The sequence below is a fragment of the Amblyomma maculatum genome, chromosome 1 (genome assembly GCF_055883805.1).
Source record: "Amblyomma maculatum isolate TAMU_Amacu chromosome 1, ASM5588380v1, whole genome shotgun sequence".
NCBI lineage: Eukaryota > Metazoa > Arthropoda > Arachnida > Ixodida > Ixodidae > Amblyomma > Amblyomma maculatum.
In genome coordinates this window covers 15,285,419-15,336,682 of record NC_139344.1, presented here as the reverse complement: position 1 = coordinate 15,336,682, position 51,264 = coordinate 15,285,419, and the positions used below count along the sequence as shown (strand labels likewise).

Genomic DNA, 51,264 nt, shown 5'->3' with positions numbered 1-51,264 from the left:
TTGTGGAACGGCGGAGCTGGTTGCCATGGTTGCGGCGCATGCGCAGTTGTGGCCTATGACAGGCGCAGCGAAATTCACTTCTACTAGGTTAGTGCAGCTTTCGCTACAATATTTGAAACTCGATGCTGTTAATACATGAGGCGCACCTTTTTTCTGTGATACGCTTTTTTTAGAACAGGACTTGCAGGTGTCTGCTGGGATAATGGCCATTCTATAAAAGGCCATGTGTTAAAAATTGTGGTCTTTCAGTGTGTCCGAAAACAGATGCAAAAACCCTATGTAATGCGCTAGTGCTTGATACAGCACCAATAGATTGCACGAACAATAATGCCTTTTTTCAAATTCACATATTTTATTATAACATTGTCTCAGAAAGAGCTCTTTATCAAAGCAGTGGTCTCCTTCTGGTGCCCTTTTATATGTGAACTTGGTCACAAAATTAACTTGAATGACACTAGGGAGGTTTGCTTCACCTCAAGAGTAGACACAATAGTGCCTTTAACACTGCCTTTTTATTTCACAAATTTTTGGCATTGAGAGACCGGAGCTGATTTTGGCATTGTGTCAAACATATTTAGTAGGTTTGGTTTTTAGGGAAAGCAAGGCGTAGTATCTGTCTCTCTTCTCGGTGGACACCTATACTTATAATGAACGGCATACAATTGGACATACAGCTAGAAGCAATATGAGAGGGAACACGGGAGCACGTGGTCTCCGTGCTTTGCATAGCACTGCCACTCAAAGGTGATAATCAGTGGTAAAGGCGCATGCAAAGTAAGCTTGGTCGGCTGCTTTTTCCGAGCATGCCCCTGCTGCCACCCATTCTTGTCTTCTGTTGGTGGCAGCGCTTTGTGAAATGCGAAGACCACACGCTTCCATGTTCCCCCTCATATTACTTGTAGCTGTACATATGTCGTCATAATCCCTATCGCAAACTAGCCTCTAACTTGACTTGCAGGTCGATGCTAAATAGAAAGTGATATGGTATGACACTATGTTGAATGCTACACAAAGAATGGTTACATTACAACTTTTATACAAAGTGGAGTGCATATTTTTCCAACATGTTTTAAGAGCATAAGCTGTTCCTTCTCGAGTTTGAATTTCTGTCAGTTTGTCCAGGACTCCAAATTTCTCTAGATCTGAAGCAGTGTTATTATGGTGGTTTGCTACCTTAGTAATCCAAGATGCCGTTTACCTTCGGATCGGTGCTAAATAGTTTGTTGGGTTAATTCACATAAAATTCCTACTTAAGTCGAGCTTAAAATGTGTGACGTAGTCGTATCGACGACCTCTGGTCATTGCAACCATAAGGGGAGTGTAACTTCTGGTGACCGTGGCGATAAATTGTTAAATTGGTTTAGAGGAAAGGAAAGGCGCATGTATCTGTCACACTTCTCAGTGGACACCTGAACCGTGCCATAAGGGAAGGGAGGGAGGTGGGAGTCAAAGAAAAAAGAGAGAAAGAGGTGCCGTTAGTGGAGGGTTCCGGAATAATTTCGACCACCTGGAGATATTTAACGTGTCTGACTTCGCTCAGCACACATACGCCTTTGCATTTTGCTTCCATTGAAACGGGGCCATCGCAGTCGGGATCGAACTCGAGTACTCTGGTTCAGTAGCCGAGCGCTTTAACCACTGAGTCACCGTGGCGGGTATGGCGGACGAACCAGTAGCAGCAGGAGTATGCGGGTGGTACAAAACGAATTGTTGTTATGTGCTCAACATGTTGATACCCGAATTTGGAGCCTGGGAGTGAAATTCAAGCTTGCTTACCACACAGCGGGGAAACCGCTTTGGATATTTAATGCTCTTCAATCGTATGTTAATCGGTGGTGTGCTCAAATTTATATATTAATATAAATATGCCATTATGTTAAAATTCTGAACCTATGAATGGTGGTAGAGAGACTCGTGTAGTGTCTAACAACTAGTTAGGTTCGTACGTGTAAAATTGCAATTTTAAATCTACTTTAATTTGGTAGGGGAGTCGCACCATCTACCTTTGGGGGTCCAAAATGGTCAAAATTTGTGTTTGCAGGTAGGTGCATATCTGGTGAACCACTGATCGTAGATACATGTGGGTGGTATCAAACAATTCATCTCGGCGAGATCTGTGTGAAATGAGATTGTGATGGATAACACCTTAGGCTCTTGCATTTCAACGCAACGGTGGTGGCAGCATTTTTTCTCAATTCTGGGGTACGGCAATGACTTTTCAGCTGAATGAACCGTATACGCCAATGTGTAAAAGACTAAAGCAGCTTTGTGAACAAGATGGAGTGAAAGGTAAGCCAGCCTACCTGCAGGCATTTACTTACACCAAAACTGTAAAATTAGGGAGTGCCACCAATGCTCATGTGCAGCCCAGAGGCATGATATACATTTAATGGTCAGAATTTCGCACATCATGGAAATTTGCTTTAGTGTACTAGGTGTTGTGCCAGTAAAGACTTGTGCGAATACCAAGTTGTGATTTTAGGCATCGACATGTTTTGTTTTGAAAGCTCTTATCAGGTTACACACATTGTATAGAGCTTTCTTCTTTCTTCAATACTTGGCTTGGAGTGTTGAAATGTAATTTAGTGTACTGTACATCTATACTACATGTCTTGCCAGATGGAGTATTTTGGCTCTCATCAGACAGAACGAAGTGCATGGGCATTATGATTCTGAACTATTATAAAATTGATGTGTTCTTGTATTGAGAGATTATTTTTCATGTCTCATGATTGTTCAGCAGGCAGAAAGCGTGCTTAAAAGTAAAAGTACAAAGCGATATGAACTTCCTTGAAGTGGACTCGCCTCAGACCATTGGGGTGGTGTGTGCCGGATGACATTTTCGATATGCCAACCCTTTACATTATTCCAGATACCCACTATGGCATCCAAAAGGACAACTGGAATGGTACTCCTTTTGAGTGGAAGATTCCTTGGGATGAATGACAATTCTTTCCTGCTCATGCTTGGTTATTCATTACTAGTGATGAAAAGTATTCAGCAGATGTATAGCTGTTGTAGTTTCATATTACATGTGTTGCTATCCAGTGTTCGTTTGTGGAGGTCATTCTGAACAGACGAAGACAGGTCCCCTTGTCAAAATGATGGCTCGGCTTGCGAACTGAGGTTCCCCGTAACCCTTGTTCAGTGCTTCTTCATACTGTGTAGCCATCTTCTTTCTTTCGTTCTACCCTCTTTGTGGAGGTTGCAGATTTATATTGTACTGTTTTATTTATGGGGGTGAGAGGCATGTTTCAAATAAAGTATTCCAATGACCACAAAGGGTTTACCTCGCAAACATTGGAACGAAATTATATAGTATCAACAAAAGCTGTAGTCTTCAAAGAAAAGTACTGCTCGTACTAACAAAACAGAACTGACTCCTTGATTGCTTCAAGAAGTGAAAAATGTGGGCCTTTGGTTTTTACAACATTAGTGCATTCATCAAGAACTTTTGGAATTTATCAGAATTGTATTAAAAATTATGCAGACATTTTAATAGAAAATTATCAGGTTGATTAAAAACTTGTGAAAAGTCATATTAGAAAAAATCATTTCAGTTTGTTTGAAAAGCTGCTTTTTGCACACCCCTAATCTCTACCTGCAGAATATTTGAAGTGTTTCTTTTTTTTTTTTTTTTTTTTTGAAATGAGCCAAATCCACCAGCAACCTGAGAAATATGTGAATGATTGCTGTCAGCACAAGCTGCAGAGATCGCTGTTTTTTGATGTACTTCATATATTAGTTAAACTCAACATTGCAGTATAATGAAATGTTGTGCAAATAATTTAGACAATATCAGCAATTGAAATTTGGATTTTACTCTTTTCGATGTGAAAATCTGGATTTGACCGCATTTTGTTCAAAAAAATTTATTTCTAAAGTTGCTTTTAAGCTATATTCATGAAAATGTCTAAAACTGATCATACAGTAAATACAGCAAAAAAACAATTCGAAAATTCATTGTGTTCAAACAGGAGCACGTCTGCACTTTGACAAAAGTAAGTAAATGCTAACAGCAGGCTTCTTCTTCAGGTAGTGACATGACAGTCTTCTTTTCTATTCCTCACACTTTGGCAGAGGAAATGTAATCTGGCTAGAATGTACGAAATCTGGGATTATTTTGCTTCGCTGTGCTATTCTGAATTCTTGAGTAGTTGCGAAATTGTAGATACGTACAGGGCAGAAAACGATAAGATGACGGCTAGCATAATATTGTCATTTCCTGCCTGCGTTGGCTGTTTCACTTATATTATTGAATTGAGAAATGCACAACCAACTTGCCCAACTAAATGCTGTAACTTTCTCTGTAGCAGGGACACATATCATTGCTTCATCTATGGCAGGGCTCCTATCGTTATAATTGTCTCCTGGGTTCAGATCTTCCACCAATGTCTTCATATCCTTGGTAATCAATGGGAATTAAAGTAGCACTAGTGAAGGAATAAATGAAATAACACCTTAAACAGGCCAAACCATGAGGATCAAAGCTGAGAAAGAAGGCTTATTTTAACTGTGCATCAGTAGGATCTCGTTCATTTTTTACTTGACACAGGATTTGAGTGTAGCATTTCTGGCCTTTATTGAATGCCTTTCATTCCTAAAGCTTTTACACAAGTAAGATCTATATAAAACCTTTCCTTTACCAAAAAATTTGACTTAGTTTCTATATTTGGATTTGGCTCATTTCAAAGAGCCCCGCTGGGGTGGTGCAGTGGTAAGACACCTGACTACTGTGCTGGAGTACCTGGGTTCGATCCCGACCTCGGCGGCTGCATTTCGATGGAGGCGAAACAAAGAGGCGTCCGTGTGCTGTGCAATGTTAGCGCACGTTGAAGATCCCCAGGTGGTCGAAAGTACTCCGTAGCCCTCTGCTACGGCTCCCCTTTCTCTCTTTACACTTTCACTCTCACCTTTCTCCCTTCCCATATGGCGCAGTTCAGGTGTCCACAAAAACAAGTGTGACAGATACTGTGCCTTTTTCTTCCTATGAACCAATTAAAAAATTTTTTTTTCAAAGAGAAACTGTTCATTTACCCTTCTTATTGTGACATTTACAAATTCATGATAGAAATTTACGTTGCTCTTTTTGAACATTGATTTCAATAACCATCACTTTTGCTTTAGTAAGAAAAGTTTCTAATGCTGATCACCTTATTATGGGTTCATTTCCTGGCTACTGTGTGTGCAGAGTGGTGGGTGCACAGGATGCAGAATTATGTATTAGTGAGACTTAGAACCTCTCAGGTGTCAAAGTTAAAGTTGTATTAAAATAAAGTTTTCTCTCTCTCTCTCTCTCTCTCTCCATCTTTGGATTTAATTGGCATTGAATTAAATTTGCTTTCAAGAATTTAAATACATATACCACAGTGTTCTAATACAATGTGAACACTTCATGTTCAGCTTTTTCTGAATGCCTGTACTGTCTAGCATAAAGATGAACTGCACTTTACCTATATATTGATTGCACTTCTTAACGATGTGATATTTGCACTAGTAAAGGAAGGAAATTGCGGTAAGTGCTCCTTTGGACACTGAAAACAGCAGTTAATGCACTCATAACGAATATGAGAGGACTATACTATGACCCATACCATTAGTGCTCATGATGCCGGATGTCCATCTTCTTTATTGCAGTGAGCCTCCCCTCATTGCATGGTCACCTAGCTTATCGCGCTTACCAGGAGGCAGAATGGAATGAATGGGCAGAACAGAAAAAAAAAAGCCTTAATACAATCATCATCATCATCATCATCAGCCTGATTATACCCACTGCAGGGCAAAGGCCTCTCCCATATTTCTCCACTTAACCCGGTTCTGTGCTAGCTGCATCCACTTGACCCCTGCGAACTTCTTAATCTCATCCGCCCACCTAACTTTCTGCCGCCCCCTGCTACGCTTTCCTTCCCTTGGAATCCAGTTTGTTACCCTCAGCGACCATCGGTTATCCTCTCTTCGCACTACATGTCCTGCCCATGTTCATTTCTTCTTCTTAATTTCTACTAGAATGTCGCTAACTTGAGTTATTTCTCTGACCCACTCTGCACGCTTTCTATCTCTTAATGTTACCCCTACCATTTTTCGTTCCATAGCCCTCTGGGTTGTCCTCAATTTAAGTAGAACTCTCTTGGTTAGCCTCCACGTTTCAGCCCCATAGGTGAGTACAGGCAAGATGCAACTGTTGTATACTTTCCTCTTGAGCGATACCGGTAAGCTGCTAGTCATAATCTGTGAGTGCTTTCCAAATGCGCTCCATCCCAATCTTATTCTTCTTGTTACAAACACAACCTGATATATTTGTGATCTGATTTCTTTTTTACCGCTTTCGCATTGCCGGCTACTTTTTCAGCTGATAATTCCTAACCATGAAATAATTAATTTTATTTCTGTAATATGCACAAAATAAGCAGCATGCAAAAATCGGTTTTGCTACATTTGTGCAGTGAAATTGAAGAATTTTGCTTTTCCACAAAATGTGCTACTTAGAATTTTAAATGATATAACACAGATGCACTGTGAATTAGGGTGGAAAGGGTGTTTAGGTTCATAAAATGTCTTGCGGTGGTGTTTCCTTCATCATTCTGTTAAAGACCAAAGTTGTAACGAATATTGACATTGACCTATTTTTTTTGGATTGGAAAACATTTATTGAAGTTTGTTGGCACTACACTTAGATGGCTTCAAGTCCGTTGCTCTCAGCGACCTTATGAGCCCACTCAGTAGCCCAAACTTGCGTCATCGGGTCTGAGGTGGCCAGTATAACCTCCCACCGCTCTAGAGAAGGGACTGGTAGTAGGTCCGCCGGTGGCGGCGCTTTTTTGCAGCTCCATAATATATGATCGTACCCGGCTATTTCGCCGCAGTGTTTACAATTTGGATTGTATTGTGCTGGGTGGCGACATTACCCTAGAAGCAAGGAACAATAATTTCAGAGATATCATTACTGAGTGCGCGGTAAAAGTAGGCGGTCGGATAGTTAGAGAGGATACCGGTAAGCTGTCTAAGGAGACGAAAGATTTGATTAAGAAACGCAGAGTATGAAAGCTTCCAATCCAACAGACCAGATCAAACTGGCCGAGATATCAAAGCTAATCAATAAGCGCAAGGTGGCCGATATAAGGAAGTGTAACATGGAGAAAATTGACCATGCTGTAAAGAACGGGGGAAGCCTTAAAGCGGTAAAGAAGAAATTGGGCATAGGCAAAAACCGGATGTATGCGATAAGGGACAACGCGGGCAACGTCATCACTAATATGGAAAAGATAGTCAAAGTAGCCGAGGAGTTCTATACAGATCTCTACAGTAGCCAAAGTAGTCAGGACCGTAATGAGATTGGCGGTAGGGAAAAACAGTCAGACGTTCCACCAGTGACGAAGGACGAGGTCAAGAAAACGCTAGAAACTATGAAAAGGGGGAAATCAGCTGGAGAGGATCAGATAACTACAGATTTGCTGAAGGACGGGGGAGATATCGTGCTAGAAAAACTGGCCACCCTGTATACGCAGTGCCTGGTGTCATCGACGGTACCGGAACCATGGAAGAATGCAAGCATTATCCTCATTCACAAGAAAGGGGACTCTAAAGACCTTAAAAATTACAGCCCAATCAGCTTACTGTCTGTTACGTATAAGGTATTTACTAAGGTAATCGCTAATAGAATCAGGACAACCTTAGACAGCAATCAAGCAAAGGATCAAGCAGGGTTTCGGAAACGGTACTCTACTATCGATCATATCCATACCATCAATCAGGTGATAGAAAAATGCTCGGAATATAACCAGCCCTTATACATAGCATTCATTGATTACGAAAAAGCATTTGACTCAGTTGAAACCTCGGCGATGATGCAGGCATTGCGAAATCAGGGGGTAGACGAGCCGTACGTGAAACTGCTGGAAGATATATATAGAGGCTGCACAGCAACCATAGTTCTGCATAAAGAAAGTAACAAAATTCCCATAAAGAAAGGTGTTAGGCAAGGAGACGCAATCTCCCCAGTACTATTCACAGCTTGTTTAGAGGAAGTATTCAGAGACTTGGAATGGGAGCAGTTAGGGATAAGGGTAGATGGAGAATACCTCAATAATCTGCGATTTGCTGATGACATTGCCTTGCTAAGCAACTCGGGGGATGAACTGCAAATAATGATTGATGACCTAGACAGGAAAAGTAGAAAGGTAGGCTTGAAAATCAATATGCAGTAGACTAAGGTAATGTTCAACAGCCTCGGGAAGGAACAGCAGTTTACATTAGGTAGCGAAATACTGGAAGTAGTAGGCGAATATGTCTACTTAGGACAGGTAGTAACCGCAGATCCGGACCATGAAAAGGAAATAACAAGAAGAATAAGATTGGGATGGAGTGCATTTGGCAAGCACTTGCAGATTATGACTAGCAGCTTACCGGTATCGCTCAAGAGGAAAGTATACAACAGTTGCATCTTGCCTGTACTCACCTATGAGGCTGAAACGTGGAGGCTAACCAAGAGGGTTCTACTTAAATTGAGGACAATCCAGAGGGCTATGGAACGAAAAATGGTAGGGGTAACATTAAGAGATAGAAAGCGTGCAGAGTGGGTCAGAGAAATAACTCAAGTTACCGACATTCTAGTAGAAATTAAGAAGAAGAAATGGACATGGGCAGGACATGTAGTGCGAAGAGAGGATAACCGATGGTCGCTGAGGGTAACAAACTGGATTCCAAGGGAAGGAAAGCGTAGCAGGGGGCGGCAGAAAGTTGGGTGGGCGGATGAGATTAAGAAGTTCGCAGGGGTCAAGTGGATGCAGCTACCACAGTACCGGGTTAAGTGGAGAAATATGGGAGAGGCCTTCGCCCTGCAGTGGGTGTAATCAGGCTGATGATGATGATGATGATGATGTGCTGGGTGCATGTGTGATAATTTAAATGGGCTGAAGAAGGCATGAAGGTTACTTCCTGCCTTTTGTCAAGTTTCTTGTCTGGTGGGGGATATATCTGCCTTGCTAGTTTAAAGCGATTAGTGTAGTCATGAAATGAGATAAGTGCATCTCTCGAGAAATTGGGGGAATCAACCTGGCTCACTGCTCGGCTGACATAACCTCGAGCTATACTGTGAGCCAACTCGTTTCCTTTGTTCCTCGAGTGTGCCGGCACCCATATTAATTCCACCTCTTTTTGGTTCGTCTTTATATTTTAAAATTCGCTCTGTCTCTTTGGAGATCATGCCCCTCGCAAAATTGTTTATAGAAGATTTGGAGTCTCTAATTATGGTAACCGCTTTGGTGCTGACCATCGCCATGGCAAAAGCCACCTCCTCTGCTATCCCTAAGTTGTTTGTTTTTATCAAACCTGCCATTAATGTTTTACCGAGTCGTTCACGCCCACGATAGCAAAAGAGTTGCCTCCTTTGTATTCCGCCACGTCTACATAAACAATGTATTCAGAGCCTTCTAACTTGGCCTGAAGGGCCTTTGCTCTTGCTTTTCTCCTGCCTTCATGAAAAGCAGGGTACATGTTTTTTGGTAGCGGTTTAATAGTGAGTGCGTTCCTTACTTCGGTCGGCAGTTTTAGTTGTGTATTTCTTTCCGGGATTTTATCTTGTAGTTCTAGTTTACCCAGGATTTTCCATCTCGTGGATGTGGTGGCGAGCCTCTTTAGCTGTGTTATTATATGTGCCTCGCATAGTTCCATGGTGTTATTGTAGACCCCCCAGTTTAAGAAGTCTTTCCGTAGGGATGCAGGGGGGTAGCCCCAGTGCTGCTTTATATGCCTGCCTTATGATTGTTTCAGTTTTGCTCTTTTCTGCCACCCCTAGCTTGAGGTAGGGGATGGTGTACACTATTCTGCTTATCACAAAAGCATGAACAATTCGGCACAAATCGTTCTCTTTGACCCCGCGTCTTTTGTTGGCTATTCGCCTTATTAACCTGGTTGTCATGTTAATTGTGGACTTAAGTCGATTTATTGTTTCTGTGTTCTTTCCATTATCTTGGATTATCAGTCCCAAGACCCTGATTTTGTACACTCTGGTTATTGGTGTGCCATTTAATTCTACTAAAATGTCTTCTGTGTTGATATTGCGTTTTTTTGTTCCTCGGATTACCAGAAGTTTCGATTTGCTTGGTGAGCATTTCAGCCCTGCCCATTCCGCATATTCTTCAACAATGTCAATTGCCTGTTGAAGATTTTCTTCTATTTCCCCATTGTTGCCTGTGCATGTCCATGACGTGACATCATCAGCATATAGCGTATGTTTCACCCCTTTCACAGTCTTCAGTAATGGTGGAAGGTTCTTTAGCACTAGGTTGAAGAAGAAAGGGGAAAGAACTGAGCCCTGTGGGGCGCCCTTGTCTCCTAGCTTAATTGTTTCAGACCTGATGTCTCCAAGGCTTATTTCTGCTGTTCTTTCAGTTAGAAAATCCCAAACGTAATCGTAAATCCTCTTACCAGGGGCGATTTCGTCCAGATTATTTAATATGGCTTCGTGACCTATCAATCTTCTGTCTGCATACATGGCTGCATTCATGACTCCATGACACTGCAAAGATGACAGACATGTAGGTTGCTAGATGTGGTTGTCTACTTTTTAAAAATGGCTTCGGTGAGGTGTACTGAAGGTTTGTAGACATTAAATATACACTTGGACGCACGGAGCATTGTAAAACTGTCTTTTTCTTAACCGCGATAAACCAAATGCGAAAATCCATATTGTTCAAAACAAAATAGATAAAAGTTGCTAGTTATGGCATTCCAAAAGGGAAAAAAAATTCACGCGCCATAAGTTGGCGTCGTTGTGTGTGTTTTGAAATTGCCGCCACAGGCTTCGTAAAAAGCACTAAGCGGCTATGTTAAGAACAATGCTTTTTCTAAATGTATAGTTATTATTGTTTGGTAATGTTTGTTTTAGGTTCTGAAATCTTTTTTTGGCAAGTAATTTTAGTTTTTTTATCCTTATAATTTTTTTATCGGCTTTTCTTTTTTATTAAGGCTATTTGTAACGATCCATGCCAATCCATAGACAAAGCCATATGGTAGTTGTGTTCATTGGTTTCGGATATAGAGCACGGTGTTTTGATGGTCTTGTAGCAGCTGGCAAGCTCCATTGGAAAGTGGAAAAAGTGGAGAGGTCTGAGAAGAGAAAGCTAAAGAGCCTGGAGCTAGGTGAAGGCACTGCACGAAGCTCTTGAGGTCACCTATATATAATGAGAGCCTCATTGTAAGCTGCCGGCAGACAAGCGGCCCGCGGTGTCAACGAACGTTGTCAGCAGTGTCGCCACAGCAGGGGTTATGAACTCGCTTATCGGATTGGATGTTGCGGCTTCTCCTCGGCATGAACCATGAGCAAAAGTGCTGTGCAGGTTCATATATTTCCTATCTGGGAGTGCAAGGACAAGTGTTACAGCGATGTCTAAGACATGCGCTCCTCCGCCGGGTGAGCGGCGGGAGTTCGCAAATGTCCTTAATGCTGCCGACGCGGACAGCATTTACCTTTATCTGCCAAGAAACCTGTCATCATGCCACATGTGTGCTGAGGTAGAGGAGCAGCATTGGGAGCGCAAGATGAAACTTCTAGCGGAGTTTCTGAAGCGAGAGTCTGTGGAGTCCGGAGATGACGAGGTGCTCAGCATGAAGCCCATTCCCCCTGGTAAGCATTTTTTTAACCTCCTTCTGGTCGTGCTTCTGCTCTGTGATAGTATGTAATTGTTAGAACTTTGTCGATAACTTTCTGTCAAGCCGCTGTAACCGCTTTCTTGTCCATTCACAGCGTTCAAGTTTACAGGTCAGGGTCGGTATAAGCCATTCTGGTACGTATACTTACAGACTATCCGTGCATGCCTGGGTCACCCGATGAATCAAAAATAAAGTATTATTATCAGAAGAGCTGCTTTTTTTTAAAATATATTTATACCCAAGAGGATGCATTGTAAAAGCGGCCTTTCTTCGGGTGTTAAAAGAGCGAGAGAAAGATACTTATGTCGCCCGGGTGTTCTAACACTGTGGAGAAATGAGCACATTAATGTGCCACACCTCCGAACCAAGTGGCTTTGCGATGTCAGGGCTCTTTTTCGAAGGTTACTGTTTGTCCCATCTTACCAATCGAAATTCGCGAATTTGCTCTACTTCGTTGCTTCAACACACACGCACAGTTACTCAGGTGAAGTAATTATAGCCCACCTTGTAACTGTTTGCTTAGTGCAGCCACAATTCCGCTGTCATGAACGCGGATCCACATTGCTCCTGGCGCTGAAGCACGGTTGTTCTGCTCGGTTGGGAGACGCCGCTAGGACCACACTTTGTCTAATTCTACTTTCACCCTTATGCTCGAACTAAGTGCGCCGCCGCGGTACTGACGTTAGACTGCTGAGCTCGAGGACGCGGGTTCGATTCCGGCCGTGGCAGCCTCTTTCCACCTCTCTCATTGGCCGAAGTTGCTTTTGAACGTTAAACATCATGTCATAGATATACCGCAACCTAATTCTTCACGCACATTAGGCGCAGTTCAATGAGCCCTATCAATAAAAAATAAAACAAAAATTCTAGGCCATATAGGACACTCGGCAGGTGAAGTGCCAGTTGGAACGACGCAGCCCCCCAAAACAGAGAATCTTTTCATGTACTACATAGTTGCCAGTGTGGAAGCTTATGCAGGTTGGTGATGTGTCATTTCTGACACGGTGCTAATTAAGACAAGAACGGAAAGAAAGGACGTAAAGTTTATGGTCGATCCTGTGCATGTCTTCATTGTAGGGACTTTATAAGCAGTCGACTTTGAGAGGCTCGCGATGTATCAGCAGTGTTGGTAGAAAGAAGGCCAGCGGCGCGTAATAGGGCGATCCTAACTTGATCCCCCCACTCTGTGCATACCTGTACTTGCCAAATTTGAAATTTGAATGGGCGTGTTCAAGTACAGATATGTCGCAGCATGTCTCGGTGGGACATGGAAATGCTACGATTGCAGGTAATGAACGCGTATAGTAAATCGGAATATTCGGAAACAGAAGAACAATAAAACATATGGTGTTGGGGCGCTAATGCATGCGAGTTGGTGAATACTTTTGGAAGCCCCGCTGTCATATAGCTTGTGTGCCGTATCTTGCCCGAAAATGAACTCTCGTACACGCACCATATTCCAGTACTGGTTTTACTGTGCTTAGAAGTGGTTGGTGCGACTGTGTTGCAACCCCTTACTTGAGGATCCAGTGTATACGTGGGGGTGCATCAAAGAGCGCAGGTTTCTTCCGCTCGTGGACGCGTACTGAAAGCCGATTCCGCGCACTATCACTTTCAAGTAGCGGCGGTTACACTTGTATTTTGCTGCAAACCCTCTTCCGCCTTTGCTGGCCTTGTCCGTGGATGCTTCGTTCGCTGTCGCGTACGTGCGAGAAGAGCGGTTATTCAGTGCGTTATCGCGACGTTACGCGCCAGAGGTTTCACTTTCGCTTCGAGAAGGTTTGCTTCGATGCATTTTCTTCGCACAGCAGGGTGCGTGTATATATATATATATATATATATATATATATATATATGCACTCTGGCGGGAAGGATATTTGTTGGTTTGGTTTACGGGGTTTAACGTCCCTCAACAACTGACGCTATAAAGGGACGCCGTAGTGGAGGTTCGACCTACTGGTGCTCTCCTGCATTGATATCGCACAGGACACGGGCGCCTTGCTTTTCGCCTCCATGGAAACCGGCTGCCTCGGCCGGGACTCGGTCCTGCGTCCTTGGGTTCAGCACTCGAGCGCCCTAATATACTGAGCCACCGCGGAGGGGCGGGGAAGGAAACTCTGAACAAAATTGTTCCACTCTGTTTCTTTGGCTTAAATTTCCAGTTTCATATAAGCATTCCAGAAGAAACTGTAAATGGAACAAAATTCCAGTGTATATTGTGCGATATTACTGCACGTTAACGAAATCGAGGTGGTATAAATTAATCCGCTGCCCTCCACTACGCGGCGTCATTTATAGACCCATGCGCAGTCGAGACATTAAACTCGGCGTATTGTGGATGTCAAGTGCATTGAGAAGCCGAAGGAACCTGGGAATTTCTATAATGGGCAAGAAGTGCACTGCGTGCAAAAACAAACTTGTCTACATCGGTGCAGTGAAATCAGAGAACTGAATTTTACTTGGAATACGTACAAATGCGCTGGGAATCGATGGCAAAAAAGACGTCAGATAATGTCCGATTGCGTGAATCTACAGCAGGCTGGAGCGCTTTCTCGCCCTTGCTGTCACATGCTGTTCGTCGCGAGCCACTGGTGTCTTCGCCGTGACTGCCTCATAAAGTCTGGCGCAGGCGTTAGCGGTACGGCCTAAAAAATTGCAAGGATTCAACGCTGCTGGACCAAATATTGAGCGAAAGCATTAGCTGCGGGTGACCGAGCGTTCTTCTTCTCTTTTTCTTCTTCTTCAGCCCACATATAAAGCCCCGCTTTAACCAACCCATATGAACAAACGTGAATGCCAGGGTCCTAGCAGGCTGATTCTGACATAACCGTCTCATGTGAAACGAGAGACCCAAGTTGGCAGCCCCTGCCAGCCCGTGTGTCACGTGGGGCGTCACGTCACAGCGTCACGTGGGTAAGACGTAACTGCGGCCGGGTCACTCGAAGGCTTGCAAATGCGAGTAGTATTGCTTTTGCAATAAAAATCAAAGGCATGCCGACAGCTATATTTGGCATTGGCCGGGCACTGATTGGTCGTCGGCTTGCGTGACATCACGTCATGTGATCGGATGGCGTACGCCGTCTAAGCGGGGGCTGCCAACTCGGGCAGTTCCTTTGTGGTGGAAGGACGTGAAACGGGAGTCGACCTCGCGACCCTCGGCTCCCTAGTCAGGTACACTCTGTGCCAGGCGCGTTCGTATACGGCTGGCTAAAGCACGGCGTTATATCTAATGTCGTGTGGCTTTTCACATCAGTGTGGTAGCTTACGACTGTTATGTACGTACGAGGTTATATAGGCACAAATGGGACTAATGTTTAAGCGAGCAGCATACTGCATGTACGCGAACTGGAGCCACGGGCGGGAGCCGCTAACGCTGCCGCGTCATAAGTGAGGTCAGAAGCAATGATTGGAAGTGTTAAACGGGCATTCATTTTACAACCACGTGTCACGTCCATGGAAGAAAAATTATGCATTAGCCAAAAAAGGGCAGCTATGTAGCTCTCGCTGTGTATGTGTTATCGGAATATGTCAGCTGCAGTAGTCTGTGCCTCGGTCAGTGCGTATACGCTTCCAGCTTGGTCAAAGAAAAATCATCACCGTAAACGCGTATGTATTTTTAAAAACAGGTGCGCGGGTTGTTTCGAAAAGCTCAATTGTTTTTCGCTGTAGTTGCATTTAAGTGCCCTATACGATATATGCTCTGAGTCGTCCGCCTTTATGTTGTTCTGCAGTGAGGCTAATTGGCTGGAAGAGGAAGGAAATGGGCCTTTGTCCCCGTGCTGTGGGTGGTGGTCTCCGCACCGAGAGCGAACAACGAACGACGCACACTGCACAGCATGGGGTGGACACGGAACATTGGACGCCTAATTAAAACTCGAATCGAAACATCTTAGCTATTCTGTCGAATACTGGCCTCGGGTATCACGACGTATACCCTGGTGTCTTTTGAATATATACTCTACGATAAGCTATTAAATTTGGCTGGTTTTTAATTGGTACCGTAGTATTTATTTACGTAAGACGCGCGTCTCCACATTCGGCGGGAATTTTCACTCAATGACAGCATAATGCTATGAGGTAGCTTTGTACTCCGAGAATATATGCAGACCGCACCGCGGTGCCGCGTCGATGGAATGGCACATCCTTCTACTTGAATAACCGCAGAGCTACTTCTTGTCTGGCAGAACAAGCGCGAAAAGCGGTGAATTTGTGTCTAAATTACGCCTTGTTTGTTTGAAACCATTTTTTCAAGCGGTCTAGGCTACTGCAGCAATGCTAGACACGTCGGCATTCACTAGGGAAATGACGTTGACACTTAATGCTCTACCTACGCGCCGTTTATTGTACGCCGCGCCCACATGCAGTGCATTGCCACACTGCAAGCATTTCACTCTGCGTGCTCTTTATTGCCATGCTGGCGTTGGCATAGGTCTGCGTGCACCGTACACACACACTGATCGTGGCAACGAGCCAATCACATAAAAGCACGTGTGACGTCACATGCTCCACCTATTTCGGGAGCTCCCACCGGAGGCGTCGTGGTTGGATAACATTGTATCCTGTTCCTTCTGTGGACGTGACGGATTACAGCGCGTTTCTCGTTCTATTTCTTCTTCTAACGGCTGCTCCTATAGGCATGGTTTCGTTCTCAGACAGCACAGCACCACAACTTCATTGACGCACCCTAACAACCCACGTTAAGCAGCGCAATTCCTATAGCCGCAAAAGAGAAAATTTTGTAACAACGGCGAAGAGAAAAATGAATAGTTCTTTCGTCTCGCTTTCATTGATTACTGCGTTAGTGCTATGTTCTGAACGTGAGCGATGACTGTTCGGGTTCGAAGGCGAAAACCCACCGCAATAAGGTTTCCTCTCTACGCTGATCTTGGTCGCTTGCAGGCTGCTATAATGAGTCCGTGTTCCAAGCGGTGGTTTCGATGATTACAGCTTTCGCCTACCGAGCACGAGAACGCGTGATCAAAATCTTTGTGTGGGCTAATCGGAATCCATTATAGTAACTTAAGCAGCGCTATAGAAAACGAAGGCAGTGAAGAAGCACACAGTACGTAGCTTAATTGTGTGCATACCTCCTAAGCATACAAATTTCTTATGGTTGCGGGATGCAGCTATCAAGTTTTGAGTTTCCGCAGTTGGTCACGTTATGTTTTTGCCTTAGAAAAAAAATGGCAGTGGCTTAGCTTATATAGCTATGCCAGGATATCCGTAGCGAGAGGTACGTTTCCCTGGCTGAGCTTGTTGTGGTCATGTATGTTTAGCAATGAGGGGCATTTGGTATACACATCCTTAATTCATTTTGCTTCTGTGAAGTAGCATGCAGCGGTCTCAATTTTGTCTATACTCTATACGGTATTTCGATTTGGCAGAGTCTCCAAACGCAAAGTCCCATACATTGGATTACTCATCGAGGTCAGGTCCATTTGGTGCCAGTCTCTCGCACACACTACACGTGTCCAAACGGATTGTTCACAAAGTCTGCTTCAAATGTCCGGGTCGCAGATGCGCTTTTGGAAACTCGAATGGAGTGATCGGTCACACGACGTGCCTTTAGATCCTCTTCTGCTGATTTCCGTTGCGCGTGACTCTGAGGAGAGGAGCGCATGATTCTGATTGGACCAGGTCGCCCCAGCCTTTCGCAGTGCTTCAAACAGCTTATTTGATTCCCATCTCACCCTTCCTTGTGAAAGGAGCTGGCAGCTCTCGCCAACTCAGATGTTGTCTCGTGACGTCACACATCCCTCCTACCAATCAGTGGCCGGACATAGGTCGCCTGCCAACTGCCACCTGCCTGTGATTTTTCGCTCACAGCGAGAACGGAGCCCTTAAAGGGCAACTCCGGTGATTTTTTTCACCATTTTGTGTTTTTGGTTGAATTACATTCCTCGGCATGTCCTGACTCCAACACAAAAAACCGTTTCTCGAAATTCCGATTAGAAGTATTTTTAAAAAGGAAGAACAGCAAACAGGAAGAAACTGCTTTCACGGCCAGAAACGACGTCACAGTTGACGAAATGGTGACGTCACACTCAGTATTACAAAAACACTCGTACGTGCGTTGGATGGTGAAATTAAGGTATATAAAGCATGACGCACTGCATAAAATGTCTGAGGTAGTTCAATATAAGCCTCACAATTTCATAATCACGCGGGAAGTGGACAGTAACGCCGGTATACTGTTTGTGACGTCAGGAACTCAGTGGTTCCCGTAGAAATACTCTCAACTTAAGCCATGAAAACGGCATATTTTAAAGGCGTGTTGCGCGTGAACGGATTATTGTACGGCGCCCAAATTTTGTAGAATGCGTCAGGAAGGAGAGGAGAACATACAGTAAAATTTTTACTAGAACGGTTCGAATGTCAAAAAACCTCCGGAGTTGCCCTTAAGGCTATCGCATTAATATGCGTTTTGCTTGTGTTCTGATCAGACACTCAATAGTCGGCGCTTTTTCCGGTCATTTGCTGTTTTTCCTCGTTGTTTCTGTTATTCCGCGCAGTTATCGTAGTGAGACAGTTACTGCGTCTTTCCTTGCCTCGTGGCCATTTTCCCCCACCTATAACTACTGCTGCTCGCTCTTCTTCACTTCTTTAAAGCGTACCCGCATAACATGCACAACGCGCAATACACCCATACCCGCCGATATACGCATGCACTCAGTAGGTGGCCATGCCTACAAACAAAATGTCCCCGAGTCCGTTTCCAAAGTGATTGTGGTGGAGGCTCCTTGCCAATGGGGAAAGCCGTCGTCATCCTCGCCGTTTTGGGCGGACACGTTCCGGCGCGCATCTTTCAATCCTCTTTCACTTTTCGTCTGTCTGCCCATGGCAACAGTTACTGTGCGGCAGCCAGCCGACAGGCCCGTGCATATTCTTCGCAGAAACAATGCACTCCTTCGCAGACACGCTTGAACATGCTCTACGGTGTGTCTTACTCGCAATCCAAGGATCAGAGGTATCGATTCCAACACTTGACCACCCAGTTTTCTTTTTATTCGTGACTTCTAATGCTACAACTCGACCCGTGAGGATTTTGAAATCAAGCCGGCGCCAGGTAATTCGCCGAACAAGACCTTTAACACAATCGCGTTAGTACTTGGAGGACACCTAACTTTCATAAGCCGGGGCAATGCGATTGCTCAAGTACCCCGTTGTGCGCTGTCATTCACGACCACACGTGCATACCATTCATTAACGCACTGACACAATGAACGACTTCACATATATTTCATCACCGCACACAGATCTTTCAAATTAATTAGAATCTTTCATCTTGCCATGTCGGTCACCTTCCGGACTCTCTCTCTCTCCTAGAGGGGGAGGGAGCTTCTCTCTCCCTCCATTTTCTACGTGCGCCAACCGTGGCAAGTAGTAGTTGGCTTTTCCGCGTGCCATCATATTGGCAGGTGCCAGGTGGTAGGTGGAAAGTGCGCGACACCGCCGCCTGCTTTTCGCTCCAACGAGGGTCTCATAATGTCGCGTAAACGGCATGGAAGCTCGTGGAACGAAATACCGTTCGCTAGAGTTGTGCGCGAGATCTGTGCGGAGATGTGTTCTCCTTGTCTAGCGTTCCTGTCCCACACTTGAACACGCGCCAAGGAACGCCACTTGACAGGAGCGATGGTGTACCGTTCAAACTCGCACTTGCCGGAGAAAGTGGGACAGACAGATACTGCGCCTTTGTTTTCCTGTAAACCAACTATAATTATGCGTAGCACTGCAACGAACGCTGATGAGAGGCAAACGATAAAAGGCAAATGATAGGAGAGGAAGAGTAAGCTTTCGCCATTCTCCTCTTAAGAGACATCTAAGAGACCATCTCATTTTTTAGGCTCACTTTGAGGCTGTTCATTTGTTCTGACTCTCTCGTGTGTGGTTCAGTGTTGAAAGCCTCTTGAGTTGCATGCGTTGCATTGCCTTTCTGTGAACTTCTTGTCTGCGTATTCTTATTAGTGTGAGTTCCTCTGTATCGTCTCTTGCTGTGTATAAAGTTGGTGTTTCTATTCGAAACGGATTGCGGACAGACGGCGGTGCAGACGTTAAATGTGCTTTTGTACTAATAAGTTGCATGTATTCCTTAGCTGTATTCCGCTCTTCGTTCAAGTTTATTGAACTGTCGCTTCGTTCGTGACATTGATATAACACAGCAATTTCCATGTGCGAGGGAGCAATACTACCAGCTTGCGGCCCTCAGGTATACGAAACTTTGCGGAAGCCTGTAAAAGCTGTCAGGCGGTCGCGTTGTAATCGCCGTCCCTGCGCAGCGGACGGCACGGTGCGCGGGATCCTTCGCCGTGGGCCCCCGAAGAAGAGCCCCGCCGGCTGGACCGAGCGGCGGCGCCGTGGCCGCCTGGTCACCTTCGCTGACGCGCTGGGCCTGGAGCTGGAGCACGTACGTCGCCTTGTGCACCGCATCCGGACTCCGCAGCCGCCTACCAGCACCGCGCCACCCAGCGCCGCACCGCCCGCGCTCGAGCCCGAGTTCACGTTGGCCGCCGGAGACGAGCTGAGACGGCGCGTTTACCTGGACAAGGTGGGTCTTCAGAGTCGGCGCAACGCGACACACCTACTGAGGCAGGTTGATTACCTATCCGGAAACGTGACGGCTCCTTTTGGCGTGCAACTCATGTATAGACGGAACGTGGGACATTACACCGTTAGAAATTCGCACCCTTATGGGTATATATGCATTGTTGCATCTATAGCTCGCATATAGGGCCTTTCATGTTCGAGTTGAACCCGATTTTTACACAAAAATGTCACTTCTGCAGAAGATGCGAGGGCAGGGGAACCGAGGCGTTGTTATGATTTATATCAATACTTTTAGATAATACCAGTTGCGAAACTCCGCTTCAAAAAGTGACCGAATTTTGTACGCATATTTTTGGGTGTCTGAATTGTCGCGCCATCTGGAAGCGCTCAATACAAGCTTTTTGCTATTGCCGCCATATTGCCGTCATTGCCTTCTGGAAATTAAAGTTTTCTCTGCTCTTTGCCATCTTAATTAACTATATGGCTGTTACCCTAAATTTTTGCCCCTGCGAGTCTTCAAGTAATTTTATTTTCCACAATGGTTGTACATTTATCAACAGTTTGGAATTTAGACGCAGTTTCCTTTAATGGCCGCGGGTGCCGCCACCATTTGTAAACACCTGAATTTTGACCAATCAAGACCGCCGGTTTTTAATACATGGGCCCCATGGGAAGTTTCGCAACTGGTATAATTGAGGAGCTCTGATTTATATATCATGACATCCCAGATAAATGTAAGCAAGCGTTTAATAAATATTGTGGCCCTGTGAAACTATCTGAAAGCTGTTCAGAGTCGCGTAGAGTGTCTGAAGTGACTCTTTCGTTCTGCAAAATTAATTAGTAAAGAATAACGAGCCAACTTTTCAGTTATTGGCTAGAGGAACAAAGCACCATTTCAACAGTTGTAGATCGTCTTGAAATACGGGTGGATGCAATGTTTGCACCAAAGTTCCGCTTAAGTATATATATCTTTATTTGCTAGACTTTCAAAGAAAGCTATAACGTGAGCAGCTGTTGGCACACATCTCTCGCCTAGCTAGTCCACAAGCAAAGTTCTATTATAGGAGAGCGCTCCGCAGAGAAAAGCGGCCCCGTTCACCAGAAAATCCGTCGCGTTGTCCGGCGAGGTCGAAATCACAGGCATGTCTCTCGCAGGTTGTGTACAGTATGCAGCTGACGTGACCGAGTGCTGATTGCTGGATGCGTTGTTTGTGTGACGTAACGATGACGCATGCTGTCACAAAGTAAGGAGCCAACTCAGGTTGCTCATTTGTGTTTGGAGGAAGAGTCAACCTTCCGGGGCCCTTAATTGGATGCAGGCACGCTACTCCCAGACCATGCATGCAGGCTTGTTCGTACGACTTCGTTCAAAACGGGGCTTTATATGTCGGGTGGTCGCTTACGACCGGGAGCTGGACAGCGTGGCAGATATGCAGATAAATATGTGTGAGATATTAAAAAGCACGAATTACGGGATTGGTAATTATCAAAGGAAGCTTCTGTGCTAAGCTGGGCGTGATAAAGGACAAACGAGGCAAGGAGCTCACTGAAGCCTCGGAGATAAAGAAGAGGTGGCAGGAATACACAGAAGAACTGTACAAGAAGGACTCGAATGTGCAAACCCAACATAAGACGGTTGTGATTACTGATCTCGAGCCGGGCATCCGGAAGAGTGGAGTTGAATGGACCTTAGCCAGCCTTGCTAAGAACAAAGCTAGCGGAATTATGGCATTCCAGCTGAGTTGCTTCAAAACCTCAACCATGACGCTGTTAACATTCTGCATACATTATGTCAGAAGGTTTGGACAACCCTGCAGTGGCCACAGGATTGGAGGAGGTCAGTTTACATCCCCATTCCAAAGAAAGGCAGTGCCAAAGATTGTTCAAACTACCGCACGGTCGCGCTTATTTCGCATGCTAGCAAGGTGATGTTGAAAATCCTCCAAGGTTGGCTGCAGCAGTATGTGGATCGGGAGCTTCCGGACGTGCAAGCTGGGTTTCGCAAGGGCAGAGGAACTAGAGACCAAATTGCTAACCTTCGCTGGATCATGGAAAAAGCAAGAGAGTTCCAGAAACCCATCTACTTCTGCTTTATTGATTATGCGAAAGCGTTTGACTGCGTAGATCACAGAAGATTGTGGCAAGCTCTCCAAGAGATGGGAGTTCCAATTCACCTCATCTGTCTCCTCAGGAACCTGTATGAAGGGCAAGAGGCCACAGTCAGAACTGGGCATGGTCTTACTGATTGGTTTCCGATCGAGAAAGTAGTGAGGCAAGGCTGCATACTGTCGCCCTGCCTATTTAACCTATATGCAGAGTGCATCATGAGGAAGGCCGGTCTGGACGAGTCTTCAGCTGGAGTGAAGATTGCTGGAAAACGTATCAACAACCTTAGATATGCGGATGATACCACTTTAATGGCAGAAAGTGAAGTGGAACTCAAGAGACTTCTGATACGCGTACAAGAAGAGAGTGAGAAGTTTGGGCTTAAACTGAACATTAAAAAGACAAAGATCATGGCGTCTTGCCCTATCAAGTCCTGGAGCATCAATGGACAAGAACTGGAAGCTGTGACAGATTTTCTGTTCTTGGGCTCCAAGATTACCTCGGAAGGAGACTGCAGCCATGAAATTAGGAGACGCCTGCTTCTGGGAAAGAGAGCAATGGTTAGCCTTGACCGCCTAGTAAAGAGCAGAGACATTAGTCTGCCAACCAAGATCCGTATAACTCGTGCTATGGTCTTTCCAGTTGTGATGTATGGATGCGAGAGTTGGACTGTGAAAAAGGCTGACCGCCGAAGAATTGACGCGTTTGAATTGTGGTGCTGGCGAAGACTCTTGAGAGTTCCTTGGACTGCCAGAAGGTCAAATCAGTCGATATTGTCGACCATAAACCCTGACTGCTCATTGGAGGGTCAAATTCTAAAGTTAAAGCTCAGCTACTTTGGTAATCTGATGAGAAGAGAGGAGTTGCTGAAGAAAGATTTGATGTTGGGAAAGGTTGAGGGTCGCAGGAGAAGGGGTAGGCAGCGAACGCGATGGTTAGATGGCATCCTCGAGGCACTGCAGATGAAGTTATGTGATGTTAGGAAGATAGTGAGAGACCGGAAAGCGTGGCGTGACATGGTCCATAGGGTCACGAAGAGTCGGACACGACTGAACGACTGAACTGAACTAATTAAGCTAGCAGAGACTGCGTGTACACGCGAACGAGAAACGGCGAGAAACGGCGAGAAACGGCGAGAACCTTTTGTTTTCCGAGTCGCCTCTTGGGACGCTGAAGTAGCACCACACTTTCACGTGGACGCTTTTTTTTTTTTGATCGATTCGCTGGTCAATGACCATGGTCAATTTTAAAACAAATGACGTTTCGGAAGCGCTACGGCTCCCTTGTTCACAATGAACAACCGGCCGGACGTCCCGGGCTTTTTGTAGCAGTTAGTACTGTTCTTAGAGATTTCACGTAGATAGGATGCAGTGTGCCATCATTCTTGTTTATTGTGTTAGATGTTGTCTGTATGATTAGTGACTCGAGATTTCGGCGGGCTGATACGTTCTTTTCCGTTGTCATTATTTCTGCTTCATCCCAGTTAATTTCATGGCCAGTCTCTTGCGCATGCTCTGCGATTGCGTTCGTTGTCACTTTTCCTTTACGTACATCGTACTGATGATCTTTCAGGCGTCTCGTGAAATCTTTCGTTTCGCCTACGTAAACTTCGGAACAGTCTGCGCAGGAAATTTTGTAAACCACGCCGGGAAACTTCGCACGTGGGAGCTGATCTTTCACATTTACAAGCTCATTTCGTATCTTGCTTGTCGGGACATGTATCTTGCTCGTATCTTGCTTGTCGGGACGCTTTTTTTGTGTGTGTGCAGTCTTTTAAGGCCACTTAAAGGGTAGCTTGGTGCAAACAAGTCTGTCAGCTGTTTTATTTTTTCTTTTTTTTTTTTCAAGACGGTTTCCAACTGTTGTACTTACACCTTCTTCCTGAAACCAGTACTTGAAATGTTAGCTAATTGTTATTTTCTGTTTGAGAATTAGACAGAGGCGCTTACGACTGTGTCTATGTGAGATACGCATGCACGCACATACTGAACACAATATCAGCAGAAAGAACCCTAATGCATGTCGAAAACAATCGAAAACATTTCACCCGCGGGACTACACTGTTTTCGCATTCATACAAGTAAGAATTCGTAAGCGCCTCTGTCTAATTCTCAAACAGAAAATGCTTCACGCGGCACCGTATTCTCCGAACAGTCGGTTCGAAATGATGCGATTGGAATTAAGTCGTTGGTTCGAACCCAGCATGTATGTTATTTACGTACGTACAACGAGAAATTTCATGACATCACCCGGAACGATGCACGACTAACGGTTGTGTCGTAATTTTGAAAAGAATGCCAGGAAATCTGCCACCTTATGGAGGTCTGCCAGCGGCGACTGTAGACATTTACACAGATAGACGAACGACTTGTATGGATAGGATTGTCTAAAGTGACGGTGGTGTCGATTGCAGATGTGTTTGAATGCATCCAAACCATGTTTTGTAGTGTCATACTGCCGCTTGATGACGTCATCCATTTTTCTTGATATACAGCTGCTGATGACGGATTTACCATCTCTCGGGCACGAATGCCGTCGGCTTTTCCCGGGATGGGGCATATCATATTTTGGCATTAGTAAAATTTGGATAACAGAAATAAAATGCAGAAATTAATGTGGCTAAATTAAGTGTAACCAGCGAAAACACGCGTTTTTCGTAGTTTATCTTAGATGGCGTACGTTGTCACCGTATTCTCGCCCGCTGCTGTCGATTCCTCTTCGTGCGGCGTATCTCATGCAGCCCCCGACAGCTGCCGCGAAGGACCAGGAAATTTCGAAGCAAACTGAATTCGCCCAGCTCGTCACGCGAACTTATGCGGTTAAACTGCGTGACACATATGTCACCGCTGACGTCAAAACACCTGGAATGTCAGCAAGCACAAATGCATGTAGCTCTAATACAGGTGACGTCACAGAAACCGCGGGCTAGTGAGTGCCCGGTCATTTCACCTGCCAGCCACCGTCTGCCACAGGCAAGCTCGTGAGGAGGACATTGATGTAGGCTGCTCAACAGGTGCCCATGAGTGACGTCAAATTTGAGCCCAGCTTTGACAAAGCCGTGCGGGCATGGCTGCGTGTCTACCTGGGGATCCAATGGGTCCCGGAGAAGGCTGTGTTGCGATCTCACCCTTCCATCTCAATGGCGAAGCCCGAGTTGACAGCGCCTGCCGAGTCAGCCATGACATGGGGTCTCTTAAGTTACGTCACAGAAACCGCCGACCAATTAGTGTCTGGCCATGTCACCTGCCAACTACTGCCTGCCAGTGGCATCCTCAGAGGTCATATGGTTGAGGTCAAAAATCAGAGGTCGAATCTTCAGACTTCGCGTTCTTTTTTCTTTTTTTTTTTCGGATTTACGTCATGAACCTGTGCTCGCGCACTGAAATATTGCGTTAGGACGCGTGACTCGCAACAGCCGATTTGGTTATCGCTGGGCTAGGACACGTCGTCTTCCTTAAAAACCTCGGATGCATTTAGCTATAGGACACCCTGCATATGGAAGAGTAGAATTGTCGCTGTGCGTTTTCCTGCACAAAGCTAATACGGCACTCAAAAGTTCGCGTGTACCCGACGCATACAGCATATATGCTGTTGTCCAGCTGATGATCTTAGGAGAGCATCCATGCTAAAAGGGGTGTTAGCTTTCAGCCAAAGTTTTATCGAGTGCGACAAGATTTTCCCCCGTGTGCATACTCCCCTATTCGCCAACAAACCTACTTGAATATACATACCGTAGCAGTACAAAACAAAACAGATATCGTGTGCTTATCAGGGAACATGAGACGCCTGAGTATCGAGACGTGTATATACAATTGCCGATAAAAAGCGCATGCACAATGCTCGGAACCGCAGATTTAACGGCGAAACAGCAAAGGCACCGGCCTATACTAGGGTGATGAAGGGATTTTTTTTTTTTTTTTTTTTTATAACTAGTGTACGAAAGCTGTAGTAATTCTTCTACTGCCGCACGTATAATGCTTCGTGCAGGGGTGGGGCCATAAGGTGGCAGACAAAACAACCCTTCAGGAAAAGTAAATGGCATGTGATGCTTTTTTTTTTCTGAATTTCCTACCTTCTCCGCAATGTTTTCATTTCTAGTATAGTCCAAGGTGTAACGTACATAATATTTTGGCCATAGATTTGCGCGCGGGAAATAAATGACTGAAAATTGGCGCTTTGGCGTTTTGGTAACCTCGCGAGGATGTATAGGAACAGCCTATTCAGTAAAACTACCCGTTTAGCTCTTAAGCCCAAGCCCGGGCCAGGCCCCAGGCTCGGGTTATTTGAAGCCCCTGCTGAGGTGCACCATGCCTACGACGCGTTTATCCTAATTGCTGATGGACGTATAGTTGGTCAGCCGCCTTGCTTCACACGTTCAACCTTTTCTTCGTTAAAGTATTAAGCAAAAATAAAATCACATTTTTCTCCCACGGTAATCGGTACGTGATATATGAACTCATGATAGTGCTGACCTTAGATATGCTCTTGGGAAGTAGCGTACAGGTTTTCCGGCTAACACAGTGACGGAAAGATCTGCTGTGGAGACATTGGAGGAGCATGCAGCTCGCCATTTGTGACGCTGTTCCGAACGCGGGCATGCCTTTCGGGACTCCTTAAGATTCGTATTGACTGCATTGCACGCGCGCTGGCGGCGGCATCTAGCTGCGCTTTGTTGCGCCGATCGAGGCTGTTTCCGTTTGTCGCGCAACAGCCTCCTGGAGCTGCGCCAAACGAGGCTTTCTTGTAGCTCTGTGTCTGGCGGTCGGCCCGTCTAAACAGGCGGCTCCCGAGAGCCGGCAATTTGCACCCGTGCAGTCGAGCCACTTCTCGAGCTCTTCCGGGAGGCGTGTGCGTATGCACGCAGACAGCAGCGGCCCATGCATGCGTGGCACGTGGAGACGTGGAAGCGCCGGCCTTGGCGCGGTTCCAGTAGTACCCGCTGCTTCGAGGCGGCAGCCGAGCCCATCTTCTCCGCCGAGGTCTATCGTACTAGCGCCTGGCGGGAGTGGGGAGAGCTCGTCGTCATTTCCCCGTCAGTGCCCCCCACCTGACTGAATAGCTTTAAGGCGAAAATTATCGAAACTTATCTACAACGCACTTAGGCGACCGGGAAGTGCAGGTGTGACGTGCAAGTGCTGGGCATTGATAGTAGGCGCTATAGTGACCGAGAAACTCCGTGTATTTTTCAGATGCAGTACCTTGAATCGGGAGTCTGGTTCAGAGCAGGAACCGTTAATTGACGATGCGTCTTGTGTTCTCCTATTCTAAATTTGCTGTCCGTAGCTTTGCGGGGGGGGGGGCAGAATCTCAACTGCGGCGCAGAAAATACTGAAACTGACCAGGCAACCATACAGAGAAATAGAGGTGATATGGGTGCCGGCTCACTCGGGGAATCCGGGAAATGAGGCGGCCCACAACATGGCTCGAGGTTTCGCCATCCGAGTCGGTGGGTCCTTCGTATACATGGCCGGGTTACTGCAAGGAGGGGCTAGCATCTTTTCACGATATCGCAAGTCATTACATATTGGAACGGCACAAATTTCCACCACCTGACAAAACGTTGGATAAGGCACAGGAGACCGCTTGGAGGAGACTCCAGACGAGATCCTTTCTTAACCCATATCTATTAGCAAAAAATGTACCCGGATGAAATTTAACCCCGCGTGCAGGTTCTGTGGCGAAACAGCCACGTATGATCACATACTATGGCAATGTAAAAAAGAACCTCCACCGGAGGATCTAGTACAAATTTCTTCTCTTGAGCGATGGGAGGTCGTTCTGGTCAGCTCGGACCCGGGCATTCAAGCCTTAGCCACCGAGTGGGCCACTAAGGTCGCCGCAAGCCATAGACTGGAGGCCATCTAGAGCGGACCGTCTGCGTCTGCATTTTGACGAAATGTTTTCCAATCCAAAAAAAATAAATAAATAAATAAAAAAATTGGTGGCAGTGGCGTTTTGTGTTTGAGCACTGTTACTGAGCGCCGCCAATATCCTCGATTTGTGGCTTTTCCCCGTCATTTTTTTTTTTCTCGCTAGCAGCATATATCCAGCCTTCGAATTCCGTCGCACTTCAGATGAATTGCAAAGTAGCGGAGCCGGGAAGAGCGAGGGTTTTTCCCGCATGCTGCCGCCGAAGAGGTTGGAAACCCTTGCGACGGGGCACGTTATGTAGCGCCCGCCTTTTCTGCGGCCGAAAAAGATTTACGGTTATGGCATAGCGCGAAGTCAGCGGTAGCTGCCAGTCTGCCCATCGTGTGTAGACGGACCTCTAGTACGTCGTTGCACGTCGTTCCGCGCATGGCTAATGTTCGCTTTTTCGATCGCGCCCGCAACGTTCGCCTTCGTCGAAAGAGAACCGCGTGGTAATCATGCTAGAGACGACTGTCGCCGAAAATTGACCTATAGATAATAATCAGGGGCCTTCTTAAACACTTCCTTAAAAGAAGTAATGCGTAGCATATGGGCATGCCTTTTCACGAATGTTCAAAGACCTTCCATTGAATTAACTTGATAGAGTATAGTAATCAGACCCGTAGCTTAATCTACCACTAAACCTTCTTAATCTCCAGATTTCGGGTTACTTGGATGACGCTTATCCGACCACTCAGTATCCACCATTGATCCGTCTAATTCGCAAATATCTGATAACTTAATTATAAATCCGGTCCATCAATCCATGCAGTAATTCGTCTTAATCTCGAAAATTTCGAGTGATGTAACCGTTTTCTCGGTGGAATTTGAATTTTGGGTGGACCAGCTGACGAAATTTGGGCGTCCGCACACTTTTTGGTAGTCCTTGTAATATAAGTAAATTGGTTCACAGGAAAGGCGCTGAATCTGTCACACTTGTTCTGTGGACACCTGAACCGCGCGCCGTAAGGGAAGGAAGGAACGTGGGAGTGAAAGTGGAAAGAGAGAAGCGGAACCGCAGTGGAGGGCTACGGAGTAATTTAGACCACCTGGGGATCTTTAACGTGCAGTGACATCGCACAGCACACGGACGCCTCTCCGTTTCGCCTCCATCGAAACGAAGCCGCCGGCGGTTGTCCTTGGCCTGTTTTCAAATTTGGCACCATTAAGTGATCGGTTCTTAGTGCTGCGTAACCTTGCTTGATGACGTCACATCTGTCAACCAATCAGGGAATTTCCTGACAGAACGCGAGGCCCCTCCCCGACGAACTGCCATTGCAATAAAATGGCCTGTTTGAAAAAAAAAAAAAAAATAATTGGTGACGCTAAGTAAACAAGTGTTGCTGCAGTAATGTACTGCTGACTACTCTGCGGTATACGTGTGATGTCGCACGTGGCCTCTGACTATCGCTCTCTGAACGAACGCAGTGGTGTAGACGTACCGCGCTCGGCTCACAACCGAAAAGACAGCGGTTTGGTACTTCGCTTCGCCCACATGTTTCTTTTTAGAGACATTGCTTCTCCTTCTTCCGAGACGCTACGTAATAGTGTTGGAATGACTTGACGACCCTATACACCAATTAGCCAGTTACGTGGTAAACGTCATCCCTGTTTTACTGTGATCGTCGTGAGTGTCAGAATTACACGCGTCGGCTAATGTGCTTGCGATGTCACGACCAGCCAGAGAATCTCGCGACTGACAGCGCGACATTGTCTCCTCGACGACAGCATGCTACCGCGTTAAAAAGATTAACTAAACACGGGTGTCGTCATCGACGGCTGAATTCGCAAGTAAAATACTTGCGTGGACATCGACTTTCATGTGGATCCCAGAAGGTATATACCAGGTGTGGCCGAGCTCCAAGTGCGGCTGCTGGCAACTCTCTTTTACACCTTGCGACAGTCGCTTCACCAGCGCAAAACGCCAAACCCCGTTCGGGGTAGCATTACAGAGAAAAGAGGACTTGATTGGTCGTGTTGAAGCGCTGAAATTGCTTTTGTTTTTGTATTTCGCGGGCTTTCTTCGAAGGCCAATAAATAAAGCTACAAGAATCGTAGTTTGAAGGGAACAGCGCAGCTAGCCGTTTTTCGTGCCGGTCTAAAACTTTTGCATTGGCAGTTGCTCCCTCAAGTCAATAGATAAAATGTTGGAAATTTTTTTCTGCAAGTTAACGCAAGAGAACGAGAAAAATACTGCTGATTAGCATTGCCGACTCTCGACAGCTCTCAGGTTTCACGGGGCTAAGGCGGTGCACCGCCCAGGTTGTGTTCTTAATGTCAGGCAAAATTTGGAGTTTAGACTGCTGGGTGTGTTCTCCACAGCGCACGAAAATCGCCCGGAATTCGAAAACAGCAAAAAGAAAGAAAAAAAAGGGGGGGGGGGGGGGGGGGGAACTTTGATGAAAGTTTAAAACAAAGCATCATCCTCGAAATTTACTAAAATACCTCTCAAGAGTCCTTAGTACCTCAGAAATATTACGGGCTACAAAAGTGTTGCATTATATTCATTAAAATGATAAAAATAAAGATGAGCGCTTGTCCTGATAATTGTCAATATTCAGCCCAATATTCTGGCATGACTCAATAAAGTGTGGCCATTGAAACGTTTTCTCTTTATTATCCAGACTTAGTTCTTTGTTCCTGGAAAAATTTGAAGCTCTAGAGTTGTCCATGTTTTCTCTGTATTATAGTGAAATCAGCCAAAAATCAAGATTATCGAAATATGGACAGCTTTATTCGAACCTAAAAGTGATATACAAGTGGTTTCATGGAATCACCCAAAATAGAGTATTTTTAATTTTTGTCATAACCGAGAAATGAAAAAAAAAAATATAATAACTGGATTGAATAGCAGAGCACCACGCAATAAAAAAAAATACAGGGTAGAGAAAAAGTTCAACCTTTCTTTATTCCTGGAAAACTTTGAAGCTCTAGAGTTGTCCATGTTTTCTCTGTATTATTTTGAAATCAGCCAAAAATCAAGATTATCAAAATATGGACAGTTTGATTCGGACTTAAAAACCTAACGCATCTTCGGTTTTCTTCGAAATCCCCTAAACATAATCCTAAGTACTTTATAAACATCAGGCACTAAAAAGCATTTGTATTGCGTAATCTAAAGATATAAAAATAAATATAAAACTGAACACTTTTTTTTATCATATAAAAGTGCGCATGGCTTCCCCTTAAGGAGTAGGCGTCAAAACTTCGATTTATTATTTGCTGAATTTAGTTAAATTTTATCTTTTGCGATATCCAAAGCGTTCTCAATGCTTAAAGTCCTTTTATGCTTGTTGGCAGTGTTAAGGGAGCTTAAAATGGAATAAATTCGCTATTTCTGGCAATTTCACGGGAGAACTGTGACGGTTGAACTTTTTTTGTCTATCCTGTATTTTTTTTTTATTGCGAGGTGCAGTGATATTTAATCCAGTTATTAATTATATTTGTTCATTTCTCGGTTATGACAAAAATTAACAGTACTGTATTTTGGGTGATTCCATGAAACCACATGTATACCACTTGTATGCCATGAAACCACTTGCAAGACCATTTGGGTGAGTCCGTGAAGGAGAGATTCATGGCATGCATGGCGGTTGAAGTTAAGCACTTTGAGCATCACTGATGCACAAACCTATGTATACCGAGATACGACGGGGCAGCAGTCATCAGTTCACGTCTTTTGAAATTGCTTTGGATGAATAGTAATAAAGGACAAGCAATCAACTTGCATGGCCGAGACAGAGCGGAAAGGGAAGTTTTACGCGTTATCAGTGTGCTGCTTTTTCGAAGCCGCTGACGGCAAGAAACGTGCCTCCAAATTCAATGCCAATGACGAAAAAAGAGCGCGTGCTGTTCACGGAAGCAGTGACTATGCGCTCTTCTCGAGCGCCTGCCTGCCGCAGTCGCCGCTAGCCTTGGTGCCATCGGTGGTCGTCATCATTTCGTCAATCTCTTACGTAGTATCGTGGGCGGGATTTTCGGCGTGCGCACTCTGAGCGTTCAGTTTCCGAATCGGATCCGAAAAGGCTGAAAATTCAGTGATCGCGAATATCTATTGAGATATTCGCTGCTGCACTTAAGGACATGCTGCAAATTGTATCAGTTTTGAATCATTACAGTGTTCAAAATTGTGATTGCAATATGCAGCGTAGCGTGAAGAGTTGAAAATATTTGACGAAATTTGACTAATTAATTAAATAACTTTGACCACTAGGTCCATATATCTGTAAACGGTTAAAAAATTCACCGTGGATACCGGGTGTCCAAGCTAACTTTAGCCAAGGGCTAAAAAATAAAACATTTTAGATAGGCCAGAGAAACCGCTTGTATACAGCTGCCAGCCATCGGGAGCACCGCTGGCAATTTTTTTTTATTTTGGAATTAACTAATATAGTAGATAATTTTTTCTAATTTATTAAGTATTCTGTTTAGACAATAAATCTTGAAAAGTTGGAGAGCACCTTATGAAACCCCCGTTCAATTTATTTCTGATAAATAAAGCCTGAAACCCTGCGAAACAACAACAACAACAAAAAAAAAAAAATATCACGTGACTACCTCATTCGTGCGCCACAATTGTGGTGCTCTCAATCGTGGTTTGGGTGAACGAAATTAGCTGCGGCCGTGACTCGACAGCCCAGTCCCAGCGGTAGGCTAATACGTTGGCGATGGTTGCAGCCGGCGCGGTGCTGCGACTTGCACTGTCACGTGCGCCGACTGCCTGAAGCGGTCGAAGAAACCACCACAGACATATCGGCCTGCCGCTGCAACGGGGTCGTGGAGCCAAGGCCGCAGCTGATTTCGTCCACCCAAACCACGATTGAGAGCACCACAATTGTGGCGCACGAATTCGCTCGTCAAGTGATATTTTTTTGTATTTCGAGGGCTTTCTTTGAGAGCTTGGAAAAACGATACACGTGAGGCTTTCATTATCGGAGATAAATGGAATTTTGAAAGATGATTTCCAACTCTGCAGATTAATTTATTCCTGAAGGCAATAGTTAGTAAATTAGAAAAATTATCTTAATTACCAAATAGTTCATCGCAAAACAACAAATTCCCTGTGGCGCGCCAGATGGCTGGCAGCTATATACAAGCGGTTTCTCTGGCCACATTAGATGTTTAATTTTTTAACCCTTGGCTAAAGTTATCTTGGACACACACACACACACACGTGCGCGCGCGCACGCACGCACACGCTGAAATTACCGGAAAAAATGAAAAGAGGGGGGGGGGGGGGGAGCGCTTTCTTGGTACCGCACTGAAATTTTCCCGCAAAAAAAAAAAAAAAATCGAGCGCAGTGCACACTGATTTAATTTTAATCGGGCCGATCGAGAAGTGTGCAACGAGACATGGATGACGCTGTGTTCTGCCTATACGCCGCTACCCCCGCTGCAAACTGATCGGCGCCCGCTGCCGCCGTCTCTGGACGGGCTATTTAAATACGTTAGCGATTCTCTTATTTCATTTCAGCGCCGCGGCCATCTGCTTCTCCGGTGGCACGCATCGTATGTCTCGCTGGCGGTCGTCATCCGACGCCAGCCGTCAGACTGTGGGCATGCGCATATCTTGGCACCGTATGGGTATAAGTACGGATGTCGTTTTTTAGAGTAGATTGGATTGGGTATTTTTGGACTGGATGGGGCTGGCAGTGTTGCCTGGGTGAGGTGCGCGCTACGAGTAGGGATAGAGGAGATGATGATGATAATAATAATAATAATAATAATAATAATAATAATAATAATAATAATAATAATAATAATAATAATAATAATAATAATAATAATTGGTTCACAGGAAGGGAAAGGCGCAGTGTCCATCACACTTGTTCTGTAGACATCTGAACCGCGCCTTACAGGAAAGGAGGAACGTGGGACTGAAAAGGAAGAGCCGTAGTGGAGGGCTACGGAGTAATTTCGACCACCCAGGGATCTTTAACGTGGACTGACATCGCACAGCACACGGACGCCTCTTCGTTTCGCCTCAATCGAGGCGCAGCCGCCGAGGTCGGGTTCGAACCCGGGTACTCCCCTCCGGCGCAGTAGTCGGGCATCTTCACCACTGCGCCACTGCGGCGAGGTGGAGCGGGGAGGTGCGGCGCGGAAATGTGAAATTAGCAGTGAAGTTAAGGGGTTCTTATATATATATATATATATATATATATATATATATATATATATATATATATATATATATATATATATATATATATATATATATATATGGTAACTTTCACATGGCGAGCGCAGTGCGCCACGTGCCGCGACAGCAAAGCACTTGTAGCAGCCGCTCGATAATCGTACACTGCGCATACACCTTCGCGTGAAATGCGGAATGTCGTGCCTGCAGCTATAGCCACTAATAACAGCAGCATATTTTGGCTATCCTTAGAGCGATGAAAAGATGACAGTGGTAGCTTCCCCGATGAGAGCCTCTACTCCGAGGCGCCACTTCCTTATAGGCCTTTGATGGATATCGTGGGATCTGGGGTCAGCAGCAGAACGAGGGAGTATTTAGTTACGGCGTACTGCGCCAAGCGTGACGCTGTCTGCACCGAAACCATCGTTTTAGAGGCCAATGGAGCATCGCAAGAAGGGATGACTCATCGGTTTGCTTCTTTCGCGCGTCATTGTTGCCACCTGATGGTTGCGATCGCTTTTAGGAAAATGTTAGAATCGCAGGATGGAAGCTTGGGCGAGTTGGTGACGGTTTTCCGGTCCCGTGTGTCTCGCTGTGTCCCTGTCTGTTTAGCACTATGTTGCAAGAAGTTAGAATCGTACGCTCCGCTGCAGACGGTGGAAATTCAGACCAACGCTCGCTTACTCTTTGGGCAAAGTCAGTGACCTCATTCAGGCCGGCGACGCCACGGGCACAGCGCGCTCTATGCGAACGGTGCAAAGCACTTCGTCGGTCCATCATCCTGATTGACGGGCGACGCGCCTCTTGGCGTCTGCACGCGGTCGCGCTCATTCGCTGCGCAGTTTGTCTTCAGATGTGAAGGAACGAGCGTTTTACAGTCGCTTTCGCAAGTTGCCGGCGCTGCGAGGGCAGAACAGCAAGTTGTGAGGCATTGCCCCTCTGCGTTTCTTTGTGGCGTGAGTAGTGTTTGGTAGCTTCACATGAAATGTTTCTTTTTACGGCACATCTTTTGTCAAGTGTTTATCCGCGCACGCTCCCAGCGGTCAGCTCTAGAATGATCGTATTCGTACCGCACTTTACAGGTTCGCAGTTCTAGAGCACGTAGCCGTAGTATATGGTCCCTGGAAAGCCGTAGCGCGCGTCGAGGCACGTGGCCGCTTACCGTGGCGCCACCTGCCAAAGCGCAGACGCAAAAGGTGTCCGGCCGCTGAGGAAAGCGATTACGGTAAACGGTATACGATATATGATAAAACTATTTGTTCTAGCTGAGCGTTACCTTGTACCGATACCGTTAGGATCTAGCTGCGCACGGGCTGACAGAACGTTTTTGCTTACCGCTACGACACTGCAGTTAACGAGCCTGCAAACAAATGCGCATAGGCTGGATCTGGTGTTACCGTTTACGGGTGTAATTAGGTCTTGAATTTTCCCGCTTATTATTATTATTTGTTTTAATTCGGCGGCCTTCTACGGGGGAACTTATTTCAAAAGCAATTTCCGTTTTTTTCGCCGATGAAAATGATTTCTGTGGATAAATTAGTTTATTTGTGGGGAGGTGTTATATATGACATCCCTATGCACTCACAAATAACCTATAGTTAATAATTCTGTCTTGTTCTTGTAAACAGCAGTTCATGTAGAAGTAATCAGCGCGCAGATAGTCCTGTTTAGAATAATACAAAATACTGTGCGGTAGCCGCTTGAATGTTTAAGTGATTGAGCCGTGAGACAAAAACGCGGATGGGAGATTTTTTTATTCTTCTAGAAATTGGGCTGTTCAAAAACTTCTATGCAAAAAGAAAACAAGCTACATTCTCACTTATTAGAAATGGAGGCTGGTGTCTATATTTACTCGCCTTCATTTGGACATAGCTTTATCTGGTTGTGATAAATGCAGGTGTATACGTCAGTTGCCGCATGCTGATCGCTCTCATTCAGTCACACAAGGAAACATGAAAGCAGCAAAACGCTCCATAAGAACACAATATCGAATTGGAAACTAAAAGAAAAAAATATTATGCCTCGGTTTAGTTATATACATATAACAAACACGGATGTGCACGCAGAAGCATTATTTAGCGCTCTTTTAGCTTTACTTTGTCGCCCCTTGCATGTTTAGCTAGGCATTTAAAGGTTGGTTTATGCTTTTGTTAGCGTGACGGAGACCTAAATAAGCTTTTTAGCGCAACTTTGTCAGAGGAGGCAAAGACAATATGACATGCGAAGCGCAGCGTGGGTTAGACTGGCATTTTGGCACGGAAAGAAATTCGCTGCCGATAGAATTGAATTCTGGGATTCTTGAATTTCGGGGAGGGACGCGTTCGCGTAGTGGCCCAACATAGTTGCCAGCAACGCTCTTACCCCGGGATGGGTTGGAAACACACTGGTGGCAAGACTTCTTTTTTTTTTTTTTTTTTTTTTTTTTTTTTCGTGCGATTGTCCGAGGGAGGCTTCACAGCCGCCTCGGCGAAATTCAAGAATGCGGGTTGTAATGCTTCCGCATTTAATGTGACCCCGGCCGAAATTCGGACGGAGCCTCGGGACTTCCCATCACACCGTCGACAAGATGAAGGCTGTGGCTCAAGGGCTGCTGAACCGTCGCAGAAGTCTGAAGTCATTTTTTTTTTTTTCTATACGTATGTGCATGGTTTTGAGTTGACGGGGGCTTGTGACGGTTGCAGACGACAGCGTCAAGCTTGCATGCTGTCCGATAACTCCTCCAGGAAATGTGGCTCTGATGTGGTGATGGCAGTCAGCGAGTAGAGTGAGCTGCACTGGTAAGATAAACTTGACTAGATAGCGGTGTCTCTGGGTCTGCACGAGGCGTTTCTGTGTGAGGTCACGAAGCACTGCCTCCGGACTTGGTACCCAATATAACGATCTCATTAATCTATAGAATTGCTTATGGCTTCCCCTTAAAGCGTAGGCGTCAAAACTTCATTTATTAGTTGCCTGATTTAGCTACATTTTATCTTATGCAATATCCTAAGCCTTGTCAGTGCTTATAAAGTATTTTTATTCTTGTTGGCAAGGTTAAGGGAGCTTAAAATGGAATAAATTCGCTATTTCTGGATAACTGTGACGGTTGAACTTTTTTCTCTATCCTGTATTTTTTTTTATTGCGAGGTGCAGTGGTATTTAATCCAGTTATTAACTATATTATTTCATTCTCGGTTGTGACCAAAATTAACGATACTAAATTTTTGAAAACCATTAGTCAAATGTGGACGATTTTTCTATTGTACAACTAAGTACAGTCATAAGCTGAGCGCTTTACAGCGTGATAGTTTTGGTGGAATTTCATACTTCTTTGTGGCAGCAGCATGAATGACCCGAGATGGCGAGTGTTTTTGTCGATAGAGCTATCTAGTTCAGAGAAAACGCGAACCAACATGGAGCGAACCCGTCCTCCACCTTAACTGCAGATTAGGTGGACTGTGGGCTCGCTCCGTGCTGGCTCTTTTTTTTTTTGGGGCTATATGGCTCTGTCGACAAAAATACTCATCTCGGCTCATTCGTGCTGCTTCCATAAATCAATATCTAATTCTAGCAAAATATCATGCTGCCAAGATTTTTGCTTGATTGTACTTGGTTGTACAATAGAAAATCGTGTTCAAAAATGTAGTATTGTTAATTTTTGTCATAACCGAGAAATAAGATAATATTATCAAGAACTGGATTGAATAGCACTGCACCCAGAAAAAAAAAAAAAAGAGATTACAGGATAGAGAAAAGGTTCAAACGTCACTTGCGTTCTCCGATGAAATGGCAAGAAAAAGCCTATTTATTCCATTTTCAGCTATCAAAAACCCTGTCAATAAGCAGAAAACGACTTTATAAGCATTGAAATAGATAAAATTAACTAAATTCAGCAAATACTAAGTCCAAAGTTTGATGCCTTAAGGGAAAGCCATAAGCGCCTCTATAGAATAATAAAATACGTTCAGTTTTATATTTCTTTTTTATACGTTTAGCTTACAGGAGGAGGAGGAGGAGGAATAACTTTATTTGATGTCTGGCAGGGTTTAACGCGACCGGGCCTAGGTCTCCCACGTAACGTCGAAATCTTGTCTCATCGCCGCCATGAGGGCCTGCTGGACGGCCCAGAGTTGGTCGTTGCAGCTGGAGCTGCGCAGAGCGGCTAACCACCTCAACATAATGCAATACTTTTTACTGCCTGATATTTATAATGTACTTAGGATCGTTTTAGTTGATTTCAATAAATATCGAAGTCGCGGTAGTTTTTTAAATTCGAATCAAAGCTGTCCATTTCTTATATATTTTTTTAATTTTGGCTAATTTCAAAATTATATGAAGAACGAACGAACAATTTGAGAGTTTCAAATTTCTCCAGAAATAAAGAACAAGGGCTGGATAATATAGACATAAAGTTCCAGTGGCAGCTTTTTATTGAGTTGTGCCAGAATCAGGACAAGCCTTCAGGTTTATATGTATTTTTTAATATTAAACAATATAATGCAACACTTTTTAGTCCGTAATATTTTTGAGGTAATGGGGATTCTTACGATGGATATTAATAAAAATCGAAGGTAATGTTCTTTTTTTTTTTTTTTAACTGGAATCAAAGTTGGCCCTTTTTTTGCTGTTTTCATATTCCGGGCGATTTTGATGCCTTCTGGAGAAGACACCTAGAAATCTAGAGCTCCAAAGATTGTGTGAAATTAAGAACGTAACCTGCATAATAAACAGAAAAACGTTATAGTGCAAACAACTTAAGGCATCATGCCAGTATGTAAGGTTGAAAATGAACACTTTTGCAGCGTGTCGCTCCTGAAGCAAGGTTTGCGATTTTTTTTTTTTTACTAAGTCAACTGCTAACATAACAGGTTTCTAATAGTTTGTAATACTTTTTATGAAGAAAAAGATGCATAAAATTAGTGAGTAAAAAATAACAGGTTACAATATCTAGTGCGGAAGCAGCAGATCTCCAAACTTGCAACTTTTTGAAATGGCAAAAACGGCGTTTTCCACCTCTTGAGATATGCGTGTTTTTTTTTTTTTTTCTAGAAATCTACGCCGTACCTTGCAAAACTAAGGTTCATTCCTTTGTGTCGAGACCATATATAAACATTTCACTCAAATCAAAAAATGGTCATGGGACCTCGAGGACAATAATCGTACGGAGTAGTCCCCCAGAGGTCACTAACTAGATTCCAGACTACAGCTGCAGTGTGTTATTTTACAGAGGAGAGCGCGAGCGCATGAGCGGGGCGGGGCGCACAGTTGTTAACTGAAATGTAATCATGAGTCGCGGTGCATCCCAGGCGCCCGTCTTGTGACCGCACGTGGCTGCCGTCGTGAGACACTTTAAACCCGAACGTGGTTCCCGCTTTTTGTTGCGCAGGTCTGCCTGAGCGCGCTGTCCTTGCGCGAGCTGACGCTGTACGGCACGGTGAGCGTGGCCAACCTGACGTACCACAAGCACGTGTTCGTGCGCTACACGGCCAACGAGTGGCAGTCGCACGTGGACTGGCCGGCCTCGTACGTGCAGGGATCGTTGTCCGACGGCGTGGACCAGTTCGCGTTCGCCCTGAGCGTTGCCGATGTCCCGCTGCACTGCGAGCTGGCCATCTGCTTCGAGACCGAGGACGGACGCCGCTTCTGGGACAACAACGGGGGCGACAACTACCGCTTCCGCCGAGCACGGCCGCCGGCCGCCGCCTCTGCCGCCGTCGACCGGGCTCCCGCCGTCCACAAGTCCGTGTCGCTATGCGGCAGCTGGCTCCACTGGCTGTGAGCCCACGGTGGATGAATCCCGTCTAGAACTCTCATCCTTCTCTTTGTTTTGTCTGTTGTTTGGCGAAATGTGGGTGCTGTCGGACAGCGACAAATGGTGGTCTTTCTTTCTTTTTTTTCCGAGTACATGGGCACCATATATGGACGAGGACGGTGCTGTATACGGGGCAGTCCGGTAGACCAGTAATTTCTTTGTCAAGGCTTGTTCGCCTCACTGGGGCATCGCGCTTGCTTGTCTCTGCACTCTTAATCTGGTTCCGCTTATGTATTTAAACACTCCCGCTTATATAAGCGGAACCCGTCGCGGTGGCCGGGATCGAATCCCGGCCACGGCGGCCGCTTTTCGGTGGAGGCGAAAAGCGAGGTACCCGTGTGCTGTACGATGTCAGCGCACGTTAAATAACATAAGGAGGTCGAAATTTGCGGAGCCGCCTTCCACTATATGGTGTCCCCACATCCTGTGCCGCTTTGGGACGTTAAACACACACACACACAAAAAACAAGCCTACTTATAAGTGGAAATATTTAGAAAGTTCCATTTCTAACTGGAACTTATGCGGAACCAGATTAAGCATGTAGGTCTTGAAAGTGTCCATTGCCCGCTTCCCTTCTTGCTGGCACCTGGATTTTTGAGCCTTTAAGCAGTGTTTTTTTTTTCTTTTTTTTTTTTTTTTTGCTCGAAACAGGCGAATTTTTGGAGCGTGTTCTTTTTTGCACTGTGGTATGCATAGTTACCTGATTTATTCGCAGCGCAACGCATTGTGTGCCGAACCGTGCAGCTATCTTTAGCTGCTGTCGTCAGATGTGTCTAGCTTTATTTTCTTTGTGCGACAACAGTCCCGTGACGGCAGCGAGCGGTGGAAAATGCTAACTGATTACTGTGGCATTAAGCGACAGAGAGCGTGGGCTAGAGAACGAACGCAAGCGGATATCCTGACGAAAATGACGGTGGGCTTGTGCAGGAGCAGATAACCGGCTTTCCCTAGCAGAGTGATCGAAAACGGACACTTAGGAATGGGAGTGCTGTCGAAGGTGGCAAAACACATGGGGTGACAAGGTTAGCGACTTTTTAAACGGGATGAGTGGATAGGGGCCGGCACAATATGTAGGTCTTGCTGGGTCTTGGCTTAGCTGACAGAGACAGCGAGCATCATTGCAGTTGTACTGAACAGAACGAACCGTACGCTGTCGCTTCACTGTACGGGGCAGCGGGTGGACCTATAGTGTCGCGTGCTCAGAAAAGCCGCTTTTCGGTTATCGCAGGCTACGCCGCCACTTCCATGTAATGGCGTTAACCGAGACCTGTGCTTCCAGGGCATCGTTAGTAGAGGGAAGGGCTGTCATGTAATGGTGCCTTCTGTTGGAGATCGGGGCGAAGGTCATGAGTTACGGCGGACACATATACTTTGCGTTTCCTGTGGTATTTTAGGCTAGAATATTCTAGAATTTTCGTGTGAAAGCTATGTTTATGCACGGACTTTGTAGATATTTAGGTACCCTTCGTGCATAGGACATGAGTACCGACTTAGAGTGTAGCTGCTTCCTTTGTGTATCACCGGAAATAATCAATTTTGACAGACGGCCCGTATACTGACAGTGAAGGAATTGTTATGCTGCACATGAAGGAGATTTGTGTGCCTTGCGCTGTTTTTGGATGCAGACGCGACTTTTGTCGTTACGACTTAGTGGTTGTGGTCCGTCTGATTATAGGACCGTTAATGTTGCAAACACGTCGTGCAAAGCAGGGCGCTTTGTCTCCTCGTGAAACATGGAAATTTGAAGTCGGGATGCGAAGTTCTCGCTCGCGAGATGCTGTTAGTGCCAGCGTTGCAGCCAACGCCTGCGCGTCATTGAGTGCGAGTGCGCACTCTTTCCACGTGTGAGCGTATCTGTTTGCCAAATAATGCGATTGCGCGTCTCCACCTGCGACGACCAGGAGGCGAATTGAAGGAGGAAGAGAGGAATGGGTGGGTATTTTGTTGTACCCCGTTATTTATCCGACGAAAAAAAGAAGTCCAAGAAATACATAGCTCAAATAGGCGGAAGTGCTGCGCACAGGGTTGGCAGAAAATATAACAATTGTAATAAATGGAATAGTGAGAGAAAAGGATGTTGCGTACGGGCTCCCGCACGTGAGCGTGACTTAATTATAGTCAGTTTATTTTGTTAAAAAAAAAACAACGAATAATGGAACTATGTCTTTAATAGCCCGTTCTCTACCCCAGTTATAACAGTAACGACGAATATATATATATATATATATATATATATATATATATATATATATATATATATATATATATATATATATATATATATATATATGCGCTGTTTGATTTATACCCCCAGAACGTTGTAAAAAAGACATAAGCTCGAAATTAAGAACCCTGAAGAAAACGACTACACGCTTTATTATCCTGCCATGATGCGATTCCTTTGACCAGTAGATGATTATATGCGGTTCAACACGTCGGTGTTTGTATAGAGCGGCCTGCGTCTGCTCTTTGCGAGTACAGTTACTGGGAAAATGGGCGGCAGATTTAATGGCTTGCACGCACATGTGCAGTAGCGAGTCAGTGCAGGGATCGGAAGCCCGCCACATGGCTGGGTTTTTTAGGTTCCGCGTCGTCGTGCGCGCGTGTCAGCGAACGGTTGCGTTGAAACGTGAACATCGCAGCAGAGGACGTATACTGGTGTACAACATTCTGCTCAGGCTGGTGTACGAGCGTTCGTGTTCGATTCCGACGTGCCTTGATTGTTGCTCAGTGTATCGTTTGTCGGCCAGTGACAGGGTGTGCATCATGCACCGGAAAAAAAAAAGTAAAAAAGAGACGCGCATTAGTGTTTCCTTTCCTCTACGTCGTTTATTTTTTTCGAAACTGCCGGCCCGGGGGTCAAAGCTCTTACCGGTGAGGAAGCTTTTCTTCCACCTTCTTCCAGTGAATGTAAGACACGGATGTGTTCAGCCCCATGGTTCTACGATGAACCGGGTATATACGCTGTGAACTTTTGAAAAAGACATTACATTGAAATGAGGAAACTACTCCGATCTCGTATTTCCACGGAAAAGGGGATTATCGACATTGCCAGATCATGGAACGTCATTGGCATTCCGATACTGATTTCATTTCATTCACTTGGATTTTTTTTTTTTTTTTTTTTTTTTTTCGCTACAACGGTAGCTTCTCGGCCGCCACGACAGAATTCTTATGGAGACGAAATCTAAACGCGCCCGAGTACTGAGGCGTCTACGCCGCTCACTACGAAACCCCGAAGGGCGGTCTAATAAATTAATCCGGAACCGCTCATTCGCTTAGACGCTTGAAAAACCGTCAACTAACTCAACCAGTCTGAGTGTCTTGTTGCTCTTTAACAAGCACAGAAATCTCAGTAGCCTACGCGAGCGTTTTCGCGTGTCGAAATGCTCTGTCGCGGTTGGGATCGAACCCATGACCTAGCATTGAGTAGCAGAGCCGCCGCTTAGGGTACAGTAACAGTTACAGCTCCATTTCTTATCATGCCAAAACGTTGTGATTATACGTTACGTTTGTGACGGTAATAAACTTGGCCGGATGCAGAATAGTTGCGCATCAGTCAGATGGAGTGGAGTTTTGACGAAGTGTACGTGATTCAGGTGTTTGGGGCTAGTGATGGCTGCTGCGTCGAGCGTAGTTTTGTGGCGCAAGGGCACGACGCTGGATGTGAGTCTAGTCATGGGTCAGTATTTAAGTGAGTGGTGGTTGTTATTGTTGTTTCTGTTGTTGACTAGGATTTGGAATTGTGCTGATATTATGCGTACGCAGGCATTATATCGTGGTATACAATACTTGCAATGCCGGACTGATATCCTCGTAATAAAGGTGCGTTTGTTGAACATACAGGCTCGCTTCAGCGGAGTGGGAGACTCTTGATGTCTGTGTCGGTTGCATTCACTGGTGTTCCTTCGTTACAGCAAGATTCGTGCAGGTTCGTGTCGTAAAGAGCAAATTTAAGCCGTGTGAGGAAGTTGTGGAAACAATTCTAGGGGGCAGTTTGGACCACTAAAGTGCTATAAGGCCAAAGTACTTTGTTTGAAACTTCGCTGATTCCTGGTTTTACTGAGTCTGCTTCTGTTTTCTGTGTGGTGCGGCGTTCGAGGAAACGCCAAATGAAAGGCACTGCACGGACGCCTGGATCGGACGCCCGGTGGGGTAAGTTTCATATATGCGTGAATCACCTGGTGACGTCATCACTAATCGTGACGTCGTGGTCGTATGTTACGTCATCGTGACGTCATTTCCGGTTATTAGACATGACCGGAGACGACTTCCGGTGGATGTGACGTCACACCGTTCCCGTGGCTATATCAACGTCCGCGCTATTTCGACGCAATTTTGACACTTCTGACTACAATTAACCGATTATTCTACAGTCATCAAACTTGGTTCTAGGTTTATTTTTTCCTCCTCTACCTGATGTAACCGTTATTTTTCTCCTATCTTTATTAGTTCCCACTTAACGAAAGCGTTACGGACTGAGGGACACGATCATGGCCGCGAGCATGAGCCATTAAAGGCTTTCGCCTTAAAAGTGTAATGTGCACGCTGGGGTAACCGTGACCGCGGGATCTTTTTGCACCCGCATTGTCGCACTCGGCAATGTCATTGTCGCGCCCTATAGGCGGACCAGACGAGGTGCTGTTATACAACTGCACACTGACTGTGCCGAAGATGGGAACCGCGATGTTCTCATTCGAAACCGCAGCTGGGACACGGTATATCTATAATGCGAGTGCCAGCGTTCGTAATTCGCTGCGTGGCGGCAGTTTAGTGGAGCTACATCACCGCACCCAGTTGTCCTCTACATTTACGCACTTCTTGCATCGCATATAGCTCCCTCCTGACGGTTATACGTGTGTAAATGTTTAATTGAATTCACCCTTATTATGCAGCTTCAGGGTGTTATTATTACCATCAAGGCCCTTGTTTCCGCTTTGAAACATTGGATTATGTATGGGATTTAACGTCCCAAAACGACTCAAGCTACGAGAGACGCCGTATAGTGGAGGGCTCCGGAAAATATACGACCACCTGCACTGACATCGCAACGCACACGGACGCGTTGCTTTTCGCCTCCATCGAAAAGCGGCCGCCGCAGCTGGGATTCGATCCCGCATCCTTGAGCTCATAAGTCGAGCACCCTAACCACTTCACCGCCGCAGCGGGCTTCGAAACATTGTTTCCATCCCAGGCAGGGCGTGAAAGATGAAGCGGCTATCTAACGTGATCAGGGAGCTGCGTTCCCGGGCGCCCTTAACCAGACTTTTCCACAAATAAACTTTTTAATCGTACATTTTTTAGCACGTGGAAGCCGTAGCGCATAGGCAAGAATACAGGGAAAGGCAAGAAGACAGCATGAACTATGTGAATGTATGCGCACCGTTCAGAACACATCAGCGAGCGAAGATGAAAAAGCGTGTAAAACAATTTCATTCCAGCTGTTAATTCCCAAACAAGCTTCCCTGTGAACGAAGCAAAAGCATCAGAAAGCGACGATGTCCAGCTGTTAATTCCCAAACAAGCTTCCCTGTGAACGAAGCAAAAGCATCAAAAAGCGACGAGGTTGGTCGCAGTCTGGTTGCTGCACGCGCTTTGTCGTGGCTTGCTGAAATTTGGGCGTGGAATCGGCCTACTGAGCTCTAAACGAATGCTCTAAACGAATGTTAAACGAATAAACGAAGTCGAAATATCGGGACGTAGTAATGACTGATTATGTCTCATTCCCATTAAAAACGTACAACTAAACGACAAAGTTCGGTTTTAGATTTTGAATGGTTATCATCGATGTTATTCCTCAAAAGCAGTGTAGGCAACTGAGATTGTTATATGTTCTCATATTTTATTTGAAAGCTTTGAGGTCTCGTTCTTTGTCTCGTATTTGAATCTCTGGTGGATGCTTGGTCATCCTTTATTTTCGTGCCCCCCCTCCATGACAAAGCACGTGCTTAATTTCAGCCGGGCTTCCTAGCTCTCCACTTCTGAGAGAGCCATAAATAGTTCCGGTGTTGTGTTTCACGCCGATGATCAACGATGTAACGCTTTTCGCGTTGCGTCATCGTTGATGGACAGGCCGGAGAAAGGAGGGCACGCTAAGCAAACACGAAATTCGGGCTGCCGTGGCGCGGTGCCAGAAAATGGTGCCGAAGGCGGCTGATCAGCTGCGTGTCTTCGGTGACGTCTTTATCAGGGGACGCAAGACACGCCCCGTTTCCCGTCGCTATGGGACAGGGGACGCCAGCCGGTCGAGCCCAATCTCCACCAACATCAGTGGCGCGCTTTTAGAGTGCCGAGCAGGGAAGCGCTCGTTAGTGTCAGGGTACAGTGGCATTTCAAGGTTGAGCTTTGGCATCCGGAACAACAGTCACGAACTGAATCCGAGCCACTGCCTCCTCGGCACGTTGCGTGATTCGCGTTCCGCGCTCTCAAGTTGACTGGTGGGCGCCTGATGCTCGTGTGTGACGCGCGCGCGCGCCATCAGTGGAAGCGGTGGCGCTGCAGTCGGCTTGGCGTAGGCAGCCAATTTCTTGTCGCGCTTGTGTCTGCACAGGGGGTAATGAGAACAGGCTATAGTCGTGCGTAATTGTATAGTGGACGACTCGAGCATATTTTTAGGTACAAGCGCAACGAGGTAAAATTCGAACAGCGGAGCGCGTAAGCGCCGCTTCGTCCACATTTCTCCCAAAGCAAAAGCTTTACTGGCCTCGGCGAGCCAAGGTCATCGGCGTCGCAATTTGTCCTCAGGTGCCGCACTAGGAGCCGGCGGAGCTCGCTTCTTCCTCTTCTGCCGCCTCGCTTCTACTTCGCACACCAGCTGCTGCTGCTTCTTCAAGCATCTGGCAAACAAATACGAAGACGACGAAGCGGGCAGTGCACAGCGCTTGTAGGCCCGCTTAACATTACAGCATAGTTCATCATCATGTCATCATATCGCTCTGTTTCATCTCTTGCCATCACGCATGGTAGAGGTGGGGGTACTTCGCCGTCCCCAGGACCGGATTAAGAAAAATGGGGGCCCTGGGTTGAAGCGCATGCAACTCCGCACCCCATTGGCGGTCCTTCCTCACTTCCATATCGTTCTTCTGAAATATACCCTGTTTCATTTTAACTATAAGGGGCTAACTGAGCGAGCTGACGATGCTTGAGTGATATTATTGAACAATTGGGATACTCCTCTTGTCGCCTTCAAAACAGACATTGTTCCTACAGTATCATTCAAAATTTTACACCAAACTAAAAAAGAACAAGGTGTGATTACTGTGACTAGTGCGAAAGTGATGCATTAGTTTCGCAGCACACAGAACATAAGCGCAGCCATTAACGCTCAGATGAAGAGATAACGACAGCGGGAATAAGAGAGCGATGGAACTATTTGAGAGACGTATGGCGATGGTGGGGGTGGGGAAGATTTTCCTCCTTATCTCATCTGTTGTTCCAGTTAAATTTTTAGGCGTTGCTCACTGCCATAGGAAGGAGGGATTGACAGGCGCAACCGTTAAAAACACTCCAGATCTCCTCACAGAAAAAGGACCTCCCAGAGTGATGGAGGACTCCTGTTTTTGCAGCTCGAAAAGGTCTTCCACAACAGGTAAACAAAGTCAGATTAGGTGGGGGCCCATCTCCTCGTTCTGGTTTTCTCTCTTCATACCTGTCGCTCGAAGTTCTATTATTTCTGGTTCCACATATGAAGCACGTGAGGGATCGCCCCAGTGCAATTCAGAGCTTGCTTAGAGGAATTATTCAGAGACATGAAATGGGAGCAGTTAAGGAATCAGGGTTGATGGAGAATACCTCAGTAATCTGCGATTCGCTGATCACATTGCCTTATTAAGTAATTCAGGGGACGAATTGCGAAGAATAATTAATGACCTAGACAGGAAAAGCAGAAAATTAGGCCTAAAAATTAATATATACACAGGTCTAAGACAATGTTCAACAGCCTCGGAGAGGAACAGCTGTTTACAATAGATGACGACTAGCAGCTTACCGGTATCGCTTAAGAGGAAAGTATATGATTGTTGCAACTTACTGGTACTCCTCTGTTCAGAGAAATAAATCGAGTTGATATTCTAGTCGAAATCAAGAAGAAATTGGCACGGGTAGGAGTGCGAAAAGAGGATAATCGATGGTCGAAAAGGGTGACAAATTAAATTCAAAGGGAAGGAAGCAAAGCAGAAGGCGGCAGAAAATTAGATGGGTTGACGAGTTTAAGAAGTTCACAGGGGTCAAGTGGATGCAGCTAGCACAGGACCGGGTTAATTGGAGGAATATGGGAAAGGCCTTCGCCCTGCAGTTTTGAGGGCAGTCTGGCTGCTGCTGATGATGATACGAAGTAGACTAGAATAAATGCCCTCTCCTTTCCTTCCTTTTTCCCTCGGAGACGAGGTTCCTTAGCCCACATCTTAATCCAGCGTTGACCGTTCTTCATTCTGTCCCTGGAACGATGCCTTCCGCTCGTCTTGGTCGTCAGCTGTGGCTACCTGTACTGTGTCACCCGACTTTCCTCAGCTCAGCTTGACCAGACCTGACCTGCTGCTCTCCCAAGCCCCGTCCCCGGCCCTGAGCACGACACACGATGGCCAGGAGCAGTCCAGACCCGAACCAACCGACCCCAGGACGAAGCGATCCCACAAACACTAGAGCCAGGACAGCACCCCCGCCCAAACCGTACGACTTGTCCACGGGCATTTGCCTGTGTCAGATGACGAGCGCTGGGCCTGAAGTTCCGGAACAAGCATTTCACCTTCTAATATTCCTGCCTGTGCTCATCGTCAAATCGCGCACCGTATATCAAACAATCGATCGAGACGATCGCCCGGTGGCCCCGGGTCATGCTACGAATACGAATACGGCGGGCAGTGACGAGGGGCGGAGCGCTCGCGTTAGGCCCGCTGGCCATTAGGGCACAGTTCATCGCCATGTCATCATGTCTTCCTCTTGTTTCGTGTCGCCCTGTTTCATTGCTTGCCATCACGTAAGAATATACCTCCACAAATATACATTGCCTGACACAATGCCACACAGCCTTCCAGTGCCCTGCCTACCCTTTCCCTCCACCGCCACCACTGCACATCTGGCTCGCCTCGTAGGACCGCCCTGCCGCTACAAACAACTGAGCTAACGGCGGGAAACCCCGGCCCTCCCCCTTCTGTTAAAAGCTGGATTATATATATATATATATATATATATATATATATATATATATATATATATATATATATATAAAGTATAGCTTGGCGTCACTGTGCCAGATTACATACCTCGCTAGCCGACGCTTATATGAAGCTATTCGTGTGCCGGCTGGCAGTCGTGACTGTTGAATATCTCCTTCGCTGTTAGAGTACGTGACAGCACAGCATATTTAGGACAAACGTACAGGCAATGAGCCTAATTCATAATGAAAGAGGTGGTGAGCTCTTTTATTACACCCAAAAACAGGGGGACAGTCAAAAAGCCGGTTGCGCTGGCTTAGAGGAGGGCCGAAAAGTAGGCCATGTCCCGCGCTCCTTGTTCATTCCGGGCTGTCCGCCTTTCTCTCTCTACATGATATGTATAGCGTCATGTTTAGAAAAAGCTGCGTGTTCGCTGTGTAAAGGCCGCCTGCGTCTGAAAAAGTTACTTGTGTTGAGGTCACTTCTTTCTTGCGCGTCGCAGTAGCTTTGTTCCTCAACAACGTCGCGTTCCTGGGTACCACTAATGTACGTTATTGCGCGATCGTTCATGATGGGCGAACGGAAGAAAGCTCCGCGGCGTTGTCGCCGACCCCAGTCGACGCACGCCGATCAGCTATTTTCACGGCTTGCGCACTCGAAATATTCGGGCCAGTGACCCTACCCCCCGCTGTCCGTTCATTTCAGTGAAGGAGCTCACGCGGGCTCCGAAATGAGCTGCGCTGCCTCGGTGCAGCGTAGACGCGTCGACCCTCGCCCCTTCTCCCCAGTCCGGCGCGTGTGGATGGAGGAGCAGTGATCGAACCACCTACCGCGGCCTACTTCGGCATCGATCTGTCCGCGCGTGCACTGCAAGCCGAGGAGCCGCACGTCAACGGAGACGGTGTACAGTGTCGCATTATATGACGCTGTGCGACTACATAGCAAGTGATCGGCGCCATGGCCGTAGGCTACAGCTGGCTGTATGGCTTTGCCGGTATTGCGGTTTCTCATAGCCGTTTCTGAGTAGCCGTTAGCGGTCTGCTTCGTTAAGAACAACAACAACAATATATGAAAAAAAAAAAGAAAGCTCAAAATAAGGAAGTTGTGGACCTACTAAGCGCTGCGAAGGAAGCGCGGCAGGGTGCGGGGAGGGCAGGAACTCGCGGAAGCCGAGCAGGTCGCGCATGTAGGCGCTGTGTGCTGATGTTGGCCTTAATATTCAGCCCAGTAGATTGCACTCGAGTGCGTAAAATGTAGCGCCAAGTGCCCTTCGCAGAAAGGACGTGGGATGGGAGAGTGCGTGCCCTGGATTTCGAAGGAGCTTGAAAGCCGCGCGTCGAGAGTCCTGCTGCGCACGTGAAGACGCCTATGTATGGCGAAAAAAAAAAAAAAAAAAAAAAGAGAGAACGGGACAGGAGTTTGGTTCTGCTCAGCGCAAGCAGTGTTTGGGGACACTAAATGTATTCACGGAACTGTTGGAAGAACGCTATCGAGCTAAGAGCCGAGCATTTGTGACGAGAGAGGTTGACGGCCGCGCGGGCCGAAAAATCCCGTATTTGACATAAAGGGGCTTGCCGAAGCTTATCACTGTTCGGAATCAGTGTGCACGATGAAGGAGCACGTAACGCATTGTTTGTTTGCGTCATCTTGTCGACTTGCCCGTTCCGTACTGAGTTAGATATATTTGGAAAGGAGTCGAGAGTCGATTTGTTAATAACAGTTAATTATCTGTCTAATTATTGAGCTCAAATACCTTCGTAATTGTCCACCTTGCTGTAAAACAGATGTCACAGACCGCACTGGCATATATCTCTCAGAGTTTTTTACCGAGAACAAAACTAAGCGCGTTATTAAAATTGTATGAAACAGAATCTCTTTGATTGCCACTGCCTACAAGGTTTCAATATAAACATCCATACTAACTACAGTGAATAAAAATAACAATGCGTTTAGTTATTTGCTGTGTGGACGA

General features: G+C 45.9%; 1 protein-coding gene across 1 annotated transcript; it reads left to right on the top strand.

Annotated features, from left to right (window-relative positions):
* The first annotated feature begins 11,009 nt into the window (after positions 1–11,009).
* Positions 11,010–42,425, top strand: LOC146201816 (protein phosphatase 1 regulatory subunit 3E-like). Its single transcript, XM_084587777.1, has 3 exons — positions 11,010–11,623; positions 19,926–20,194; positions 39,714–42,425. Exons 1-3 carry the CDS (start codon positions 11,383–11,385, stop codon positions 40,104–40,106), a joined length of 903 nt encoding a protein of 300 aa, XP_084443903.1. The 5' UTR covers positions 11,010–11,382; the 3' UTR covers positions 40,107–42,425.
* Positions 42,426–51,264: the final 8,839 nt, after the last annotated feature.

Coding starts and splice junctions, on each gene's coding strand:
- LOC146201816 (XM_084587777.1), top strand. CDS start 11,383: ATGTCTAAGACATGCGCTCCTCCGCCGGGTGAGCGGCGGGAGTTCGCA. Junction 11,624..19,925: donor CATGAAGCCCATTCCCCCTG/GTAAGCATTTTT, acceptor GTCCCTGCGCAG/CGGACGGCACGGTGCGCGGG. Junction 20,195..39,713: donor GGCGCGTTTACCTGGACAAG/GTGGGTCTTCAG, acceptor TTTGTTGCGCAG/GTCTGCCTGAGCGCGCTGTC.